Consider the following 72,089-nt stretch of genomic DNA (forward strand, 5'->3'; position numbering starts at 1 on the left):
ATAGTATGCATAAAAAAGTTCCCATATATTTAACAAATATAGGAAGATATTATTATTATTGTGCAATAATATATTACACCACCTTATCCTACTAAATTTTTTTTAAAAAAGGTAAGATCAGAGAACCTGAGAGTGCCATGCTTTTTGTTTGGCCACTTAAAAAGAAAGACATTATCTTCAAGGTAGTATTCTATCCTTCTTTATTTAATGGTTCCAAATTATTATGATTCTACTTGGAGAATTCCTTGACTGACATGATTTTGATAAATAAGTTGGATTTACTGATTCTAGTTTTCAATCTTGAAGTAATTAAACAGATTATTTTTCTACCTCTTGTCATTTATTTACTATGAATATGATTATTAAATGTTTCTAGCACCTACTCACCTTGAATTTAATATAATACATGTTTGAATGCCGCATCGGATCCTAATGTCAAGACAATGGTTCGAAGAATTGTCACAACTTCTCTAGCACTGCATGTGTGGAATGCACATCCAGTTTTTGTGGTAAGACACTCAATTTTGAATTCTATTTATTTTTAAGAGCATCCACCCTATATTACACTATTCAAAGATAATTTAAGAAGTATGGAACTCATAACAGACTACCATGATGTTAGGGGCATCTATCATTATAGGTTGGGAGATTAATACATTAATCTTGGCACTTATACATAAATCTTTTTCTTTAAAAAAAATTAAGAACTTGCTAACATTAAAAAATAAAAATAAAAGGTTCTAACCAACTTTGAGATAGAGAAAATTTGTAAAATATTTTAGTATTTTAGTAAATGCAATAGATATGACATCTGCATGTGATGGTCTAATTTTTAATTGAATAGTGAGTGGACACTTCAAATTGAAAATGTAGATGAAAAAGTTTCCTTGCCTACTAGGTAATTATCTCTCTATAAAATTGTTTTGATGAGTAACTCATAGTTTATGGTTGAAAACAATGGAAAGAGAAGTTCTTTGTCAATGTTGGTATAGATTGTGGCCTCACTATTGTAGGATTCTATTATGTATGTTTTTCTCATAGTGATGACTTGGTTAATGGTTTCTATTATAATCCTTACAATAGGTACAGAACAATTTCATGGTTTCATTTATGATTGAATCATTGCTTGGCTATCATTTAGGCACATTTAATAATATTTCTTTTGAGAAATACTAAGCTAGCATGTTGACTAGTAAAATTTCAATCCATTCCATAAGTTGGACCTAAAGGCAACAAATGAAGGTTAATCTGGTTATAGTTTTGCTTCATACAAGTTTCAATAAAAGATGTGTAACTTATTCGGTGTTTTTAATATATACAATAAAAACTGTGTTTTTAGTATTTTGGTGACATCTCGGTATCTTGGTAGTAGATGGTGATGCCATAGCCCATGAAGATGGTGGCCACTTCAATTTTTGGATCATTAAATAAAAACACCTAATATGTATATTTCTTATATTTAAAATAACATTTAATCACACCTTTCCTTCATTAACTATTATTTAATATTATCAATGTATTATAATCGGTTCATTATATGCAATGGTTTCTTTCTTTAAGCTAATCACATCTCTTCCTTGAATAAATTATCAATGGATTATCTAACCATAACTAGTCCTTGGGTGATAATTCTCCTTCAACGTAAAAGGTAATTGACATGTTTTACTGACTATTAGTTTCTTTTGATATATAAAGTAGACTCCCATCATAATATATGAAGAAAAGATTCATCCACCCCTTACACCCTCTTTGTTCACAAGATCTATTATTCTAATGATTAAATGTTGATTATAACAAGCTTGAATTAGATTAGTGAGAGCCTGATCAAAAATATGTGTCTATAGCTTATGGTTCATTTTTCGCTAATCACTCTTCTTGTCTTTGATGCCCTATGACAATTGATATTCTATCAATATAAATCCTCTAAGAGGGGAAAAGAGACATCCTTTTCTCTAACTGAGACTTTCCTAAAGAGAGGTATCTCTTCAGATATTTAAGTTTTCAAGTAATTTCCCACTGAGAACAAGTTTAATGGCAGTAATCTAAATGGCTAATTAAAATTCTTAGTAAACAACAGCTACCATCCAAAGTGCTCTATCTATAACAAATTTTCATAACCATTATATTTCATATCTTCTAGTTTAAATATGTAAGTGCTCTCATGCTCCATTATCATATACGATGTAACCTCCCCCACAACATATTCACAACATAGAAAACATGTGTCAAACTAACAATTGCAAATGTCTTAACTTTTATCATTAAATTTTTACCTAAGAATTAACAATGATAATGGAGATTCATTCCCATATGGAGATGGTTTAGTAATTGATTGGGCTTCATATGGTGATTCTTCCTTCTCGCTTTTCGCCATTTGCATCCCTATTTTGGTACATTCGACCATATTAATTAATATTTATATGTTCTAAATGTATTTTATTTGGGATATCATTTAGATAATATTTGACATATATTATCATTAATATTTACTGATTATTAATAATTATTGATATTCCTATTCAACATAGATGGATCACTAGTTTTGCAGTGTATCTTTCAACTTAAACATGAAACAGTTATGATGATATAGAAAGCTATCATAGAGTTGGTGGAATGAACAATGTTTAAATCATCAAGTTTCTGAACATGAACAGTTGCATTATGATAGGTGCTCTCCAAAAGCCAAAACTTCATTGACATTAGTGGAAGAAATGGCATGATGATAGAGATTCAAAACTAGCAAAATCTTGCTCAAGTGTGGCTCAACACTACCTTCATAAGTTAAAATATGCTCTATAGTTAATCTCATCAAGAGACAATGATGACTTTTGAAACTGCATAGGTTGGAAAAAATGAAGGGAAGAGAATGAAAAGACCAAAGCACGATTTGGATTACAAAAGGGTACAACTCCCTTATTACTTCTCTAGTCATGTTTTTGGCACAAAACTTCTTCAAGTCTAGCTCAATTCTCTTGGTGGATTTATGAGATTTCAACATTCTTGTGGGCTAATTTTTGGACTCTGCATGGCTTCTATGGTTTTCTTCTTACATGTCATTGCTTCTTTCTATTGGTTCATAAGATCAAGCTCCTTATTTCACTACGTAATTAACTCTTGGAAAACACCCTTAGTGCATATAATGTATATGGGTTTTTGGGCTTATAAGATTTGGCTTTTCTTATGTATGATATGCTCCTTTATGCATGAGCCCTTTATGTATTTGTGTTTGGGGATTTTTGTATATGACTCAATCGTGGGTTTTTAGATGCTTAGCACAAATATGTACCTATGCTTTTTTGTTGCTAGCATATAGGTTTTGATGTAGATAGTACTTTATTTTGCACTTTGTATTATGATGGGTATAAGGAATGAAGTTTTTCTTTATTGGTTCTTTTCTTTGGGAGCCCTTTTTGAACTAGTTATTTTTTGTTTTTAGTATGTTGGTGACATCTCAATATCTTGGATTGCCTGCAAAAACTTGTGGAAAACAAAGGATAGCTAAAAGTCACAAGGATAAGGAAAAGGGCTAGAGATTGTGTCTAATTATTGTGTGTTGGACAAATTAGAGTACAAATAGGTTGTGAAGTATTTTGAATCTCCCAGTTGGCCACCAATAGATGATGTTTTCACCTTGAGACTAAAAACTTCAATAACAATTGAAGTCATGTAAATTCTTCATTGTCTATAAAATATGTGTGGTTTTTTTATCTTGATATTTCTGATTTGTGAAGTTCTGCTCTTTAATAGGTTGATTATTCTATACAATATGCAAGAATGCACTTGTGATCGAACAAAACAAAGTTTCTAAAACACATTAGGTGGTTCAAAATTTTCCAAAGAAAGGTTTGTCTAAACCTTTAGCAATAATTATCAATTAATTTTGTAAATAATTTTAGATTATTTAATGTCCTCAATTATTCAATAAATATCCTTGATTCTTCTTACTTTTAATAGGAAAATTGGAAAATGGAAGGCCGCTACCAAAGAGGACATATCTAGTAAAAAGAAGGATAAGAAAAAAGACAACCAATGACCTGAATAAGCCAAAGAGCCCTGCTAGTGCTTTTTTTTGCTTTCACATATGTAAAATTATTACACCTTTGTCAACAAGGTGAGCTCTTATTGCAATCAAGTGAAAGCCTAAAACCTATGAGCACAATAGTCCCATAAAGACACATGATTTATAGATATGTCAGCCTAATGAAGACACCTGACCTATGGATGCAGTGATCCAATGAGAGTTGAATTTTGGTGATTGTCACAACAATGGTTCCATTTATGCTAAAACCTTGCTATCATGGAAGATGTTCATGTGCATCCTTATGGTGGTGAATTATTTGAAGGGCATCCTTGAGAATATCAACTTGATACCACTAATGGTTTTTGGATTCATACTCTACTCTTAATAATTCAACTATGGTTGGTGATGGTGCCAATAGGTTTACTCTGTCTGACTAGGCTTGCACAATAGAAGCTCCCCTACTTGCTTGCACAAACATCCCAAGTGCAAATGCAAGCTCCAACCTTAGATCATTGCTTTCTAGATCACCACAATGCCACACTAGAACAACTACCGTTGAACCACACTCCCAAATTTTTGCCAATGGAGTGAGAAAGAAAAGCATCTTTAGAGAGCCACATATAACAAATAGGCTTCTACTTCATTATGATCTTATAGATTTGATGTCATTGATTTCATTTGGAATCTAGTACTATATTCATTCTTTGTTCATTCTTGGAAATGACACCCTTGTCACACCTAATAAGCTACCCAATTACTAAGATGGCTCATGCTTTAGATCACTTTTTAGGAAACCACAATGACAACGGCTACCAAAAAATTCCATAAATTGTATCAAATAAGTTGAATAGAGATGACTTTGGGGATGCTTCAAAACCCTCCAATAGAAAGGATGCTAATGCTAATATTCAAAATCTAGAAAACATGTCTTTCTTGAACACTGACACTGATTCTATTGGAGGGTTACTAGGAGCTTTTTTTAATCAAATCTCCCATTAGCCGTGATACATTCATAACAAATTTCTAGAGCACTAAGAAGCCACCTAATGCTAAAAGAGGGCTCACTATTAGCTCAACTTCAAAATCACTGAACAAACGTGCTATATAATGACAAATGCTGCCAAGCCTCTTCTAAAATTGTGTTGGTCAAGTGATAAAATGAGATGATCTAAGAGAGAGTCCATAAGAAAGAATTCATTGGGGGATTTATCCACTCTATTTTTAAAAAACTACTTAGTGTGGTCAAAATTTTGACCATCTCTAGATGGTCTTCCACCAAAATTTTGACCAATTCTTGAAAGTTTTCCACCAAGAACTGGTCAAAATTTTGACTAACCCTTTGGTCATGACCATGGCATCTTGGTTGTGGGATGGGCCAGAATTGGTTGATATTTTGACCAATTATTGAAAATTTTCCACCGAGAATTAGTCAAAATTTTGATCAATTCTTGAAAGTTTTCCACCAAGAATAGGTGGAAATTTTGACCACCTGCACTATTGTGTAGATCATGAAATCCTACCCTAAAATAAAAAAATTACTAGCTAAAAGGAGTCCGTATGAAGGAGATATCGCTATTTGAAAATTGTTGCTGCTATTATTATTTTTGAATCATCGCTGCACCTCCAAAAATCAAATGGCTCTAGATTTTGCCTCAAAAGTTTGATTCGGATGAAACAAAATCTAATCATGGCATTTTTAGAACTTCTGAATGTGATGCAAATATCTAATTTGCAACAACAAGCTTCAATCTCCACTTACAAAAGTTCTCTCCTATGGCTTGATGACCAAAAAAATTTCAAAAAATAATGTCGATCCAAAAAAAATAGTAGAGATGCAAATGAAAAAAATGCAAATATGAAAATTAAATGTACAGATCTGAAATGATCATACCAATTCTAGAAATTGGTCCTTTTAGTGCTAGTTTGCAAAAAAAAAATTTCCTCACAATTGACTTTGGCCTAGGGTAGGCAACTTTATAGCTGATTTTACCGAATCAACATTTTAGATTCAATGGCAAGGTTAGATATGGTTTTAGACACTCCCAATTTCTGTGATACTTTAGATTTAGGTCAAGGTGCTGAAGCAAGAAGATGGTCTCAAATGGCTTTGTGAAGAGAAAATCTCCAAGAGCTCTGATACCATGTAAGAATTTGGTATAACTCTAATACCATGTAAGAATTTCCCTTAGAGAAATATTCACCTAGGAACTAAGAACTCAAACACAAGCACAATCGTAGACCAAAAATGGATATGATCAATTAATCAGAGTATGTCCTAATACATTGCTTTGTTTAGTATATGACGAATGTACACACTAGGAGTGTCTGTATATAAAGGCCTCTCAAGAAGCACCTTGAATGTCTCTAGAAAGAACTAGGAGATAAGATAGACATCATGACAACTAAGCACATGCCTTATTCATCATTCCCGATAAGTGGATAAGAATGACAAGGTTTTAGACACAATGTGCTTAATTAGTGTGCTAACTCTTGTGTTGTAGGGACCATGTACATAAAAGAGGTGCGGACTCTTGTGTTGTCAACATGATAACTCACAAGAGTACACATACTCCTAGGTGGCTAATAAATAAATAATAAAAAATATGCATTAACCTAAGTAAACTTAAGTAAGTGTAAATAGTAAATATTTAGTTACCCCAATAATTTATAAAATTCATCTTACTAATAATTTTATGGAGGCTCTTGCTATTTTATATGCTTCTTGTGATCTTGGACACACCAAGATCATTTGTGACTCAAATTTGCAAACAATGGTGCATTTGAGGCTGCGAAACACTAGAGAATATTTCTCATTTAAAATAAAGGGAGTGGAATCTTCTAAATCCTTTTATAGTTAGAATATCCCTAGTACAAAAAAAAATTAAACAAATAAACTTAGCTAAGTAGAAAAGCCCCTAAAGTCAATTCCATAAATTTTTTGAAAGGAACCCAAAATCTTGTGGAGTTTAAAGAAAGAACTCTCAACTTCAAGGATTTCCTATGGATCCTAAACCTTCAAAGCCTACAAAAATCACTTTGTCTTCTAATCAATCACAACTACGCTCTATAAGTATCCTTTACAATTGATAACAAATGCCTTAATAATACTAGGAAAAAAAAAACTCACCCGAAAACTAAAGACATGATGTCTTGCAAAGGGAGATACAAGCCCCTAAATAGAACAACCATAAGAGAACAAGAAATATTAAAAATATTTAATGATTCAATTCTAAGAGCCATTAAGCCTATCACCACAAGTTTTTCAAAAATAAAAGAAATTTGTAATCCCTCAAAATACAAACCCAAACTAGAGGCACTCATCCCAAATTTGGATGTGAAGAAACATATGCCTCTCACCGAGAAACACTAACTCCACAATTGTTCTCCACTTTAAATCTTCAAAAATAGTAACAAGACTCCTTAGTTTGAAACAAAGATAAAAAACATATTAGGGCTTTGTTTCTACAACTCTATCCCATCAGAGATCCTAAAGAGAAAATTCCCCTTATCAACCTCAATTCTTTGACTATAAAAAATTCTACATCATTTTCCAAAGGTGCATTTTGCAAAAGGGAATGGTCCCCATGCAAAAACTATGTCCAACCATAAATTGAAAAATGCGTCATAGATTTTTTATCAACACCAACTATAATGGGTGAAAACGAGAGGATTAGATAACTGTTAGAGTAACAAAGTATTTTCTTATTAATTAAACCATATTGATTTAATTATTAAGTCAATTATTATCTCTAGTTTAATTAAGCTAAACTTTGGGCATATAATAATAAATTATTTTATTAATTAGTATCATGGCACTAGTGAATTTTCACATATTTTTTGATGAGGGTTGGTCAATATTTCAATGGACAATGGTCCAAAAAAATTGTTGAAATTTTGACGAAATCCAGGGCTGTCTATATATCAACGGACAATCCCATAAAAAATGATCCCAATCTTTGTGATGTGGTGCCATTAGACCATTACTAGGAAACATCAAAACTTTGATGATTAGGAGATTGGTATTGATGAGATTTTAAAGCCATTGATGATAGGCCTCGTCAAAACATTGACAACATGTCATCATAATCTTATGAAATTTTGACAATATTTTTCATCTCATCAACAATAATGATCATTGATAGATTGACTAATGGTCATTGAAACTTTGAAGACAACCCTAGTTTAAAATAAATAAATTAGAAGAATCATATATTTTGGGTTTTAAGAAGTTGAGTTTTTAATAATGACATTATGGTGGGGAGGACTAGTTCTCAAGAACACTGTTTCTCTTCCTAAGACCTATTATTTAGTCTTATTGGGGTATTCTAGTCTCCCCTACTTAGATATCACTTACAGGATCCCCTTTCTCCTTATAGAACTCAACACAAACTTGAAACACTCAACTATGTTCCTTAATCCAACTATGCACTCATGGCCTCAACTTAACCACTATGCTCCCAAACGTGACGCCTCACCCAATCCACCATAGTATATATGACATAATTGCATCGTGGTACTTTTAATTTGATGTTTTGATATAGTTTTGAGACTATAGGGTTATGTCATTTTGATGATTCACACTTATTAGAACCTAATTGTTATATTTAATGATTTCATTTCATGTTCTAAGCTATTTCGATTGCTTTAATAGAAACTAAATTTCATAAATACTTGAATGTCAAATTGTAAGGTTCAAATGAAAATTGGTGCCAAAGGATAGATTTAGATATGCAAATAAACTCAACTCACATATGGATACAGTTTTATGACCTGATGCTATTAGATTTTGATGCGATGCAAAATGTTAATTTGGTTATGATGATTCATAGATAAACGTTAATTTGATTATGATGCTCTATAAGAAGAAGGATTATGATATGCAGATAAATGTAATTTGATCATGAGGACAACAAGGCATATGGTTACATTAAGAAATTGGTTTTATATTATGATGACATAATTATGGAAACATTCTAACAGTCTGAGGAATTAACCCTAGAAACTCACACACAAACCCCTCGTAATGTGGTGAAGGAATATTGCTAGGAATGTCATTATTTTTTTTAACCTGATTGAAATAATATTAGTTAACAAGTTGTCATATTAGTGATTTCCATCTAAATACATATACTAGGATCCATTTATTTGTTTAAATGATTTAATAGATATGACTTTAGTGTTCATGGTTATTATAGACAAGTATTGTGATAGTGTTTAGAATGGTAATTTCATTATGATAAGAAAGAAAAATGTTGATGCACATATTTCGATATTGAAATGGTTTGAATATTTTATGGAAATAATTAGAGGGAATTTAACTGAATATGTTAATGTGGATTAAGTGATATTGGATTATTCTGCACTTATCTACATGTATGCCTATATTATTTCATTAGACTACTAACGTTGAGCTAAGTGTGCAGGAAAGTGGAACCATGGAAATTCTTGGGGAAACAAGTTCCAAACCTTGTGAACATAGTTTAACCAAGGCGAATCTTTGGAAGATTCAAAAGCCTCGTTGTGAAAGTATTTTTCTTCATAGTTGTATGGTTTCTTGCTTGTGAATATGTTTAATCATAAATTTTAGATGCATTAAAGGCATGCCAAGGAAAATGTAATGTATTTTTATGTGTCACCTATAGTGTTGGTCTCAAGGTTATTCAATCTTGGTCCTCTTCCTTCTTTTAAAATTAATGCTTGAGTACACCCATTTGGGAGAGAGTGTTTGGATGGGTCACATCATGTTGCAATTCGAATTCAAACTTGACAAGGAGTTTAGGGGGTCTAAATGGAATCCTAAGGTGTTATTTTATTGTTAAAAAGCCACCCTAATGGTAGTATAGTAGGTTAGGGGCCTAAATTTAAGTATTTTAATGTTTTCCTAGCTTTGGGAACCCCTTAAAGAAAGCCAACTTGAACCAATTCGAAATTTTAGTTTTTCTATGATAGAACCCTCTCAACCCCACTTGGTCAACCTTCTAAATTTGGAGGAGCAAAAATGTAAGATAGGGAGGCTTGGTGTTTCTTACTAAAAAAGGGTTAGTGAAGAGTCTTTTAAGGGGGAAGTGACAAGTTAGTGGGTTGTTCACCCACTCTCTAATTTTAGAGACAACTAAGTTTTGGAGGGAGATTAAGGGGGGCTCTACTACAACTATCCTTACCCTAGCTTGGACCAAGGTTGGTGGCTCAAACATGTTCTTTTATTCTTTTCTTTAGTATGGATAAGAAAATCTGCAAGTGTGAAAAGTTATCAATGGAGTATGCATTGCATTGTCAATCTTGTGTTATGAGCTTGTCATTGTTTTGGGAAGAAGTGAATGTTTTTTGTGCTTTTGGAAATCCTTTCTTGGTTTTGTTTTGTTGTTAATCTTTTTTTTTTGTTGTTGTTTCTTGTTTGAATGTGAGTGTTGATTGTGATTATGGGTGTGAAGGCTTCACTCACCCTTGGGAGGGCAGAGAAGCCTTGGGTGAAGGGCACAAGTTGGGCTTGACATTGCAGGTGAGAAAAGAAATCTTTTTCTTTTACCTCATGATGAGGTTTGTTATTATGGAGCATGGGCTCCTTCATGGCCATGAATCTTGTTGTTTGGGAGGTACAAGGAGGTTTGGTGGATGAGGAGAAGATGGTTTTTTTGAAGGCTTTGAGAGGCAATGTAGTGGAAATATGTTGTTTATGTTGTGGTGGCCTTGAGAGGCAAAATGCATTGGCAATATGATATTTATGTTGTTAAAATTTCTCCTCCTTGAAGAGCCCACCTTCACCCAACGTTTTATGATTCCAACAGTGAATCATTGTGCACGCCATGGAAGGGTGTTGATTTGTGTTTGTGTTGTGCAAAATTTTGTAATGTATGTGTGTAACCTGTTTGGTTCTTGTTTCCCCTGCTTGGTGGGTGGCTTCAAAAAAGCCTAGGTTGGGAGGTGAGCCTCCATGGTTCCTATTTGTGTGTGTTATGTGCAGGTTTTATGAAGATGCATGCCATGAAGTATTAGGGTTCCACCCTTGTCAAAGTGGAGAAGATCCCAAGGTGTTAAAAAAAAAAAAGAAGCCCAATGATCAAGTTTCTCATTGTTTATGTTCTCAATGATCATGTTGATCAATGTTCATGCTACTCATTGTTCATGTCCTTCAATGTTCATGTTCCTCATGATTTTGGAAAGTCTCTTGTGTTGCCTCTATGTGAAGTAAAGGGATTGTGTTATTGTTATCATTTGAATATGAAGGGGGAAGGATTTGAAAAGTGTGTACATACTTTCTTGTAAAGTAATGATCATTTGAAGTTTTATGTGTTATGGAAGCATTAGTATGAGTTGTAGACTTACATTGACATCATTATTACCACTTGAAATGTGAAAGAAAAGTTTAGGGAAGGTATATACTTTACTAATAAGAAAGAATTCATTATGAAATTTTGATGAAAGTTTCATTAAGATCCATTCTCTTGTCTCTCTTGCATATTATTTAGGGGAATGCTAGGTTAAGGTTGATTGTTGTAAATATGAGATGCTCTATTCAAGACAAAAAGGTTTCATAAATGATTGTTACTTAAGGGAAATTTTCAACGTTCAATTTGATATGTTATGAAGGAAATTTGTATGAAATCTTTCTCCTTGTGGTATTTGTAGATGACTAATTGATAGTAAGATTTAATAGATGTTATGTGAAGAAATACCATTGATTTTAGTTGTGCAAATTATAACTTAGTTGATTTCTTACAATTCTTTTGTGCACCTAATACTTGGAAGGAATAGATTTGTTGATAGCTCATGTTACATGTAGGGACATCACTTCCTCTAGTTTTCAAGCTTAATACGATTCTAAATAAATGAATCATCAACTCAATTTCATGATAGGATGGAATGAAGTTTGTTTGAAAGAGAAAACACATAATACAAATCTATAAGACATGTTGCTGTAGGATTGTTTTTTCCTCTCTGGAAAATCTATGGAGAAGGGAAAATAAATCTCACCCTATAATACAGACAATAAAATAATCAAAGAATATTCTCTAGAATCAAGTACAACACTATTGATAAGAAACCTATACCTTAAATAACATATTATAACATAACAAACACTTATTTTATTAATAGCAATGGGAGCTCATGTAAGCCACGTGACATCAAGTCATTATCTCACCAAAATCCAGGGAATATTTTATATATAATATCTATGATGATCTATTAACAATTCTAAACTAGTACAATTAATAATAAAAGAATATTACTTGCATACCCACCTGCTATTTATCCTTACTGAAGTGACCAGCTTTCATGTTCAAAACAAATCAAATCTTCATGCAAGGAAAACGTGATTAAAGGGACTCACTAAGCAGCTATATGTTGGGAAAAGGGATAGTAGGCTTGTCTCTTGAAAACATTGCTTGCACTACCCTCTAGGCGCCAGCAAATGTCTTAATCATTGCATAGTTCATAGATTTGACCCTCCTTGACTCCATGCCTAGGAAGGAGAGAGAGATAGGCGTTAGAGAAAAGGGTTGGGGGTGGGGGGGGGGGCGAAGAATTGAGAGCAAGGATGTAATTAGGTCATGTCCGAATCAGCTTAGGCATAGTTTAAGATATTTTCCTATAAGTATTTGGTGGGGAGGGTAGCATAATCCATTGCTTGGTAGAAGAGTTAAGGGCACGTGGGACTAGGGTATAGTATTTTTAGAAATTTTATAGAAAATGCAGATTTGGATGTTTTAGTGGGATAAGTATTAATGTTCTTTTTGGATTAACAAATGCATAAGTTAGTTAACTGTGTTTAGAGGGATAGGAGGTTAGAAGTTACTATGTGAGAATAATGCAATAACAACATTTAAAGGATAATGTTAGGATAAAGAGGGGCAGCTTAGACTAGAAAACATCATGAGTATAGGAAAAGTTGATGGTGATTTATTCCAAGTAATGGAGTTAAATTTGCAATTCGGTTAAGCATTTAGATGTTAAGGAAAAGGTGACGATTTTAAAGTATCACCTAGATTTAATGATTTTATTATGTGAGTGTTATTTTGGGAATAGGATAAATAGGATATTGGATATATTAAAAATATAGATTTGGTGTTGTTAGGATGTCAAAAGGAAAGTTAAATTTATAAGTAATTAATATTGTAGTTAGATATTAAGACTTGAGATAAATTTGGTAATAATGTAGTTTTTAGCATTTATAATTTAACAATTAATATTTACTAATTAAAGTGTAAATCATTTCTAGGTAAATAATCTCTTGCAATTATGACCAATATGCATAGCATATTATAAGAAATGAGTAATAGGATTCAAAAATATACAAAAATAAAATAAATAAATAAATCATGACTTTTGAAGTAATACACTAAATACGACATGGGAAGTAAAACATAATAATAATAATTTTTAAAAAAAAATGGGACGTGTTTTGTTCTATGAAATTTGGGGCATGACACCAAAATGATCTTGGGACTAGAAATAGGTGTCCTAGCTATCCCATGTTTAGTTTAAAACCATTTTTATCCACTTTTATAGATTCTTCTTTTAATTTTCCATCAAGTTCTTACTTTTCAAGTTTTAGGATTTGTATCCCATTTAGCCCAATCATGCTGCCTAAAATCAATGTTCTAGGAATAATTCCTAACTTCTCCAAAAAAAACCTCAACCCATTTAGGGAATATTTTGAAGGACTTCATAGGCTTCAAAATGTCCTAGGTTTTAGATCTCCAAGGTGTTTGTACATAGGTTTGTCACCAAATTTGTATCTTCTTGGGTTTTTTTAGGGCATGTGAACTAGTGTAGGTTATTGTCTTCCATTAGGTGTTTTATTCAACTTAACCACTCCTCTCCTTTTAGTAACTTATCAAGGACACATGCCCTTACTTAATCCAACTATTTTCTTGCACAAACCAATCAATCTTGTAAGATTTCTTGTTATTGTTCTATGCAAACTCCTAGCAGACATGCATCATCACTCACCTAGGGCTTGATGGAAGAAATATATCCCGTACAAACAAGAACCTCAAAACACATATTTTCACTCTTTACAATGTCCCTTACTTGATTCCAAGTGTCCATTGAATTTCAACCATGGGAATTATAGTAAGGATTATATTTAGATAACTAGCACTATTCAAGACAATGAAAAGGAGGAAATTAAATATTTGGTAAAATGACAAAGACCAATTAAAAATCTTCAAATTAACTCCATAAAACTTAACTACATAACAAGAATCAACACCTCAATGCTTCACATTAATCCATTAAATCAATTTAGAGTGCGGATGAAATTAAAAGTCTCTCTATCATACAAAATTCAATGTCTATTCCAATGCAAAGTGTAGAAATCCAAAAAATAACTCCTAGATTAGTGTTTATCTAACCTTCAATATGTCAACCCCTCATATTCAGACCCTAGGGCTAGGGTTAAAACTCCTTTAGAGATATTTTCTAGATTTTAGGAAATGTTGTCATGAGCAACTTTACATCTTTTTGTAATTTTACATTTCTAATATCCTCCCATGAAAAATTCAACCAAAATCACATCATATGGTCATAAAAAACTAAAAAACATCAAATGTATAATTTCCACTCCATTTTGGATACTTGGTCAACCTTTGACCCATATTGACTTTTCTAGGACTTACCATTAGACTTGTTGTAAATAGACCACAAGGATGACTCTAAGAACACCTATCTACAAATACACATCACACCTCACTTAGGACCTTATCAATAGTCCTTATTACCTTGGTGGTTGGCTAGAACCACCTACAAGTCAAACTAAACTAGAATCTAAATAAGACCCTAGGGTGCTCCTGCACCTCATTGGTAAGGGTAGATGATGTGAGAAGTTGTATCTTACAAATAGTTGAGAACTTATCCTTATTTAAACATTGTGTGTTGCACCCACTTATAACCAACCAATCTATTCTTGGAGGGGTATGTCTCTTCATATCCTTGCAAGATATAAGATGGGATTAAAACTCTTTTCAAGGAGGGATCAACAAGATATTTTTATATCAAAATATTATCCTTTATAGATTACTACAATTAGAGAAGCCTTAATAACATTCTATCCAATTGGAATAAGAAGAAGAAGACCATCAATTGACATCCCTCATTTAGCACCAAACATGTAACAAAATAACATCATGAAGGAATCTTTAAAAAACATTGTCATTTATACTTTCCTTCTAGATTCAAACCATAAATAGATTCAGTCCTTACTTGGAATTACCCTCAATTTGGAGAGATTCTTTCTTTACCCTCCAACCTCAATTTCTCATTTAGTTTTGTTGCTCGGTACACTTCAACAAAATAAAATGAAATCATGATCAATTATCATTACAAAAGATGTTAAAAGTTTTGAAAATATGTTTCATTTTTGTTGCATTGGTGACTGTGTTATATTCATATTAGGATCTATAGTGTTATAAGAACAACTTTAAGAAGACTAAGATCAACATTGTTGGAATTCTTTAGATTAACTAAGAGGGTGGGGGTGGGGGTGAATCTGTTATCCAAGGTCCAGATATATAAATAAAAGTTTTCACAACTTAGTGAACCCATAAAAATTTTATCATAATGCATGCATCCATAAGATTATGCAATCACATAAAACTTGGAGGTTAGTGTTAAATCAATTTGTAGAAATGTAAACATGAAACATAATATATTTATTAGCACACTTGTCACAATGATTTACGTGAAAACCCAATTTGGAAAAAAACTCCAGTAACATGCTACTCTTTTTGAGTTTTCTAAAGTGATTCCCTATGAAAGGCCAACCTTATTAAAGGTTACAATACACATAGTTAACTGTGACCTTGTCAAAGGATTTCAATCACCCTAATAGGAGTGAGCCATGTTAGAGGACTTTAGGCCATTTACTTGGAATTTCACTTGGTTAAAGGATTTACAAATGACTATTAGGTCAACCTTAATCCAAAGGATTTAACCTAGACTGAAACAATTATTAGAGGGTTATAGTAAGGCTTGATTTGATAACAATTTACAACTCCATTTGTAGATTATAGATCTCTATTCTAGTCCTCCATTTTGCTTGGCTTTCACACATTTCAGCTCTAATAGCTTGTTTAGCCCTCAAACATCCACACCCTTAAGCCTTCTTTATTAACATGCCAAGGAAGGCTATTAATTAGGTCATTGAATGAAGTAATACCCTTGACTCCTTGTCTTCCTTAGGTTCTTGCACATGAAAAACCTTTCCTTTTACCAAATATCCCTATAAATAGAGAATTAAGATCTTTTGCCATTCATTCTCCATCATCCAACTTAGGGTTAGAAGATTAGGTAGGATTCAATGAATATACCTTTCCTTTCATATTATTTCTAGAAACTTTTCCTTCAATTCTCTTTGAATTCATCTCAAAATAGTTTATCATGAATTTTGTGCCACTAGCTCATCAACTTTATCTTCCATCTAGTTCACACAATCTAAGAAACCAAACTTGTTGGCTCAAATCCATCAAATTCACAATCTTTCTAATAATGTTGGCACTTGATATTAACTTTCTTCTAATGGTCAACACATACTGCATTTGTCGACATCCTCTGTAAAAGAACTCAATATGAACTAAAGTTTACTAGTGCTTGACATCAACTAAACTTTACGTAGAATTCACTATTTTGTTTGGCATACACTAAAATAGAATTTTACTTGGCTCCAACTGATTGTCTTCTTGGCTTGCACTAACTTTTCTCAGCACCTACTATCCAGTCGGTCAAGCTTGGTAGACAAACTTTTTTTAACCTGTTCTCCTAAACATGCTTACTATAACTGCCCTTTTTAACCTTAAGTAGATTATCAATGCATTATGTTACCATTGTCTTAGCTAATTTTTGTGCTCCTTTTTATATCATAACTCAACCTTTCCTCTAGATTCTATTGTTACATATTTTGATCAAATCCTCTTCATTAATCAAATATTTGATAGTACTTAAATCATATAAGAAATTATCTTAACAACAAAAAAGTAGGTTTGACATCAGTGACAAAACAATGATTGAAACACATTGATCATACTTGTATCAATCTAATTTTAAAAATATCCTTCTTAACAAGCATGTTCCATATTTGTTTACAATTAGCGAACATCAATTTTAGTGAATGAAGGCATGACACATTTCAACAAAGGAAAAACAATTACTTTTAATAACATTAAAATGTAGAATGTAGCAATAGGAAAAATAAGGAACTCAACGATATAACTACAATGTAAATAGTGAAGAATCATTGTTTGTGGCCACTTAAGCATCCATATGTCTCACTACTACTAGACTAGATATTATGTATGGAGTGAGTTTAACCTCTAGATTCATCAAATCACCTAAGAAGTCATATTCGGAGGTAAGAAAAAAGATTTTGAGATATATTGCAAAAACTATGAATGATGAAATTTTGTGGTCTACTTTAGCTGATTTTCAATTAGTTGGATATATAGATAGTAATTTTGTAGAGAATACTGTCGATAGAAGGAGAACATTTAGATATGCATTTCATCTTGAGATAGGCGTTGTAGCTTGGGCATCAAAGAAGAACCCTATAGTAACTTTGTCACCAGCTGAACCAGAGTACGTAGCAAGAACACCAATAGCATATCAAGTAGTATGGATGTGAAGGATTTCAAAAGACTTAATGGAAGCTCAAGATAGACCTACTAAAATATATTGTGATAACAAGTCTTCTATTGCATTTTCAAAGAACCATGTGTTTCACAAGAGGACAAAGCACATTGACACAAGGTATCACTTCATTAGAGAGCTGGTTAGTAACTAAGAAATTAATCTACAGAAGGAACTTGCACATATCTTCCCCAAGGCTTTAAAACAAGAACAATTTGAGATTTTGAGATTTGCATTGGGAATTTTAAATATTCATGATGTAGATAGTATAAATTGAGGGGAGTGTTATAAATCTTAATTTTTACTAAGAATTAAATGTTTCTAGATTATTAGATTTAGGTTTAGTTTGTGTTCACTAAAGTATTTTCAAGAAGTTTGAGTTGGCTATAGTATTTTCTAAGAATAGTTAGATATTTTTTCTTGTTGACTAATGCTAGATTTCTCTAGAATATTGTACACTTCCCTATAAGAAGAAACTATGTATTCATTTGAAATCACCATGAATGAAGTATAATATATTCTTATTGTGTCGCAACACATTGTGTTTAGTGCTTTGCATTTTCCTATGTCTCTACCCATCCATCAATCTTTATCTCCAAAGAGTTGAAACCAAAACTTTAAGTCCATTTATTAATTACCAAAGAACAAGATTCAATTGGTGATTGGAGGCCCATTACCTTGCTTAATACCTCTTAAAAAATTATAGTCAAAGCCTTGGGTAGAAGAATTAAACCCATTACTTAAATGATAGTTCCACTAGAGAAAACATGATTTTTACTTGGAAAGTTTGGCTATGACAATTTTGTGCCAACCTAGGAAACTATAGAGTCATCCCGACAAATTACTAAAGATGCACCTATTGTTCAATTGAACTTTGACAAAGTATATGATTATATTCATTTTCCTTTCATCCTCAACATGATGTAATCGATAGGATTTGGTCCTAAAATCCTCCACTCATATCAAAATACTTTTCTTTGATGCTAATGCTAGATTAACTATCAATGGTTCTCTTTCTCCTCAAATCCCTCTTGAAAGATGTATCTACCAAATCTTTCCTCTTGCTACATTTCTATATGTCATGGAGGCATATTATCTTGGTTATTTTCTCCACCATACTAAGGCTAATGAACTTTATTGGAATTAAAGATAGAGTAACTGAGAGGGGAGTGAATCAGTTGCTCACAAAAATTAATTTGCAATTCCCTTAGATGTCTTAAAGATCTAGTTTCTCATTTTACTCGACAAACAAATGTTGTAACTCGATAAGATTAAACTATTACTTATTCAAGAATTCATGCATGTAACTGAAAACAAAGTGAACACAAGAGACACCATATTTAATGTGGGAACCCAATATGGGAAAAACCACCAAGTAACTAGTCACTAATTTTTCACTCTTCTGAAGTGAGCCCTGTTAGGAGCCAACCTTGTTAAATGTTACAATACACACTATTAGGTGTGACCCTGTTAGAGGATTTAATCGCCCTATTAGGAGTTGCCTTGCTAGAAGTCTTTAGAACAATTCAACTGAACTTTCACATTGTTAGAGGATTTACAAAATGGCTGTTAAACCAACTCTATTAGGAGATTTGAAATTACTGCTACAATGGTTAGAAAGCAACAATGAATTGACCTGAACAAGATACAACTGATTTTTTTGGTTACAGGTCTCTGTTTAGCATCATTACATCCTCCTTGATCAAATATGGCTCTGCTGCTCCTCAATGATCTCTGATCATCCTTTAAATCTTATTTCACAACAATCGGTCTTCATATCACATTAATTCCACATTCTTCCACTTCACACAATTTAAAATTTGCAACTTGACTTCTTACTTATACCATTCAGATTGTCAAGTAGGCCTATTTACATGTTGCATTTACCAATAAATCATACATTAGTCAGCTACAATGATTACTCTGAACAAATAAACATTATTTCATGAGACAATGAAATCCTTTACTAGCCAACCCTACTCAGTAAATACTACTTCTAGAAATTTCCTTTGATGACCGAGTGAGCTCAGTAAGAACTGTTTCTATCACATTTCCTTTGATGACCGAGTGAGCTTGGTAACAATTGTTCCTGTCATATTTTCTTTGATGACCAAGTGAGCTCGGTGAGAATTTTTTCTATCATATTTTCTTTGATTACTGAGTGTGTTTCATAAGAACTAAATTTCTTTTGATTACCTTGAAAGCTCGATAACAACTATTTACTCAATAGATGCTGGACTTTTACCTCGCTGACCATCTGAGCTCGATAGACTCTATCCTCTACCTTGTTGACCTTCTGAGCTCAATAGACTCTATCCTTTGCCTTGATGACCTTTTGAGCTTGGTAGAATATATCATTTTCCTTGCCGACCTTCTGAGCTCAGTAGACTCTATCCTTTGCCTCGCTGACCTTCTAAGCTTGGTAGACTCTTTCTGATGATTGATATGACATTTGTGTGACATCAAAGACAACATATAATTGAACAATTATATCCAACATAAATTATCCATGCCATATCTTTACCTAATAATGCCATTCCATCAACTCCCACTTAACTAATGATAGTATATTTTTTAATTAAAAATATAGCTGAAAAGGTGGCTAATACTTTAGATACCTTAGATGTTTTTTACACCAATTATGGATCTAAATTAGCTTTGCATAAAAAAGAATATTTTATGTCTCATCTAAATTGGATTCTTAGAGTGTGGAAATTAAGTAAACATGGCATGACTACTAGATATCCCTCAAAGATATGTGGAATTGGTTTTTTAATAAAATCAAGGGTAAACTTCTGAATTAGACAAATAGATTCTTATCTATGGATGATCGAATAGAAGTGGCTAACAAAATCTTGCTAGCTAGTCATGCATATATATCCTCATGTTGGCTACCTTCTAAAAGTTTTTTCAGCCATCTTACCCAACCCATCAACAATTTCCTATGGGCTAAATAGGGAAATAAAAAAGGAATTCCTACTACTTCATGGGAGTATTGCATTCAACCTAAGCACAAAAGAGAATTATAAATCAATGATCCATACACACAAGGTGCTTTCCTATTACCTAAATGGATAATTAGAGGCTTGTAGGGTGATGCCCCTTGGAAAGAATTAATTATATTTCACATTCAAATAACTTGTGTTGGTAGTTCTTGGGGGACCCTTAGTTGGAAAGATAAGATCTTCTTAGATCCTTTTTTAAAACTCAAAGATCTGCACCCTTACTCCATCTGGCTCTAATAAATTAATTTAGTTTGATCAATCTCTTAGCCATATGATAAGTTTCCTATATTCTTCTATATGGTGGAACAAGTTAGTTCAAGAAGAAGATCATAAATTGTTAGGGAATATCAGGAGGTTTAGAGGAAAATGAATTCATAAAAAAAAGAATTAAAACCTTCTACAATTTATGGGACCATTCCACCTTTAACTAGAAATGGTGGCTTCTCTTGAAATCACACTTCCAACTCATAACATTTGATAAGGAACTAATTCTTGATATTTAAGAGCTCATGACATTTGAAATTTATAACTTGCTATTTTTTAATTGTGATACTAAATTTTTGAATGTATGGGGATGGCCTAATGCACATGGCATCCACTAATTCCCCTTTGAACCATTTACAAACAACTCCTTCCTCCTATTTTCATATCATCTCATCTTACTTCCAAGTGGAGGCGCACCTTCTTGCAATCCAAATGGAATAAACTTATCCTCCAAATTTGGAACTCTAAAGTTGATGCATAGTATCAACTTCTAACATGGAAATTGCTTTATGTTAAAATGCCTAGCGGTAACTGCCTTAAGTTTTTTTAAGCTCTTTCCACCTGTATCTTTTTTGCTAAAACAAAAACCAAAAAAATATGCTTTTTGGTTTTGCATTCATGCTTGCAATTCATGACACTCTTTTTTAGCTGCCCCATCTATTGGAGTTAATGTTCCAATAGTAGTCAATAATAATTGTTGCACATGTGGAAAGCCTTGTTGAGTTGCTAACAACATGAATCTAGTTTAGGATTGAGTCAAAGAATTTTAGTATGAATAAAGTTCTTATTGCAGATGTGTCAAGTTAGGTTGCCATAAGTTTCAGTTAGTGTTAAGTTTATGTGTCTGTTGTCAATCATGAAGTAGTTTGTTGTCAATCTAATTCACATTCATTTAGGAATTTTGTTGAGTCAAGCTATTGTATAAATTAGCATCTATTATTCAATAAAAACAAGCTAGAAGTTCCTTCTCTCTATTTAAAATCTATTTTTGTATTTTTCCAATACCATCTATACCATTCCCTCAACCTTGGTCTTAGAAATCATATCTCCTGGGCTCTTCTTTATCCTATGGCTATGTATCCCACACTTACATGTAGGTTATTATCAAATGAGTTTGAAAATGTTTTTGCAATGATGTATTTGCTAACACCATTCTTTCACTACAAATAGAAGCTCAAATGATATGTGAAATTTTATCTGTTAAAAAATTGGTCTCATATTTCAAAAGATGTTTCAGTTCATATTCTCCTCAACACTTGTGCACAATCATTCAAAGTAGTCAAGATACAGGAAAATAATTTTCATCCTTTCAGATATTGGAAAACATGGAACCCATGACCTAATGCTTTTCAATTATTGTATTATATGTTGCAACTACCAACACTAACTACTTGATGCTTGTATATAATTGTGTTGTATCAACTACAAGAAGTTTCTCAGTTCTTTATTCGAACTTGTGACCTAATGGTTTTTAGTTATTTTAGTATATATTGCAAGTACTAACACTAACTCATTGATGCTTGTATATAATTGTACTATATACTGAAACTATAGGAACCAATTATAATTTAAGATGTTAAATTTTATTAATAATTACATAATTAAATTTTAATAGAAATTGATTATGCACATGTATCATTATGATGCACATCAAGGCCTTCCTCATGTGTAGGATATGTGCCTAGAGTAGAAGTCTCCAACAAAATGTCATGCACATTGTTATCATTATTCAAAATTAACATAAGATAGATTATTTCTCATGAAGTTCTCAATTTTTATTATTATTAATTAGGCCTATTTACCTATGTGTGAACCAGTGCACAAGAATTTCTAAATCTCTTTTGGCCACTGGAATCTATGTAGTGGTAGGAAACAACTACTTTATAACCTTGCTTGAAGCCAAATTTTTTGTCCTATTCTAAGGCTACTAGATTAAATTAAACACCTTGCATTTTTTGCATAATATCATCAATATTGAATGTATTTCTTATTTGTAATTTTAAATAAAATATTTGATATGAAATTTTTTTTACTACTACTTACAAGTCATGAGTAAATTTTAATATATCTACCAGAGCCAAGATGGTGTTGACCAACCTTGTCTTTCCTAGCTTGTGTGGCCTTTGATGTGTCCTAGAACCTATATATGCAATTTTTGAAATATGTTAGAAATATTTTAGTGTTAGAGTGAGGTTTTGATTGTACCAAAAGACAAATCTATCAATTCTTGATACTATAGATGCTAAAAAATGGTTCGCATCTACAGTTTCATCACTTCTTCATGCTAATTTCTCCAATTTTCTCATGCTATTAGCTTCAATTTTTTGGTCAAATTGATTATACTTTATCATTTTTATCCTCTTTCACATCAATTTCATGTCATTTCAAAATTATTTCATATCAACTCAAAACCATTTCATATCAACTCAAAATCACCCCAAATCAACTCAAAATCACTCAAAATTAGTCCTAATGAACCTAGAGCATATCAAAAATTGCAAATCAATAATCATTTATCCAATCCTAGGTATTGTTGTGGCTATCAATTTCTTGGAAACCTACCAACCTATCAATCTTATCAATCTGACCTTAGTACTACCATGGCTCAAAGTGCTAGGTCAAACTATCATTCATGTTATCCAATCTTTGACTTTGTTGAGTCTTTCAATTTTAGATCATGGCATTATCAACCATTTTAATAATATTGACAATGTCCCTTGATGTTATTATGATCAACCTTATCAACCAACCTTGATCTTGTAGCATTTTCAATGTTAGTTAAATGTTATGTATCAATCAATTTATGTCATGTGTCCTTGGCATGTTATCAATTTCAATTAATCAATCAATCTGACCGTGGCTTTGGTCTACCTATCACTATCCTAGTCAATTTCCACTATCAACATCATATTTTCATCAAAGGATATAGTCACATTTATTTAATCATTTTGGCCAATCATCTACTAATTTTCTCTATAGGATTAAATAACCAATAATTTAATAATATTATTCTTTCTAATTATTCTTCCTAATTATTGTCCTAAATTAATTAATTTTATTAGTTAATTGATTCATCATTTACAAACCATGGAAATTTACAATTTCCTAAGTTCTATTTTCCATCATTAATTCCATTTTCTACTAATTTTTATTTTGTGGAATAAAAGGATTTTTAATTCAAATATTCCATAAAATATTGCATCATAGTGACACTTCGATATGACACCTCATTGATTCTCCTTTGACACTTGGGTGAGATTTGTCATAATCAAATATTCTTATTGTCTTACACAGGTCCTTATTTGGCTTATTTGTCATAGATTCTTGGCTTTAAGAGAGCTTGAGGTGTCTTATGACGTGCCATAGATTCTCTTCCACATTTATCCAAGTTTGACTTCCATGTATCATAGAATCTTACAATTGGATATTTTTTCATATGCATCATGGATTTTAAAAGGAATCTCTTGCCACATCGCATATCTAAGGGCAACAAATCCAATGCTCTCATCCTCCTTGCCCATTATAAAATGAGCACTCTTTCTCTCATTTCTGGTCTTGAAAGTCCTTTGGTCCTAATTCTTGAGTCTTTTGAGTCCCTAGCTTCTTTACATTTTGCATTCTTTCTCTCACACTAAAATCACACTTCTAGTATTCTCATGGCATTATCCATATCATAGACTTTTTCTTCAATTTTGTGTGCACTATAGGCAAGTTGGAGCTACAATAATTTGGAGAAGAAAGAAGGACATAGGAGCTACAAATGAAAGAGGGGGTTTCTAACCTTGTGTTTTCTTCTTTTGATTAGTTTGGCTTTCATGGTAGACTAGTGGGTGCTAATGTATGTTGATTGAGTTTTTGATTTTCTCATACTATGTTATGCATTTAACCCATTTTCTAGGCACTACATTTTTGTGAACCTGACATGAACATGCATATCTAACTTGGGTTTTCTTATTTTGTGCTTGTATTTGCAAGGAAGGAGCTCACCTGGAAGTGTATAATGACTATATACTCTTCCTTTTCAGACCTATATTAATTAGGGGGTCCATTAACATGCTTGTATGCTCTTGTTTCATGCATTATGTTAGCTTGTTGACCTGGGGTGCACTCTGCTCTGTCAGGGCACACTTGGGACCCCTAAGAGCAATTTTAAGAGTTTGGAAATCACCAAAACCCCTTTTTGTTGTTTCTAACTTCCTAGCTACATCCAAAACTTACCAGCTATGTCATTGACATAGTCTACACTATTTGGGCACACTTGGTACTATAGGTGTCAAAAAAATTTAGTTTCTGGGTCTTGATGAGGCACCATTTCTCCACAGTTTGCACTTGACCTCCCAACTATGCCCTAAAAATACCAATTGCACCCAACTGGGCCCCACATATTTCATTGTTGTAGTCTACGCTATCTAGGCACACTTGGGGGTGTTCCAAGCCATTTGGGCCTTTTGGGCTGCAATTTATTCTATCTGAGCACACCGGGTTCACAAAAACACGCACATCAATCAAAATCTACTTGTAAGGTTTTCATTTGCTTCTAGAACATAGATTAGATGATTTTTTGTTACTAATGGTCTAATTGCAACATGTGTCAATCATGGGATGAAGACATGATCATAACAGACTATTTATGCTTTGTTTGTAGGACATTGTTGAAGACCATTGTGTGCTTGTCAAAACCATGTGTGTGGATTTCCTAGATTAGACAACACTTTTTTTGGTGCTTAAAATGAATTTTTTCTTTTCTGCCTAGCATGTCTACAATTTTTAAATCCCTAGGAGTTACATTGGACATATCCTCTCCCATCGACATTCATGGATCTTAGGTGTAAGAGAAATCTATGTAACTTCTATAGGAGGCCTGCCTTAGACCAAGATACTTGATATTGGGTATGCTAGGGGATGACCTCAGAGCAGTAATGGGACAAAAGCTAGGTCAATATTCCAGCTACTATATAAAACTTGATTATGGTTAAAGTTGTGTTGGTGGTATTTCTGTGTGATAGCTCTCCTCCAGTACACTTGTGGTGCGTCAAACCCTATTCTTGGGGCTAGGAGACCTTCTGTGAAAGTTTATCATTTACTTGCAAAACAAAATGCCCTTACTAAAAACCATGTTTTAGTGGCAAAATTCCTTTCTATACACTAGCTTAAGGGGTCACCCATGCCCTTGAATACATCCTACATTCTCACAGTCCTTAGTAGAGGCAAAAATCCCTTGGGAAGTCATGCCTTTTGGGAAGCGAATCTTGGTAGCCTTGAGAAGTGAGTGCACTCTAAGGGGGAGCTTGTAGTGACAAGATCCTAGGTTGTCCACTCTAGATAAGCATAACTAAACTTTGGTTCAAGTAGGAATTCAATGGATACAATCCTAAAAGCCTAGGTTGTGGTGTGCTTATTGTCTTAATGTGTCTTGTGTATGTAAAACATAATCAAGATAATAGCCAACATTCAAATTTACACCTTGGAAACTTGAAAACACTTTTTAAAACATTACACATTACTAAAAAAATTAAACCTTTGTCCAAACTTTGCAAACTTTGGTTCAACACATTCAGACCTTGGAAAACATGGCAACTTGTGCTCCTAAATGTGCTTGGCAAAACATAGATTTCATTCTTGCATAAAGTCCACTTACATTTACCCTAGGCTAGGCCTCATTTGTGCATCATATAGACTTCATATTTTACCTTTTAGTTCTCATTTGGTATCCATTACCTTATATATTTCATCCATTTGGGTTTAGTTTACCTCCCTTAGTTTTTTGCATTTCCATCTCAAAATCTACACTTTGCATCCACCACCTTGCATCTTTGCATACCCAATCATCACCTTGACCAATTTAACCATCATTTTGGGTGTCCTAAGAATAATTTTGAGCATTCATACTGATCTTAACACTATTCCCTACTATTTACCTCTCTGTGACATCAATCCTGAAACCACAGCTACCAAAATTACCTTAGTTTTAGCCCAGTTTACCAACTACATCTTGAAATTACCAACTTCGTCCAAAAAATACCAACTACATAATTGATGTAATCTACACTATCTAGGAAAAATTTTTCATCCTTAGACTTGGTTTTGGATTCAGATAACATTTTGGGGCTTCAACTATCTCTTTAAGTACCTGGTTAGCTCCCCCTTGAATTAACTTGCCCAGATCTGCATTCTGCATCACCTAGTCTTCATTGCCTTCACTTAGGACATCATTCCTTATGTCATAACCTGTATTCTAAATCTTCTATCCCATCTTAACATCAACCCCAACATCTTGGGTTCCTAACATATCACTTTGGTAACCATACCCTTCAGAATCAGCAAACATTCTTCCTAGCTTACCAATTGTGCCTAGAAACTAGCAACTGTGCCCAGAACTTACCAACTACATCATTGAAATAGTAGGTATAATTGGAGTACACTTGTAATTATCAAGGTGCATTTGGGCATGTAAAAGATCATTTTGGGCCCCCTAACTGCACTTTAGGACCCTAAAATTGTATCTAGAAGCCTTCGACCTCCGCATTCTGCACTTGACCCAAAACCACATCTTTCACCCAGAATCCCATTTTTTATCATAGAAATTGTCCATATTACATATTCACATAGTATCACCACCATTTTGAGTCCCTAAAACATCATTTTGAACCCCAAAACCTTTGAATTTAGTCATAAATCTAGACGAAGTATGAGTCTTAGAGTATCTCCTAGTGTTGACAGATAATGGATCTTGACTAGTCTTTTTATCTTTTCTTATCAATTTCTTGGGTCATAATCTATCTATGTCTTGATAGATTTGATCTTTTCTTCTTTTATCAAACTGATATTTTTCATCTTTTATCACTTTTTGGTCAAGATTCAAAGTCCTTTATCACAAGGTTAAACTCCTAGAAAAAATACTTTCTAAAGGTTTTACCTAAGTTCAAAACCTTACATATACCTCTATAATTAGCATAATCATATTCCTAAATGTCATTTTTGCTTACCCTAGTGTTATATCCCCTTCATCTTGCATTGATCAAAATCCTAGCATCATTTTCATTACTAAACTCTATCAAAGTGTCCATTAACCAAATTGCCTTCTTAAGCATTTACCCTCATTTTTCATATCCCAAACGTCATTGTGAACCCTAGAAAACCATCCTTTTCATAATACACCTTGCATAAACCTACATTTAGTGTCATTTTGTAGTCCAAAACATAACCCTAACCTCCATTTTTCATACCATAATCTTCAGTTTTCATACCTTCAAAATGATAGCTTGCATTTGCATTTGCATAATATCCCTAGTACATTTGCACTTTGAGTTACAAAACCATAATTAATTTAGCATTTCCTCACATTTCATAACATCCATAAACACATTAAAATCCCTAAAACACTCATATCTTGCATACCCACATCTTAATTATCAAGTTTTGACCTCTTTTACCAACTGCAACCCTGTTTTACCAACTGCAACCCTATTTTACCAATTGCACACTTCAAGTGTGTAGCTGGTGTTTTTAGGATGAACTTGGTAGTTTTAGAATGCATTTGGTAATTAGGTGTTTCTTTCTAGGTTCTAGAACCCTAATTTTCACTTCCACACCTTGTATTACATCCCAAGACCTTGGGAAACACTCTAAATCACTCAAAACACTCAAAATTTGCATTTTAGGCACCCTAGCACCTTTTCTTACCTATTGCATGCCTCTTACTTACCAACTTCATAATTTTAGGCCCCCAACTACATCATCGGTGTACTTGGTACTATCTGGGCATAGTTGGTAGTTTAGGTGCGCACTTGGGAGGTAGAAAAGTCTATTTAAGTTTCCCTCCATTGCATCTGCATTCTTAGTTAACATGCCAACACTTACTAGAACAAAATCAGCCTAGAGACCCGAATAACTTTATCAACCATTATTTTATGAGATATCAATGTAACCAAAACCTCATCCAAGATAGAAGAAGGGCAAGAAAATCCAAACCGACATTTGACGAAGACCAAATTGAGGCATCACAACCATTGTTAGCGTAGACCCCTTGAACATGTATCTGCAAGAGCACCGTAATCGAGCTATGAAACAAGAAACCTTGAATAATGCACCTACCATGAGATTTCCTCCAAACACTTCCCCTACACATGGAATGGTTCAATTGAGTCCTAACTTTGAACCTATATTCATACCGATACCACTCAAAGGAGGAAGTGTGCCAACCACACCCGAAGATGAACCATCACATTCCTTTGAATTCAACCAACCTAATACAAGTACCTTCCACCCTAACACATCAAACATACAATAAGGTACTATACACCTTAGTGATGACTCTGACACTGATTAAGGCATCACTGATGAAGAAATGGCTAGGGCATGTCAAGACAAAAATTTTCCCAAAAACTTCAAACTTTTGGCAGCCCAAGAAATTATCAAATTCAACCCAAACATGGAAGGACCTAAGTCAAAACACCAAACCAACACAACCATTGAAAACATACAACCCATGATCAATTTGGACCTAGATAAGGGAAAATAACCTTTAGAGTTTTCAAACATGATAATGGCACCTATAAGGTCCCATCAAGAATCAACCATCGAAATCATCCAAAGAACATTTGAACACATCAATGTTAACCTGTTGTTTGACGAAATACCACCAATCCCTAAATGCCCCAAAAGGACATTAAGACTTGATTTTAGTCAAATGATGCAACAAAAAGACTCATTTAAAGTGACTTGTTCTCTAGGGATGCTAGACATACCTTCTTTGGAGGCAAATCAACAAAGTGCACCTTTGCTCCTAACCCTACCAAGTGGTATGACATCAAATGTTATGGAGCAAACCACAAGTACACTATGTGCAATATTAACTACAACAATCCCTATTAAGGTACAAAGAAAAATCCTTATTGACATTACACCCATTCCAAATAGGAACACATCTCATAGTCAAGTCAATATGATGTCACAAGGAGGAACCTCTAACACAAAAAGGAGCCAAAGCAACAATACCAACATAATGATCACTTCTCAAGGACATAACCAACTACCCCAAAAACATCAATTTGCGATAGTCTAAGGACCTAATGTTTCCAACACACATCCAACATATCAACAACATCATCAACCGCAATAAAAACAACCTCAATTGGTGTGAACATCCAACATCCCTAATACGCGGTCCAACATAAACCCACTTGATTTCCATGCAATGTATAAACAACAACAAGTGATGTTTGCTAAACAATAAGAGCAACTCAAGAAACAGTTGGAATACAAAAGATGCCTTGAGAAACAAATTGTATTTCAACAAAATTTGTTACAACAAAAACATGGGCCACAAATACCTCAACAAATACTTCTACAACAACAAGCACGTACATGGTCTCACATACAACCAATAGAGGTATCCCAACTGCAACTACCACACATGGCACAACAACAACACATGTTATAACAATTGTAGTCAATCCTGCAACAAGTGCCACATCAAATACCACAACAAGTTCTCCAACAATAGGGACCTTTTTTTCTTTGAGGTACCAACATACCTCCACCACCAAGAGACACATCACCAGACTCATTAGACATAGAATTTTTAGAATGGAATAGACATAGCTCCCACCATAGCAAATGGTCTGCTCATAGGCACAAAAGAGTTGAAGGAAAGATTATCATAAAAAATATCAATGAAGAGCTATTACAACAATTCAAAAAACTTTCCAAACAAGTCAAGGCATTGGCAATCCAAAAGAAATAGGCTCTATATATAGAAAGGGACCTATGTCTTAACCCATTGAATAAAAGTTTGTATATGCCTCCATTCCCAAATGATTTTGAGGCTCCGAGGTTCGAAAAATACCGAGGAAAAGGAAACCCTATTGATCACATTAGAGAATTTTGTGCCTCATGTATCTAACTTAGTGATGAGCCCACTTACCTCATGAGATTGTTCTCTCATTCTCTAGGTGGGCCTGCACTTGAATGGTACTCCAAACTTCCTAGTAATATCAAATCCTGGTTGGAACTTGCAGACAAGTTCATTTCCCACTTTTCCTTAAACATTAAAAATGAAGTGATACTTTCTGATTTGTGCTCAACTAAACAGAATACAGGAGAACCATTCATCACATTTTTACTACGTTGGAGAAGCTTAGTTAGTTAATGTTCACTAGACATTCCTAAAGAACAACAAGTAAACTTGTGCATTGAAAACTTAGTACTAGACTTAATGTATGAACTCGAAATCAAGAGCCCAAGCACTATTTCTAAACTAATGAAAAAGGTTGGCTAGTATTGGAGATGCTCTTATCCATAAGGGAATCCTCAAGATAAATAAGGACAACACAAACACTAGTTCCTCTAATGACAAGCCAATTTTTTTCTCCAAAAACAAGAATGTGACTAATGATGGTATTGTGGATGCACAAACAATTAGCACAACACAACCTCAACTAACTTTGAAAGGTGCAAATCCTACAAATTCACAAACTCCTAATCAAACATCAACCCCACAACAAAAGACTGAGACTTCTATGCAGGACAAACATCGAAGACATTCTAGAACCAATGAAAGAAAATTCACACCATTGGAGATACCCCTTGAGATTGCACTACAATAGTTATTGAGTAACAACTTCCTAGAGTTACCACTGATCAAAGATGAACCATTGACTAAAGCCAATTGGTGGGATGACAAAAAATTATGTGATTAACATCGCACCAAAGGACATAAAACCTCATCATGCGTCCAATTGAAACATGCCATACAAGACCTTACTGATGATAGTGTAATCACAGTTGATCCATCACTGTTAGCATCCAACTCTGACCACACTATCTTCAAAAATCCTTTGAGTAATCATGACAAAGAGAAGCCCTCCAGTTCAAACTCAAACTCACAACCTAATGCTAATTACACACACATGGGATATGACTACACTGTCAACTATTTTAATGAATTAGATTCCTACATATCCACATTCACTTTACCTGGATCCCCATCTAGACCTATTGCTTCTACTAGACCTGCACCCACTAGTAGACCTGCTACCCCTACTTCATCTGATTATAGCCTTGTTGAACAACTTGGCAAGATCCCTTTGCAAATATCCATCTTGGACCTACTATGTGCATCTCCCCAACACTAGAAGATCTTGGAGCAAGCCCTTAAAGAGTCAATAATCCTAGATAACATGGATGTTTCCCAGTTCCAAGCCATGGTTGGGAACCTATCCACCTCACAACATATCACCTTTTCCCCTTAGGATATTCCTAAGGAAAAACCTAACCACAATGACCCCCTTCATCTTGAAATCATCATCCATAATGCCAAAGTCAGGCGTGTCTTAATAGATGGACGAGTAGGACTAAAAATTTGTATGGACTTGGGTTTACTATCATGCAAAAACAAGGCTATGATGGATGTAGTGGTCTTGGATCTCCCAAACAAGACATAATTGAACCTATCATTATAGATGGATGACCTCCTAGTTTGGGGCTTGGATTTAAACCATTATGAATAGGTCCTCCTTGTATCACAGTACCCATGTGTAAGACTATGGATGTTTTGAATGATGAAAAGGCATTTGAGGATATCCCACCTGAAACCAAAAATCCTCTCACTTCTGAGCATAACCCCAATGATACCATGGAATCTAATGCCCATATCCATAGCTTTAACCAAAGCCCATTTAGCACTGATGATGACACCCCCTCAAGTTATCTTGAACTATTGGATTGGGACCAATGTGGACCACCAATTTTTGATTGATTTGACAATGATGACACTCTTATAAAAAACTTTGAAATCTATGAAGGCATTATGATTGACAATCATAAAGAAACAATTTCTTCTAAAGAGAACACATTGGCATATTTTGGGGAGCCAACTCCACTTTCTAGTTAAAAATCAAAAAGAGAAAAAGATAGCAAGCATAGGTCTCTTGGTGAAAACTAAAAGGTGCCATTAGACTATGAAAAATCAAAAGTTAAACAAATTCCAAAGATACAAAATGAAAAAGTTGATGCCATGAATATTAGTGTTCCAGTGTTCAACATGCCACAATGTCTTTCAAAGCTCTCTAGATCAAAATTCATGTGGAAGGTCATTGGTCTCAACCCTCCCTTATATCTAGTTGTTTATCCCCAAATCCAGCTACCTAATTTTCCCAACACCCAAGCTCAAATCTTTATCCACCAAGATTTTGCATATGTCATCATCAGAGACATTCCACAGGATATATCTATTGACCCATTTATCCTCAGATTCCTTGATTCACAAGAGGCAGACACTATCTTACATACGGTAGACAATACTATATCTTGAGGCCTTTCCAGTGGTTTGATCTTAGCTACAAACACAGAACGCATCCTATGTAGTTATGGTCAATCATGGATCTAGCGATTATCAGCTAGCAATAGCAACAAAATATTTCTTATTAGTAGTTGTTAGGAAATTTCTTGATTCCATCTAAAAGTCTTGAAAAAATATCAAATAAAGAAAGCAAAAAGTCATGAAAAAGCCAAGAAAAAAGTGAAAAAAGTCATGAAAAATGGATGCCTTGATGAAAACCTGGCAAACAAGCATCTTGGCATGAAAATTTGAGTCAAGAGAAAAATTTTATCTGAAAGTGAAAACCTAGCAAACAGGTGCTTTGGGAAAATAGCATGGTGAAAACCTAGGAAACAGGTGCCATGTGTAATCAATTGTTGCTCCTCTGTCTATCGAGATACCATCTGGTTTTTCCCCCTCTATCATTCCTTGGTCATATCCTTCATATTGCAAGATATCCCTGGTCCCTTATCATGGCTCACGATCTAGTTAATGTCCTTTGTTATCTTACCAAGAATTTCTAGTCTATACACACTCTATCATTGGATTTTGTACATAGTTTGCATCTTGTCTGGGGGGATATTACCTACATGGTGCACGAGTTTGACTTTGAAATGGGGGCATATGCCTAAGAATTTTTTTATCCATTAGAATTATCACATAATGGATTGGAGCTAACACATGTACATGGTTTTACGTTCCTAAAATAACCTAAAAATCATAAAATATCCTTAAAAAAAACTATAAAAATTATATAATGTCCCAAAAAAACCACTAAAGGGATAGAAATACCAAACATTAACCAAACCTCTTTGGCAAAAGTGCACTCAAAGAAAATATACTTTCCCATTTCTGGGGTTCTGCAAATGCTGCAATAGTTAATATCAGAGAAAGAGTTCCTAATAGGTAGCTTATTGAGAATAAGTAACCACTTAAAACATTTAATTTTATGATGAATAGAACTTTGCCAAAGATAATCAAAAAAATTCATCCAAGAAGAAATATCCAAATCAGTATTCCAAATATTGAAAATATGATTGATGATGCCAACATTATAATTTAAAATAGAATAAATATTCTTCGCTTTAAGTTTGGAGATAAATATTAGAGTCCACAAAAAAGGGTGGGGATATCTTTACTAGCTTTAACAATCACACTATAAGTCTTTTTATGAGAGTCAAGAATTTTAAATTTATTCTTTAAAACATCCCAAGGGATAAGTCTGTCCATTTCAAAGATATCAATGAAAATATTAATATATGAAAATAATAATATATAATAGTATTTTTCTATGTTTAATTGAATGACAATTATCATATTAATAAATTCAACCAATCAAATCTTAGAAAAATATTTTTTTAAAAATTGTAATGCTAACAATGCATCTATGTAGTTAAAACATAAAATCTAAAAGTATCACAATAGACAAGTACTAATAACAAAATTCTATAAATGCGGCATGTTGACATTAGAATTTCGTTAGAAAAATTTAGATAATAGAATTATTGAATTGTAATTGGTGGATATAATATTTTTTAATTAAAGAAAATTGATTACATTAATCCAAAGGAAAATACTAAAATTTATTATAATGAAGTCATAATTCATTATTATTATCATAATTGTAATTAATAAATGATAAATATATTTTAAATTTGTACATTTAAACTTATCCATAGTCATCATTAATTAATTATTACATATTTTTTTGATGATAAGTGTACTGAAATAAGTTCTATATTTATTATTTGTGAGGGGAAGATTACATTTATATCAACAAAATAACCTTTAATTCCAAGGTGAATTAAAAAGAGTCTTTGATGATGCATTTTTTCCCTCCTTCATTCGCCAAAATTCCAACCGTTCAGTAAACTGCAAAATGTATAAAATTAAAGAGTTAATATAGTGTTAAAATATACAGAGGAAGATGGCTCTTGTGACAGTAGAAAATTCAAATTATTCTTAAAAAAATCCCATATATTACCTCTCTAGGATTCCAGTTATCCGTTTCACCCGTATCTCTTTGGCATTCTAAATGAGGGAAAGAGTTGGAGTAATGAAATCGCTGTGTCATATCATGAAGACACTCCAATTCAACTTCGTCTTTTACTTCATGAGAAACTCTTTGATTTTCGGTTTTATCCCAACCTTCAACTTCTCCTTCATTTTCAGAGTAATTTCCATTTTGAATGTATGAGATTATATGAGCCCTCCCATTGCAATTCCTCTTTTGAATCTCTGATACATAATAAAGATAGGCGGAGGAAGCAAGAAAAGCTCTCCCACTATGCACACAAACAACAACAGATCACTAAAAAATGGTAAGCATAAAGTTAAGTTCTCCTGCAACAAACTTGTCCTCACAAATTTGTCCAGCCAAACTCTCACATACACGTTCAAACATGATCTCCTGCAACCCATTTTGCTATGAAACCACAGCTTTTGTATTCCTTATATGATTTTCTTTTGGTATTCTGGTGAATTAAAAAGGAGAGCTGCTGTCTCTTATAAATTTTGAAATTGGCAAAATCAGGGCCACTGATTTGGAGGTGCAACAGCTAAATTAAACATCATTTTCTCTGACCGTTTTTGCCATATTTGGATTATGGCGTTCTAAGTTTTGTTCAGACATAATTTTAGTTCTCACCTTGAAAGCTGGAAAATGAGGAGTTTGCTGCAATGTTTCTAAATTAGATTTAATTTTGGAGCGTAATGTAGGGCACAACGTTAGCTTCTATTGACCTACCTATTAATACTGCCAAAATTTCCCCCCACTTAGCTACCAGCAATCATAACTCTAGCCGCTTTAATTAATTAATTTGACTAACATTAGTTTTTTTTATTATAATTTATATCATGATTAGAGTTAGTATTAAGATTAGATTTTGTTTCCATTTATTCTTATAATTGAAGTTAGTTTCAGTGTTAAGGTTGAATTTAAGTCATTGTTACGAAGATAAATATAGAGAAAGAAGGTTAGGGTTGCTGTTAAAGGTTTCAAATATAATTACAATAAGTTTTAGGTTAGGAATATTAGGATATTGGTTTGGTTTAAGGGAAGTTATTGAATTGCTATTCGAGGTTCAAGTGATTAGAATTATAGATTTTAAGTGTACATGGCTAAGGCTATGGTTTGGGTTAGGATAAGGTTAATATATTCAGTACAATTAGGATATGGTTTAGGTTTGTGATTATTGTTAGGGTTCATATTATAAATATGATTAAGTTTTAAGGTGTAGTATTATAAGTTGAATAAATTAATATAATTACAGTTAGACTTAGTATTTATATCACAAATAGTTATTACACTTATGGCTTACAATTTACAATTAGGTTTCATTCATGATTCAGGTCTTCCTATAATGAGTATGATTATGGTTAGGGTGAGGAATAATGACTTATGGCTATGGTAATAGTTACAATTTGGATTCTCTAAGTTCAATATAGGATAAGGATTAAGATTTAAAATTATGAAGAAAAATATGATTACATTTTTTATTATTAAGGTTGGAATTAGGATTAAAAATATTATGTCCACTATTATGGATTAGGTTTAGGGTTCTTGTTTGGATCGGGGTTTAGTATTTGGATTTGAGTTTAAGCTCAAAAATATTGTCATGGGTAAGATTAGGGTTTACAGTTTAAAGTTAGGATCATGGTTATGGTAAGGGTTTACATTATGGTTAGTTTATAGTTTTTCTTTTGGTCAAGGTTAGAGTTAGGGATAAGCATAAGGGTTAGGTTTAAGATTATAGTTAGGGTAAGGGTTGATATCATATTTATCATTATGGTGAGTGCTTGGGATTTGATTAATGGTTGGATTAGTTCTTTGGGTTTAAGATTAGGATTCTCATTAGTCTCAAAATTCACATCAAGGAGTACCATAGCTTGAGGTTGTATTTTGATTTTTACAAGAGTGAGAAAAATAATTGAAGTTCATATCAATGTCATGGCATGGATTAACACTATGATTAGGATTAGGATTTTTTTAGGGCTGGGACTATGGTTAGCCTTAAGGGTTACATCATGGTTGGTATTATGGCTATGGCTAAGGTTTAGGTTAGGGATATGATATATGGTTAGGTTTAACATTGGTATTTGAATTAGATTTTTGTCATTAGCATTATAGTTAGGGAAATAGTTTACATTGTGATTAGTTTTATGGTTAGGTTTCAAATTTTGATTTAGGTTGGGATTGGGGTCTACGGAATATTAGAATGATAATTGTTTAGCTAGAGGCTTAATATTTTGTTTATGGTATTATTTTAGAGTATTAAGCATAGCTAGGATAATGTTTAAGCATTTATATTAGGGTTTTTTATTTAGCACTATGCTTTTGGTGAGGATGATGACTAGAATTTGGTTTTTGGATAGAGGTAAAGTTATGATTATGGTTTAGGGTAATGATTGTAATTTGGGTTAGTGTTAAGAAAATTATGAAAAAATGAGTTAGACTTTGGATTAAAGTTATGGTTAGGATTATTGCTACAATTAATGTTTAAATAGATTTAGGATTATGGGTAGGGACATGGTTGATAATTATGGCTCAAATTTTGGTCTTGGATTAATATCATGGTTAGTATAGATAGTAGAGTAATAGTAAAGGTTAGGATTACAATTAGACTTTTTGAATATGGTTATAGTTACATTTGCAACATGAGTAGGATTATGATTTTTCTAAAATGATCATTAGGTTTAGGGATTTGAAATAGGTTTATTTTTTAAATTAGGGTTGATAAAATAATTAGGACTAAATTGAGTGTTTAGATTAAGATTAGGATTAAGGTTCACATTAGGATTAAAATATAGATTCTAGGGAACACATAATGTTGAAGGTTAGGGGTTCGGGTATGGCTTCTTCAATAATTCAATTTATTAATAGATATATTAGGTAAAAATTAGAAATAGAAGTAGAATTATAATTATGATATAGTTAGGGTTTAGGGCTATTATTTTTTTATAAAAAAAACATAGGTTTTGTTTGTTTTGAGGACCTCAAGGTTCCAAAAATCACTTGATTACAAACACCTATCATAGAAATATATAAGAAAATCTATGGGAACTTGAATTCAAATATCTATAAAAGATGACAGACACATTCTTGATGTATAAGAGATAAATTTCAGTTGTATTGAATGAATGCTTCACAAATAGAGATAAATCCTTATAAAATAGATAAAAATGCTAAAGGTATCTAACCTAGATTATATTTGTAATAATTAAAAAAAGAATTGATTATTATATGTGTAAAGTTTAGCTTAAGTAAAATAGAATTAATAGGTGACTTAATAATTAAATCAAAATGATTTAATTAATAATTAAATACCTTATTAATCTAACCACCCCCTTAAGATAAACTTAAGCAATAGGTAAAATCCTAAAAGACTACTATTCAAAGTAAATTTGGGTCCTATCAACAAGGCTTGATAAGGTACCCAATCACAAAAAAATCTTTGTAAAGAGGAGAAATAGAGAAAATCATGTGTAAAAAACACTTCTCCAAGAAGAGATAAAAAAACATGATGAAAAAATAATGAAGGAATATAGAATCTTCAAAACTAAAGAATGTCCTAGAAAATAGGAACAAAATGATGACTAAGAAGCACACCACTAAAGAATAAGTTAGAAACACTATCGAACTACTAATCTAAATAACCTCCATAGAATAGAATATGAATACGTAGAGAATACTAAGTCTAAAGAGTTTATAGATTAAATATGGGAGATATATTAATGTCCTGCATAAATAGGGATAAAATAATGTTGATATGGTAAATTATCCATCTCACCAAAATACATAGGTATCCAATCACTATAATCGCCCAATACAAATGAATAAGTTTTAAATACATAGCTCACTCTATCAAACTAATAAAGAATTAAAACTATCATAACCGATCTATAATGTTAAGACGTAAGACGTGTTGGCTAAATTTGAAGGGATAAACTCCTATAGAATAAAGAACTAGGAACATCAAGAGTGGGAAAGAAGCACAAATACCTATAAAGGCACATGTCTTTGATAAATCAGGAGTATAATGCCATAGAAGGAGAATTCACTTGATAAAGGAAGATGAAAAGAATGGTAGATATGAAACCCTACATGGAACTTTATATGTACAAGTACAAGAAGACACAAAGATGTTAAAAATTTGAAATGCAATAGAGTGGCACTTTTTCTTAGTAAATTTGCAAAAAATTGCTACAACAACTATTGAAAAGTACTAGACAACACATATGGTTGGTAAAAAATACTTCAACCCAAGACAAGTCATCCCATGTAACAATAATGATCCCCACACCTAAAAAAACAAAGATATCCAGTAGAGTACAAAAAGGAAAAAGAAAAAGAAAAAGAAAATATATAATGAAGAATGTAGAATAAAAATTAGAATCACTAGAAAGAGCACATAATAATATTTCTAATAATAATTTACTAGATAAACTAGAAACAAAAATATACCAAAGTGGAAAATAACTGTTCCAACATAATGTGTTCAAAAATAACTTTCAAATAATATAATATTTATCAAAAAATACCTTGGCATGCCCAAGATATGGTCAAAAAGCCATGAACTATTTCTTTGGATAGAACAAATCAAATACATGGTAGTTTAGCAACCATTATTGGTCTGTTCAAATATGATGATGCCATGACCTACATAGCTTTACCTTCCTATGTACCACTGATGTCAAAAATTGTACTACTAATCAAAAATCTTTAAAGCACTTTTTGACTTTACTTGCATCCCTCTTTTAATAAAAAATTATAGAAAGAAAATATGCATGCTTCTTTATACAAAAAAAATTCAACTTATAGGCAAGAGGCTATAACACAATAGTAACTTGTGCCTCTCATATGGGAGGTCTTGGATTCGAATCTACTCAAGACTAACACATTCTAATAATTAATTTAAATAAATAATAATAAGTCTTGTATTTTCAACTCATTATCAATAAAAAAAGCATACATTTTAAATATTAAAAAATTGTAACTAAAGGTAACTAACCTAAGTTGCATTACCTATTTATCTTATCAGAAAACTGCATTATAGTAATAAATAAAAGAATTAATTATTATATTTCTAATGTTTATCTTAAGTAAAAAAGAGCTAGAAAGTAACTTAATAATTTTTAAATAATTGTGGCAACACGGGGTGAATCAATTATCTACTAGCCTCTTAAAACAATTCATTAGACTTATTTCAACTTTAACATATTAATCAATGAAATTCTCATGCATAAAAAAAAATTGTCTCCATTATTGAATATTAGCTTTATCAACCAACTAACATAAATGGTAAAAATTTGAACATGCAAAAGAAAATAGCATACAAATATACCATACACATATATGAGCACCATCATTTTTAACATAGAAACATGATTAGGTTAAAAATTATCTAGGACTATTCAACCAAAATAATTTTAGTTTTCTCAAGGTATCTTAGTTAAGAGCCAACCCTTTTAAAGGTTACAAACACACTTGGTAGGAGTGACCTTGTTGGGGATTTTTACCAAAGATCATCTAGACATTTTCACCCTTTAATGGGTGGCCTCTCTATAGGAATTACAAATATTCAATGGAATGTTACCTTACAATAAAGATTTAAAAACAAAAAGATAGTTAAGTCCACTTGGTTAAGATATTTTTAGCTACAATAGTTAGAGAGTAACAATTAAATGATTAGATAATATAGAGCTTACTTTAGTTATTTATATTTGTGTTCTACTCAATACATTTTATAGAGGAGGAAAGCATTGAGCCCTCACAAAATGTCAACAGGCTAGGAAAAGAGATCATCACCAAGGTTAATTTCCAAAGAAGTAGGGATTTCCTGTAGGAGTTGATGAAATCCAACTCCACAGCTTGCCAAGATCACCTACATTCAAATAGCTTGCTGAAGAGAAACCGAAGGAGAAAAAGCTTGAAGCAAACAATGCAAGAGAAAATATTTCACAATAGGAAAATGAAATTACTATGTGAATGAATGAATTTATAATGGGAGAGAGATCAAATATAAAGGCCTCATAGAAACTTGTAGAACAAGTTGCAAAGTGGTAGAGGATAAGGTTGACAACTAAGCACAATTCTACAAAAAGGTGCAACATGCTAGAAGGGAACAAGCTCCCATGTTGTGAACAACTCATCACTACAACTATTAACTACATGAATTTAACCTAAGTAAGCTTAAGTAAATAGAATAAATAAATAATTATTAATTATTTACTCTAGCATTTCTAATCCCAATTAGAGTGCAATCAGGGCTCTACCATTCATGTGGGGAGCCAACCTAGTCATGTCATCATGAATATCTTTTGGGGTCCAAGCTAGGGCACCAAAGGAAGAAGAACCAACCCTCCAAAATTGTTTCTTAAGAACAACTTTCTGAGCCTCAAAACTATTAAAAAATATGACAAATAAACTAAATTGAATTTGCCTACAAAAAGAAATGTGATAGCCAAGTTCCAAGTCCCAATAGTTTTGAAACTAGTCATCCATAAATTTGCAAGGAGGGAATTTCTCAATGTCAGCCACTGCAAAGAAAATGGTAAAACCTTTTAGCCTATTCTTTGCCCTAACTTTTTCATTAACCATATCCGAATTAGGAGAGATGGAAAGGGGCATCAAAGCTTCCCTAGAACCCTTACTTGGTTTTTGCACTCCATATTTGATGTGGAATTTAGCACCAACACCTCTGGAAAAAGTAGAGATGGCATCTAAAAATGTCTTTGGTTTGAAGATCGAAGCCAAAGAGCTCGGGTTATGAGGAATGTTGGGATCTCGCTCCGAATGAGTCCTAGTGCCTTGGGAGGCCATGAGAATGGCCTCTATTAAGAGGTATGGATTAGGCATGAACATCAAAAGAAAGAAAAAGGAGAGATTGCACCTAGCATGAAAATCGCAAGTGGAAATCAAGAGAGGGAAAAGCCATGCGAATGCTGAAAAAAAAGACTATCAAAAAAATGCAGAACAGGCAAACTACTGAAAACACCAATCTAATATTTTTCGGACATTTATTTTTTTGGAAAGCGAAAATGAAATATTAATTTTTAAAATAAAAATATTGATATCTAATTGGTTGAAATATGGAAGTTTATAATTAGTTAAGTTGAAGTGATTGAGAATATTGCCTAGGACAAATATAATAAGTGCCACATAGCAACATGTACTTGTCATTATAGTAAATTGTAATAAAAATAGAGATGTAAGATTAGTAATAGAAATAAATTAACTATCATACCTAATTATTTCAAGAAATAGTAATAAGAAATGAAAATAAACTTTGTATTAGAAGAGACACAACTAAGTTTATATGTACATAAATAAAAGTATATAGTAATAAAATTTATTTTAGCTAAATAATTAATAAAAGAAATAAATTTACGCTCCACATTTACTTATAATAATTTTGATATACTTTCAGTTTTAATAACTTCAACATAAACAAGATTAAAATAAATATATTAATTAAAAAATTATAAATGTTCAAATAAAGTCTAGATGTTAAAATTTGTATTTAATTTTGTATATTTATATTTATGTTATAAGAATTAAAATTTTACATAACAAAACTTTGGTAATATTTTTTAGATCATGTTAGTAATCATGTTAAATTAATAAAAAATAGAGGAAATTTTGGAAGTATACAATTTATGTGAGTTATTACAACTAAAGTTCATAGAACTAAATGCAATAGTATGTGCCTATGAAAAGTACAATAAAGTTATAAAATCCAAGACAAGATTCTAATCGTAGATACTTTAATATTTCACAATTATAGAATATTTTATTGAACCTAGTTTTCATTAGGGAGAAGAAATAGTAATAAAACTTGTTATTCTCTTTCCTTGTAATTTTCTCTTAGATAGTTATAATTAAAATATAAAATATTTAACAAAGAGCTTAAATATTATGTAAAGACTTAAGATGTTTTTTTTTAATGAAGAGTCCTTTTCTATTAATAATTAATATAGTAAGATTACAATTCATAAAAAGGGGCCAAAGGATACAAGATCACCTCACAAAAGTTCACAAGGCCGAAGCTAGAATCAAACACTATTCATCAATAAAAACATAAATAGCAACCTCACGTAGCCCAACGAGTGTCAGCAAAGGTAGGTGGCTTGTCACAATCATCTTATGGATTGGGGGAAGGCTAGGGACAATCCAACCATCATCAACAATAGCAGTAGTAGGTTCAGTGGCAGCATCTACATCTTTTATCTTTATCCATAGAGGAGAAATTACCAGATCTAGGTGAGGCTATTTTCCATAAAGTTCCTACCGAGCCCTAGGAGGAGGAGCCAAGGACCAACCAGTACCACCATGGGGTAGGGAAGTTGATCGGTGCCTTCATTCTCCATCGCCACCATTGGGAGAGTGGTGGTGGGAAGCCTATGAGCATGGGGTGTGCGAGTGGTGGCCTAAGGAGTAGCATCATGGATAGCGGCCTTGAGGCATCAAGGTATCATTCGAGGCATTTGGAAGAAGTTTGGAAATAGTCCAAGGGGCATTTCCCTAGTGGTTCAGTAGCTCTTGCAGGTGATCCACCTCCAAGGCCACTTTGTTAGCTTGAACTTGAATATGCATAGTTACATTATTACAAATGCATGCCTTGGTGTACATAGCAATATTAATATCAGGAAAACTATGAGTGAAAAGAGAAAAAATTCTATCTTTCAAAAAATTAAACAAAATCTCCATCCTAATGATATGCAAAATCTAGGTAAATTTTTGAGAAATTCTGGGGGAATCACCCAAGATAACCATGTGCCAAGAACAAAGTTTAGGCTTGAATGACTTAGAGAAGTCATAAATCTAGTACCAATAATTTTGAGCATGTCTACAAAAATAAAAAATATGCAAGAAAGACTTTGGTTGTCCATAAAAAGAGCATCTAGGATCTGGAACCCTAATATGCTTGAGTTGAGGCCCAAGGGGAAAACCTTGAAAAGCTAGACACCAAGGTAAATGGGAAATCTTGGGTTCTATAATAGCACTCCAAATAGTTTCAAAGCACTTTCTCCATTGAGAAAGAGAAGATTACAAATTTCATCTTTGATTGAGCATATTAGAGAATAGACTGAATACCCACTTTATGACTTAAGTGTATTGGAATTGAAGAGAGCAATAAGTCAAAAGTCTATCGATCTGAATGGACAAGATGTACTAGACCTTCATATCTTCCTAGGATCTAAAAATCATGAAAATCATAGAGAAAAATATCTTTATGAATTTTGATGCCTCATTTGAAAAAATGTAGAGCACTACCACCTTGAGTCTTGGCCAACGGAGAGCTCCAAATATTCTGTTGATTTGAAGAGAGACCATTGCAGAACTCATCACCAAACTAGCAATGCAAGGGCTTAATAGCTTCCCAAGCATTCAATATACTCTTGATAATAAAAGACCCTTGTATGATCATTGGCTCCCACATGATTAGAAGGGTGTTGAAACTATTCCCTTTCCAAGTTGGTATGTTGATGGAGAATTTGAAAGAGATGCAATGAAAAATTGAAATTTCCTAGGATTCATCTCCAGTGATGGCACAAATAATCCATTTAGCACATAGAGCAAGGCCTTGCTTCTATTTGGAAATTAGGATAAGCCCACTAGGTTCTTTTGGGATACAACAAAAATCCCAAGCAACTCTTTAAAAGCCATGATGATCAGTACCAGAAGCCCAGAGAAATCCTTGAGTAGTTTTTGCATTTTTTGATAGGAGGCTTTAGAGGGAGCCCAAAAGGAAGAATAATGGCCACAAGAACTTTCAAATAAATCTAGAATTTTTGTACAAGGGAGAGTGGTTTTGTAATCTAATAATCTAGTTTCTTGGTGATCTTGGCAAGCACAAAACTCCATAGTTCAACAGGTGAAGTGTGAAAAGAATATGGAATGCCAAGAAATATGAATATCTCCTCGTGAGTGACCCATTTCCATTCAAATTGGCTAAGCCAAGGTAGTGTTGGCAATAATGACTATTGATAGTAGAGAATTTTATGCCATTAAATAGTAGATCCAAAGGCTTGATAAAAAAGTGTTCGGGAAATTTAATGCATTTTTTATGTTTTCTTCATCCTCCAAAAGAGTGAGGAAGGAATCATCTGCAAAATGACCATTAACCAACTGGGAAGATGATTCAAGCAAGGATTTGCCACAAAATAGTCCTAAGGATACACAGTGACCTAGCAAATAGCTAAACCCTTCAGCAGCAAGGACATAAAGTTTGAGTGCCAGAGGGAAACCTTCCCTAATGGAACAAAAAAGAGTAAAGGCATCAGATTGAGAATTTTTGATGGTAATGCAAGCATTAGCATTGCCAAAGAGCATTTCCACAGATTGTAAGAAATTGGGACCAAAACCAAGAGCCTGGAGGATAGCCAAGATAAAAGGCCATTCAATGCAATCATAGACTTTAGCAAAATCAATCTTCAAAAAAATAGCTGTCTATTTGGATTTGTGAGCCCACTCCATTCCTTCCTAGATAGCAATAATGTTGTCAAAAATATATCTAGACTTAACAAAGCTGGTTTTGTCAGGTCACACAATTGAAGCTAGGTGACCATTTTTGAAAAATGAGTAAGGAAAAATGCATAGACTAGGGACCATTGTTAAAAACTGCATCTACTTGTAATGGGCTAGTGAAACAAAATAAAAAATCCTTCGGTAAGGTTTTTCATAGTGTCAATGTGGACTCTGTGAAGAGTCCAACTTTTGTTAACCCATTCTTAGAGCATAGCTTCAAGAGAAGTCCTACCCACAAAATACCCTATTAAGGTATACTACTCTAACCAATCATATGCAACATCATATTCTTGTAAAGGAAGTATAATATTAGGATTAGGTTGTGAAAAACCTTTGGGACACATTTGTGAGGGTGTTTTTTCTAAGGAGGTGCTATAGTAATCTAAAGTAGTAGTGTGAACACAAGTAAACACTAGGTCACCACTGGCCAGGGCCATTATAACCTTTCCTAAAAGGTCACATAGTAAATGTAGTGTCACAAGTGGAAACAATAGAAGGAAGGCTTAGACAAAAAGCCATACACAAGAAAATTGAAAATTCGAATGAAACCCTAGTAGAGCCAAACATTCAATAATAATCACCTTCCAAAATTTCTCAATCTAATCTCTCTTTATAATCTTTCTAAAACCTAAAACCACACAAAAAAAATTTCCACCAAGACAAAAAATTAAAATCGCAAAACTAGGGCAGAGCATTCAGAACTTGCAAAATTATTTTTGCAATCAATGATGATAAATGCCAACAATATATCACAAAATTGTAGATATGAAAGTTTGATTTGTTATAGTTTAGAAATTATTTACATTATTATTTTTATTTTGGTAGACATAAGAAATTATTAAATTATTGTCAAGTGAAAATTAAGAACACCAGATTAATTAAAAATAATAATTTTTTTCATATAGTTGATATTAATAGATTGATAATTTGAATTTTATTAAGTGAGAAATATAGTATTCATTTAAATTGATTTAAAAATTGATATATTATAATAGTTAAAATCACAAAAAAAATCGTATATGCTATGCAAACCAAATTTAATTAATTCTACTATTGAATATCATTAGAATTGTTGAGATTGCTCATAAATACTCATTCATCACTTTAGTAGTATTATTAAATTCAATAATACTAAAACATACACTAATCTAAGAAAATTCACATTGGATCTTTGCCCTTAAACACAACAACTAGATTTCTGAGCCACCTCACAATAGAAGAGAATCCTCAAAGTAGTACTATATCACATCATGTCTAGTACATGTAAGTGAAAGTGCACAAAGTCTAGTCTTTTACTCAGTCCTCACTAGGTATATATTTTAAATTTTACATTATAAAGATCTATCAGCCGCCATGACAAATTGGCAATTGTAGAATTGGACTAAATCTTGAGCACAACTTTTAATTATGGTTTTCCTATCTATGTCAAAAAAAAGAAGAAGCATTACTCTTGTTTTCTAAATGTATAACTAATTGATCTTTAAAGTATACCAAGAACCACAACATTTATTAAGGACTATTTACATTACTAATGAGCTATTTGCAGTACTTATAGAGGTGGTTGTGAAAAGTAACACTATTGCAATCACTGATTCTTAATCTCCTATCATAAATGATTATTAAACTACTGAAAACAAATTTACAAGTAATATTGAAAAATAACACAAGTGCAACTTCATCAATAAAATACGTAAAGAAATTCACAACACAAAGAACACAATATTTTTGGATAAATCATCCCTGGAAAAACCCAAAAGGGAAAACCAATTTTACAGATGGAAAATATATTAACATCAACAAATCAAGAGGTACAAAATTCCTTGCCTCTCACTAGCAGAATTCAGACAACCTCCTAATTTCTCTTGCTGATATTCCCCACTACTTTCCTAGTGCTATCATTACGCCCTTGTTAATACTACAAGACTATTTGCTATCACTACAAACTCACTTCTTAACATTGCAAATGCTTCTAAAACTTCTTGTTGTTATCTATTCTACTATGTTCTCCAAATGCCTCCCTTAACCCCCTTTTATACTGCTTAACCAAGAGATTTCTAGTTGCTTCTTGATCAAGACAACTACACTAAGAAGTTTCTAGTTGCTTTTTGATTAAAAAAACCCAACCAATAGGTTACTAGTGGCTTCTAAAAGGAGTCAATTAATTAAAAAATAATTTTTTTTTGTAACTCTAACAATTATTTTCCAATTAATCACATGAGGACGAACAAATTTCCAACCTACCTAAAAGTAATAGTGGTTTGGTGTAGAAGAAGAAAAGAAAAATTGAATGCATTTCTACGCATTCTAGGTTTGATTTCTAAGGGGATAATAGTCTTATATTTACTTTCATTATTATTATTGAATAAAAAATAAAATTGAGATTATTGTAAATATTTTTGAAAACATGAAATAATATTTAATATTTGTAAAAATATACATTTAAAGATATTTTTAGGAGATTGTAACATTAATATAATATTTTTTGTAAATGTTTAACAATTATATTGTAGAATTCTTGTATTAAAGTGTTTTATTTTAGAACAAGTTTGATAATTTTATGTTGAATGATACATTGTCTTATTTTTTATGTTTAGTGATTTTTTCATGTGTTTTTTGATTAAGAATATTAGTAGAATCTTGGTAGACTAGAAGCAATATCATTCATCTATTGAGTTATTGATAAAGTATTTTAATAGAAAAATAAAATAAAATATGGTTTTTATTTATACACAAACTAGCTAGATTATAAAAGTCAAAAAATTAATAATACAAATGCTCACCTTATCACATGAAATAACATAATTATTTTTATAACAAAATGTTTTTCTTTTTCCTTATTTTTTTTTCCTAATATAATACTCTCCTAAGTTTGAATGAAATTTATTAAAATGAAAATAAAGGAGTACAAAGGAATTCAGAAAGTTACATAGTTGAAACATGAGCAAGATCAAAAAGGACTAGAACAAACATCTGTAAGCTATAGATATAGATATATCTTAAACAAAACTAATTTTAGAAAGAAATGACACACTTACTATCATGTACAAATTTAATGAAGAGACGTAAAACCAACCTCTAGTGTTTGGTGGTGTATGTAGTCCTGAAAAAGGGATAAAATTTAGAGATATCTTTAAGCTATAGATAGAGATATATATTAAACAAAACTAACTTTAGAAATAAATGAGGCACTGAGTATCCTCTTGAAATTTAATGAAGAGACCCAAAATCAACTTCATAGACTTTAATGGTTTATATCTAGTATCTAGTGGTGTATTTAGTCCTAAAAGACATAAAATTTAGAGATATTCTATGGGCTATTTAATTTATCCTTTTTGTTTATAAGGGTCATCTTACTAATAATTTGATGGAGGCTATTGTTATTTTATAAGCTGGTTGTAATCCCATTTGTGAATCAATTTTGTAAGAAGCGGTGCATCTTTCGATTGGGAAACATTTGAGAATTTTTTTATTAAAAAGGAAGGGATTGGAAGCCTCTCATACCTTTTATAGTGATAAGATCCCAAGTACAAAAATAAAATGAACAATAAACTTGGCTAAGGAGACACACCTTCAAGTCAAAGTCCATAGAATTTTTGAAAGAAACCCAAAAACTTTTAGGGTTTTCAGAAAGATTGCAAACATTTAAGTATTCCATAGCTTATGTGTGAAATGCAAAAATGTCTCCCTTCAAACTTTTTCAATGCTCAAGAACACTACCTCATACATCAAGTTGAGGAGATTAAATTGTGTGGACCTGTACAAACTAGGTCAATTTGGATGGTTCAGAGGCACTTGAAATTTATGAAGGGCTTGGTTTGACAAAGAGCACATTCTGAGGGTTCTATGGTAGAAGAATATATGATATAATAGACCATGTTGTAAATTAGTGAATATCTTCCAAAGTTTGTAGCAAATATCTATGTAGATTACAGTTGGGAACCCAACTCTATTAACAAATTTGAAGAGGAGTACTTGACGGGAAAAGGTAGATTTAGGAGAGTGAGAGGTAATTATAAGTTGTTATTTTTTAGTTATTTAATTCTTATCCATCATCAAATAGGTTGTTTCTAACTGGTCTAATTGAATTTTTTATAATTGGTATATTGCAAACAATCTTGATTGGATGATGGTATGGATTGAACAATCTCAAGAAAATGGTTACTCATTACCATGGGAAGGTGTTGCATTGTTGGTTAAGGAAACTCATTGTAATAGATATCCCAATATTACACCAATGGTACTTGATCTAGTATATGGCTTAAGAGATATAAAAATACACAAAAGATTACTAATCATGAGCCATAAGTTTAATATCAATTTCACAGATCGATGCAAATAAACTTGGCATGTTTGAATAATTGCAAGTCAAACACCACAAAGCTATGTACTACCATGGTCATAAATTTTGCAGTCACCAATATTTCATCTAGAACTAACATACATCCTCAGAAATCTAAAAATTGAGACTATGGCATTTTGGATTATATACTTGAGTGCAACTTTAATTCATTCAAAATAGTTCTATTTGTCATCAAATGGTACAGGCTATGACTTAATTGAAATGATCTTGATAGATCTGTTATTGAACATGATAGTGGATTTACAATGATTAATACAAGGTCATTTGAGCCAATTGGAGATGAGCCCTATGTTCTTCCAAGAAAATGTGAGCAAGTGTTTTACTTTGGCATTCCACACAAACCAGGTTGGTCATTTTTTGTTCAATGTAATCTAAGAGGAAAGTCAATAAAGTACATTATGATGGAAGAACAAGATATTGAAGAATCACAAGATGAAGTAAATGATGATCATGAATGACTGTTACCCAATGATGAAGAAGAAGATGATGATGATGATGATTTTGGTCATGTTGACAATAATGATGATGATGATAATGATGATGATGATGAAAATAATCATGATCATGCTGATGAAGATAATGATTATCATGGTGATGATGGTAATGATGATGTGGTCATGCTAATGGTGATGAAGATGATGATGATGACAATGAAGATGGTGGTGGTGATGATGATGATCAAACTAACAAGTGTGATGATGATGATAATGAAGACATGGATGAAGATGATGATGAATGAAATGTTTTTCGAGGTATGATCAATGTCAAGTATGACGGGGTCATGATTTTTATTTATAGAAATTTGTTTGATTTTGATGAATGCGTCATGTACAATTTTTGTGTTCTACATAATTTATAGTCTATAGAGAATTGTAAATTGACAAATTTTCATTCATTATAATATGAGTGAATTTGATAAGCAAGGTGACCAACTTTTTCTTTCAAAACCATATGTGCAGATATAAACATTAAGTAGAACATGTCAAATATTTTTTTAGATATACACATTAGTTATACCAAAATTTTTGATAACTTAAGATTAATGATTTACATATGCAAGCTATTCAATACCTTTGACTAGGGTCTTGCACAGTCACATGGATTGATAGGTATATGCCAATAGACCTTATAGATACAGTTTTTTTATTTGGATATCTTCTCTTTACCATCAACATTAAATTTTTTCCTCATGTCTCTCTCATTTTGTGGATTGAAGGTATTACCAAATAGTTATTTGTCTAATTTTTCTTCCTCGAGTGAGGAAAATGTGATAATAGAAGACAAAAGTGAGACATCTAGTAGGTTTAAAATAGGGAGATCAACTAGAGGTCAAAAGATTAGAAGAAAATTCAGAAAACGAATGCAATTTTTTCTTGCTAAGGCGGGGGGGGTGGGGTGGGGTGGGTTATGTCTTTATGATAATGAGAGTTAAGGTGATAGGGAGGTTCCCTTAAGGTACACACATCTTCATAAATAATGGGTACCCAAGGAACTACCTCCAGTTAACACTAATTTTTATGTTAATGAAAGGATACATTGCATAGATCCGTCTTCATTACATGCTTTGGGCCTATTTTCTATGGATTGCATAAAGGTCTTTTACAATAAAGTTGTTGAATTGATGAAGTATGTAGGAGCTTATTACAATTATAAAAATTGGATGTAGATTGTGCAATATAAAAAAAGTATGTGTAGCATTGTCACCAAATTATATACAATGCAAATAAAATGATCACAGTAAAATATTCACTATGTATATTGATGGAAGGCTAAAAGTAACAAGGAATATTGTAGGATTTATAAATAATTCTCAACTTGTGTCAACTAATAAGTTGGAAAATTGTATATTTGACTCACGTGAGGGACATCAAGTTTTTGTATGTGAAATTGCCTCCAATTAATATTGACTCCAATATACAATCTACTTTATTATTAATTTATTTTTTGGTAAATGTATTACTTTCATATTTTTGCTGATTGCTAAGAATTACTAATCTTTTTCACAGGGCAACATGGATAGACCACCTTGCACAGGTAGGGATGCAACATCTCACACACCTTCTTTAGTGGAGGTAAACCTTGATTATTGTAATTGTTCAAATTATATAGAAAAAAATTTCATATTATTATGTTCTTTTTAAATAGCTTTGGAGTTATTTTAATGAAATTTTACTGATATTGAATTTTGTAGATATATACAGTAGTTACACCAAATTTTTCTTTGAAAATCACATGTGAAAATATAAATATTAAGTACAACATGTCAAATACTTTCATTTTGATGCTGATTTATAAGAATTACTAATCTTTTTCATAGGGTGACATGGATAGACCACCATGCATAGGAAGGGTCTCACACACCTTTAGCAAAGGTAGACCTTAATTATTGTAATTGTTCAAATTATATAGAAACAAATGTCATATTATTATGTTCTTTTCTTTATAGCTTTAGAGTTATTTTGATGAAATTTTACTGATATTGATGTCACAAACGATAGTCCAAAAATCTAAAATGATAGTAGATCATATGCAATCTAAAATATAAGTTTCATTTCTACATGATATCACCCTTAGTGTTGACTCTAAGTTCATGGCCGAACAACTTAAACAAAGATTCAATGATGAAATTGTTAACATTATCATCAAGTGTGGCACAAGTAAGGAGAAAAAGGCACTGAAAAAAAATTGGGTTGTAGGGTTGAATCTTTGAAGGAAAGCAATAATTAATCTAAAGCAATAGTAGAAGTTCAATATATAGATATTTATATTTTATAGTATCTTATAGATCGTGGTCTAAAATATTGTGTGTTCTTCTACAAAATAATGTGATAGCTATGACACTATGTGGTGAACATGGTGAGGGTTATAGTGCACAACCTTCATGTAAGTAACACATTCTTTGTTTGTTTTCATCAACATTATAATACTTAACTTTTATTTTTGGATGCTTCTAGCTAGTATCCCACTTGATCCTTTTTCATTGCAAATGTCTTTGCTAAAAATATTGTATTCTTCAGCTCATGATAAGGTGTGGATGCTTCCTTCAGTTGACAGTCTGATATTGCCTTTTGCGTTGTTGGAAACAAGGTTCATGCAACCATCCTCTTCTATGCCCACTACAACTAGTAAAATCTTGCTTTGCTATATTTTGTAATGTGCCAATCAAGCATTATTCTTTTTTTGTTCATTGGATTTTGTACTCATGTACCTATTTTGTGCACAAATCGATATACCTTCAGTTGATAGACCAACAAAGACTAGTACTACTGAAGCCGATCCATTTCTTATAGTAGTCTATGTGACTAGTACTATTTCATTTGCTAGGACATTGTTGCTAAACAAGAAAACTATGTTTCCATTAAAATTATGATAGCTTCTAGGTGATTTAAAATTGTTATTATTTAAAGTGTAATTTTCATTTACTTATACATAACTCATTTTGGATTGATAATCCCTTTATATTTTTTTAGGTAATATTGTTTTATTTGATCATCTTTTTGCTATGACATTGAGGATATTTGGACCCACAATACATAAAAGGTATATAGTTTCATATCATTGCTATAAAAAAATTCTTTTCTTCCATTTATTGTACTATATTAAAGTTATTGATCTAACAATTTAAATTTTTTTTAAAAGGTGGAATGAATGGGTTTCTAAATAAAAAAATTAGTTGATTACATCTTTTGAGGACCCTTTTGGAAAAAACATTTTTGACACCACCCTACTTTTGAAAAGAGCATCAAGGCACATAAATACTATCAGGGATCAATATAGAAGTGGTCTAAAGGAGAACCCAAAGTATGATCATCCTCCTATGATTCCACTAATGGAGTGGAATGAAATAATAGAAGATGCAAAGGAGAAAAGGCTACATGAAAATAAACAAAATGAACCAGCACAGGACAAAAGAAGGTATATCTTGGTAGCATTAAGTACAATGTAATCATGCACTAATTAGTGATCTTTGTAAATATATAATCTAACATGTTTGAAACTATTCATAGAGTATAGGACACATTCGTGGCTACAAAAGTGGACTAGAAAAGCTTGGCCAACACAAACTTGGCTCTGATGGCTATATGAATCTTCAATCTTGACTTGTAAGCAGCAGAAATGAAATTTCATATAATTTTTTAATATAATGTTGCAAAATTTTATTTTTAATGAAACCATACATGAAAAACTAATGATATTAAGCGAAAAATATAGGGCACAAAATTCAATGTGGAGCTCATGGATGAAGATAGGAAAATTGCCTTGAAGGAAGGCTATAAAGTCATGGTTGCGCACTTATGCCTAGAATCTCAAAGCCTTGCCCAAGAATCTGGTGCACCAAATGAGACATACGTAAATTGGTCAGATGTTCAAAGTAAATCAAATTGAATATTTGAAAATTTTCTTTTTTGGTGTTAGTTTTGAACATAAATTGACTGCATAAAATGCATATAACATTTCACTGTAGCCTTCATATCCTATCATAGAACCTTCTTGTGATGAAGGCCATGATGTACATTATAGTGGTGGAGGTATTAATTTTCTATTTGAAATTAATTATGCAATTATGAATACAATTTAACATCTTCAATTGCAATTTGATGTGTATCTTTTTTTGAATATTTTAGAGCATGTTAAACATCATTGTGAAGGAGTGGAGCGTGTTCCAAGCTGATTAGCATGTTGACGTGGTGGCAGATCAAAATGTTAATGTACATGATGTGGCATTGTCAAGTAATAAAAATGCATGTTATGTTGTCCTACTTAATTAAATACTTGTAATAGTTCAAAAAAAAAAAAAGAGTATGTCAATTTAAACCATTTACTTTTTCTTGCAACAGAGCCCCCTTTAGTGCAATAGCCTCCTGCTCCTCCAAATAGGAGGAGGCATCATAATTTGACATTACATGTGCCACAAGAAGAGGATAATGAGGAAGATATTGATGCTCCTATCAATCTTTTTCTAAATAGAGCTAATTAAAAATAAATAAAAAATGATGTTTTAAAAATGCTCTTTGATCAACCTTGTTTGATAAACTTTGTTGGATAATCAAAGAACTTTGTTTTAAGTAATTATCTATGAATGTTGCATATTAATATTTTTTTTTATTTCATTTCAATGAATATTGTTATGTGTTAATGAAGTCTTGATTAGTATTGTGTATTAATGAATTTTATATCATATTAATGAATGTTATATGATTGTATTGATTGAATGTTATAGTTCATGAGCGGATGAATGAATGAATGAATTATTTGATTAAATAATAATAGGTAATTTAGATTGATTTTAGGGGGAGGGGGTGAGGCCAAATGAGCTTTCACCTTCATGTAATTGGCCTTGTTAAGGAGAGAATATTAAAGTATTCTCAAAACCAAGTGAAGATCAAACTACCATACTGAAAAATCTTAAACCCAATCCATCTGCCTCTCATCTTCTCATTCTAGTAAGTCATCTTTTCTGCCACCTTTTGCATATTCAATATTCTATTATTCACAATCTTGATAATGACAACCTCCATCATGTCAGTAAGTTGTTCCTATCCTATCATTTTAATTTTTTAAATCTGTCTATTTCTCTCCTACCATAACTCCCATATCACAATAGATGGTGTTGTAGTCCAAAAGCTACTATAAAAATAGTCCTTATTTTGAATAGATGTTTTTCTTTGGTCTTGGATATATTCTAATTGGGTAATTATAGCCCTTCTTAGAGTTCTAGTTTCTAGTAATCATTTGATAGTTTCTCTGAAAAATCTCAACCCCATTAGAAATCCACAAACCATAATTGATGAGGACTACTAGGGAAATCTTCATTACTAAATCCAAACCAAGGTAACCCATTTAGTTTTTATTTGTATATCATGGAAATACTTGTAAACATATATCCATATTCCAACTTTATTAAACTAATTTCTTCTCTTTCTCTTTATGTGCTCAGAATTGGTATTGCTATTCAAAGATGGTAGCAGAGAATGCAGCATGTGAATCTATGATGTTTAAAGGCAGCCCTCATTTGATAACATCTTAAGTTGCTTTTAATTTTAAAAATGAACATATTAACCCATAATTGGGTGACAAAATGTTTACTAATGTTGTTCTTAAAACTAGATTTACAACGAGTAGAAGATTGCATGAAATATGAATTAGGCCACTCAAACTACTCATAAGTTTAAGTTGAGGTTCTGAATTTGAGATCATTTGGATGCCTCCCCATAAATGATTGAGATAAATCTAAAGTAACATAGAAGTGTTTTGGAGAAGTAAACAACATAACATGAAGTAGGAACCATACCATATAATACAAATGAATTGAAGAAAAATAAATGACCATTTAAATATGGAATCAAAAAAATTCTAGAACCATGTGTCATAGGAAAATGCATTGAATGAATCTGACATGTCAACCATATGAGTATGACTAATGTTATATAATTCCCTCTTCAAATTTCAAAACATCCAAAATTCAGGATTTTAGAGTCAATCATTCCTTGAATTGTATAGTTATCCAAAATTGAAATATGCTAGAGGATTTTGGAGTTAAACTCAAACTCTGAATAATTGCTTGCAAATGGGATATGAAGAGAATTTTAATAGCAGTTAACTATAACAACAATGATTGTAGCATACGACTTGCCCAATCTATCCAAATCAGATTTTCTATATGGGTATGTGCAGGATCATGGTGTGTCAAAAAGTGGCGATCTGAAAAATATGTAGTTCTGAAATGCCTCAAAGAATTTCAAAATCCATTCCAACATTTTTCCCACCCATCCTGATATTAAATGAAAAAAATTAATACCTTTATAATTCCTACTATATCTTTCAATACCAACCTTATAGGGTCATGTTTAAAACATCCCAAAAATATGTTTTTGGCATGTTCTTATGTATTTTTTACTTCAAGCATGTAGCTGATGACTTTTTTTTAACCAAAATTTGATGTAATGAAAAGGGTTTCTTAAGAATGTTCTTAGCTTTTTATAAATGTAAGGTTTTTCAAATTATGAGTTTAGTAAGTATTTATTACTTATTTTCTAATGGAGTTAGCTACAAAGTATTGATTGACATACTGGCTGAAAAATAGCTATAACTTTCAAACCATATAAGATTTGTGAAATCCAAAAGATGCATCACATTCTATGCTTTGACTAGTATAAGAAAAAAAATAGAAAAACTTAATTTTGATTTTTTTTGAACTAGTTAAAGTGGTCAGACACGTGAGTTTTTTAAGTCTAAAAATAGTATAGTAGAAAATTCATAATTAATTATTTGTTTGGAATTAAAATTCCCAAAAATATGCGTCACATCCAGGCATGAGTCTACTTTTTATATCTAAAATTATATTTCAAAATATTATCATTTGATTATGATTAAGGTGGTCATACATACACCTACTTTTTATTTTTGCCCTAAAATTTTTGTAGTACTGCATTAAAATCCAAACTTTTGACCAATCAAATAATTTTTTCTCCAAATAAGGCCTTGAATTTTAGAAACTAGATTTAATTTTCTACAGATTATTTTCTTACAACTTTTTGATATAAAGTCCAGAACCACTTTAAAATTATGTGTCAAGTTGACATAACCCTGATTTGTTGGTTTTTCACTGCCACTTAAGGCCATAGTTTGGTACACCATGATCCTGCACATACCCATATTACTATTGCCCAATTTGTCAAGATGACTTGATTTTCTATCTTTGAGAAATATTTGTTTTGTTCTTCTCTTATCTCTTAGCTTTAGACTTGGTACCAAGTATTACAAGTACAAGCTTGCTTGGGAAAATGCCCCACAATAATCTTCTCATTTTCCCCTATAGTGATAGAAGAACCCTCCACCTCCCCTGGGCATTACTCTATGTGGTTCAACATATTAATTGGATTCATATGTCATGTATACTTTTAATTTGGACCAAAACTTACATCTTTTTGCTTTCTTTTTTTGGTCTGTACATTACCAATAAAAAGGAAAATGAAAAACTTCCAATTGACAGACTCAACTAGAGATCACTTCTTCAAACCTTTCCTATCTTTCTCAGGTAGACCATAAAAATTTAGTGAAGATAATTTGGATGACCTCTTAATAGCCTTACAAGGCTTGAAGTATACACATTCTAGCTTATAGCTAAAAACCAAACAATAGCAAAAAACATTTAGTTTATAAGAACTTATTTCTTTTCTTGAATTGGAGATCTCTCAATGCATAGAAGTGTGTCATTTTAATTTGTTTTTTCACTCATTTATATGAAGAAAAATTGGTTTTTAAAGGAATAGTAAACTATCCAATTCATCCCATTGCCACAACACATGAAACACACACGTGTAAAATTATAAATTCATAATAGCTCATAAATGTACAGAGCTTCAAATCATATTCATGTAGACTACTGTCAAAAAGTACACAATTTGTTAGATGCCAAACAAAAACTACTTAAGCAATCAGCTACTAAAATTCAACTCCATAGAATCCTCTTTCAGGAGCCTTACTATAGAAGAACTCCATTGTTCCTATCAAAACAAAAAGATCATAAATTCAATTTTTTTTTACTAAAATCCCAACTAGAATACACTCATTGGAATAGGCATCATAACTATTGGTATTGTATCTATCATTCCATTCTATTTTGCTACATGTTTTCTCTTCACTTCCACAACAAAAAAAATACTCATTGATATCAAAACCAATACAAGTCCAACTCCTATTCTCTACAAGTGTGTTATCCCTGCTTCGTGCCTAGTGAATCTTCTAATAATTGGAACAATTATTCTATCATAGATTGTAGTAAGAATGATGAGAAATAGGAAAGGAGTTACGGATAAAGAAGTTATTGGGATTTTGAAATGTTTTCCCATGCTTCAATCCATTTTCAAACCATGAGACATAGAAAATGTTTGGCATTGTGCTAGACCTATACTCAAGAGTATTGTGCTTGTAAAAACGGGTGCTATTTGAATAAATTTTTTGGCTTCTTCTACTTTGGTTAGGATGCATATTCTCCACCCAATAGGCTCCACCCCATTTTCAAATTGAGAAGAATCCTCCCTAAATATTGCTGCTTTGTCAAGTAATCTATTAAAAAAATTCAAACAAATAAACATAATTAGCATTTTTATTCTTTGTTCAAAATTTATGTAAGATGTTTAATGTTATCATTTGTTCACCCGCCAAGGATTTGAATTTTAAATGTCCTACCTGTCCAATGGCTAGTCCCAGAAGTAATATTATTTTAATGCCTAAGAGACATAAAAAATTCTAAACAATCAAACTTTATGAAAGTTTCCACGGCCCGCAAGTTTTCTGGTCATCAGATCTAAGGAAGATCTGTGGAGGGCGCCATCTCGCTATGGCAGAGTTATGCGAGAGTTACATTAGCGACATCATGCCAAGTTGACGCGTGTCCAGTGGGTCCAGCGATAGGCAATTAGTTCACGGGTCAGGCAACAAGTTTCGCGACATGCTGAAAAAAGGTTCATGATGGGCGGTCAATTTTGTTGGATAGAAAATCCAAAAGCCAGCAAGGTGCCATGTTGCCATCAGAAAACTCACAAGTTTTTCCAACAGCGACATAGTGCTCGGCCAGCCGAAAGATGTTTTATGGTGAGTCTCTGTATCGGCAGCAAGGTTCGCGGCAATCAAAAAAATTAGTGGCACGAACTTCAGACAAGAAGTTGGGTCCCATTTGTACTTCACCTACATAGTCAGAAAGCTCGGGGCTATGGGAATTTGACCTCGATTTTCTCATAGCGACATGGCACCTACTCGACACGTGGCCACTCCGTGGGGTCAGGTCTTATAATCTGCCAAGTCGGCGCTTCAAATGGCCAATAAGAAACTGCCATATGTACCAATTCAGAACATAGTTAGTGCATGGGACTAGATCTTCAGCATTGTCAGTGCCATCAAAGGTTAGGATCTCCATCATCGGATTAAGTTAGATCGACGGCGGGCGCCATTGCACTATGGAAGAGCTACACGAGAATTATGATGCCGACAAAGCACCCGAAGGACACGTGTTGGTGAGGTCCATTAATGTTAGCAAGGATCCATCAGACAGTTTACATGGCGAGTTCCTATTCATTGATGCACTGAGGGGCGGTATCGATCTTGCTTGCTATCAGATGTAAGGCAGATCAACGAATGGCGCCATGTCACCATGGTGAAGTTGCTTGATCTTTACTATAGTGACATGGGACCCTTTCGCCATGTGTCAATGAGGCCCAGTTGCAATAGGGTACATCAGACAGATGTTGACAGGTGTCATTTAAAGTTTAGTGCATTCTGCAAAGGTGGCGCTAGATATGATGGCCACAGGGTGAAGCAAGTACGACACATGATGAGTCTTCGTGATCGTCAGATCTGCAGAGATCAACGGATGGTGCCATCTCTCTATGATGAAATTGTGTGGTCTTTATGTTGGTGACATAGTGCCCTGATGATGCGTGCCTCACTGGCAGATCAAGGTTTGGCTATTGACGATTGACGGTTAGTGGCTGGACGTTACGATCAATAATAATAGTCTAAGAGGTAGTGTGGTTAGTCCGATAAAGATGGTCAACTGTGGAAGGACTCCCTAGGTGGTAGAATAAATAGAGATGATTGACCCAACTAGTTTATGTAGCCTGGTTGACTTTTTGACTTCGACAGATTCATGAACCAGGAAGCAAAGGTGATCGATGTTATCTTGCGATCTGATCTTCGCGATCAATTCTGACCTACCATAAATGAATGCAATACATAGGGAAACACTCCACCATCTCAGTCGATCCATCTACTATGTCAGGATCATTCATTAGCATCGCTTCTATCTACTCGAGGCATTTCTCAGAGGAATATCAAATTTTTACTCAAAACCACCAGATCTTTGATTGGATTTTTAGGGCGAGAAGTTATTACCAGTAGTTGAATAGTTAATGCAGAGCCAATGTCCTCAGTTATGCCTAAACTATAAAGGCAATTTTGTAATCTTTTCCAAGGGTCGACCCTTCTCTGTTATTCTCTGCTACTGCTCGCAGATTTGTACTATAAAATTCCCTCTGCCTCTGAGCTGCATGATTTCTTGTTTTATCCCCTTCAGCCATTAATGTGCATGTGCATCCTTCTTGCCTCTCATTGGTGTATTGTTGAGATCTGTAGTCTGCATACTGTATCGATTTGTGCCTATTGGATAATATATAAGTGAGATTCCTCCTTCCTTATGTTATTCAATTTTGTTTCCTGATTTGGATGTGGTTATTAGATCAAAACAAGTCTGTATGCGTATATCCTTAGTTTCATTCTGGTTCAGTAGTGCATATATGGGCAGAAATGGGTCTAAACACTCTATTTTGGTGCATCACCTCCTTAGAATAGAATAGGAAGAGTTTTTTTCTACATCTCCTTCTTCCCTTTTTCCTTTCGAGAGTAGCTAGGTGCACCCTGATAGTAAGAGGAAGCTGGCCTTCTCTGTAGACTCAACCTCGTAGTTCAAGTCCCACAGCTTGGAGGTTGTTTCCATGTTTCACTAGGTTGTCCTCATGCATAGGCTTTGGACAAGGGTGCAAACCTAAGTGACAACGGTTTTAGGTATGCCTAGTGGGACTACAAAAAAAAGATCAAAAAAAGATTTAAGTCCACTAGTGTCAAAGAAGGAAGAGTTTCAGAGATTAATGTTGAAGAGGTAGTGCTAGCTTCAGTATTCAAGCCTTCAAGAGGCTAATTCTTCAAGTACTTGGTGACTCTGAATATCAACAAATCTGGTTCCAGGCCAAAGTTGCAGTGATTTATGCCTAGAGCTGAAACAAGGGCATCTTCTAGAGGTAAATTTCAATATCCAGAGCTTTCCCCTTCAAATCCTAGAAGACGGAGGACTAGAATTTCACTATCACTAGTTAGGGGTGGAATAATAGTTAATATACCTGTAAGATCTATCTCTACTCCTCCTACTGTTCGAACTCAGCCTAGACTTCCATCAACACTCATCAATAGAACACTTGTTTACATGGCACAACCAAGAGTTCATGCTTTTGCCACCTTTAATGGTGGAAGTCCTCTATTGTTAGCCCAAAGACATGATATACCAGTATTTGCACTAAAAAGTATACCTGATTTTACTGGTGAAACTTCCATCTCCCCTTTAGAGCATATCTAAGAGGTAGCAAATGTCTATAATATTCATGGTATTATAGAGGATGATGTTGCTATCAGCCTTCTAGCCTCATCTTTAAAAGGAAAAGCATTACAATGGTATAGAGGCTTAGCTCATGGTTCCATAACTAATTGGGATGGAATAGGAGCAGGATTATGCAAACATTTTGAGGATAAAAGTGACTATCTGTCACTTTTAGAGTAGCTGACTACTATAAAAAGAGCCCCCCATGAATGTATGACTGATTTTAATTATAGATTTCAAAAGACATGGGATAGAATACCTACTTCGATGAAACCTACCCCTGGTAATGCCTTCTTGCACTACCTTAGAGCTTTTAACAGTGATATTGCCACTGCAATCCAAACTATGGGAGGAGATACCTTGCCTAATGCTTATGAGATAGCCATAAAAGCTGAGAACATCTTGATACAAGGAGGAAAATTGGCTCCAAGGCCCCCTATGCCTTTCTTTCCTAATGTTCCCAACCACCAACCAGCAATGGCCCCTCTTCCTACAACTTCTACATCACAAGCCCTTACTCCAGTTCCCCAAGTTTCCACATCCTCAAATGGGATAGATGAACTCAAAGAGATGCTCCAAGGTCTAGTGTTGAATATAGATGAAAGAGAGAAGACCTTGGATAAAAAATTGCAAGAGCAGGGGAAGGAGTTGAAAGACCAAGGAAAGAGATTAGAGGATAGTTTCTCCATGATATAAAAAATGAGAAACAAGGTGGTGGCCTTAGAAAGGAAACAAGCTCCAAATGGTGGTAGGCCTCTTAATCAGTGGAATAGTTCTTTTGATCAAGGTAGGAAAAATAGTCATGCTTCTGCTTCAAACTCAAATCAGAATAGAGCTATAGTCCCTCAAAATAACTTGGCCCAAGATCAAGATTTCTTTCCTTCTTGCAACTATTCTTATACCTATTACATGTGCTAGAAAGAAGAATCTTATATGGCCCTAACTATCTGAGAACCTGTAGCAAAGCAATGATACAAGGAGGATCATCCCAAGGAAGCCTCACATATTCAAGGACAAGATAATTGCTCTTTCATGAACCATCAGGTCGGGGAGCATTGTAATGTAAACTAGGATTCCGTTGCTCATAACACAAGAAGCAAGAAGAGAGCTATGGAACATGCTGCCCCTCTTTCTCCTAAGCAGGCCTCAACTTCAAGTGCTACACCTCATATACAAGCAGAAAATGAGCAGACAAGTACTTCACAGCAGCAAAAGCAAGATCCAAGAAAGAAGGATGCAAGTGATCCTTATGTTGCTCCACCTCAACCTCTTATAAGTGCAGCTCCCAAAGTTTCTACCAAAGTTCCTAATACACTTTTCAGTGTGGTAGAGAAAATGAAGAAGACCAATGTGAATATTTCTATGTGGGATGTTGTTGCTACCATATCAATGCAGAAGAGGATGCTGCAACAAGAATTAGAGAAGATTGAACCCAAGGATCAGCCATCTACCATAGAGAGTGCCACAAGTCTAGTACAACCAGTAGGAGATGTGGAGACAAATAAAAAGGTTAGACCTCCTCCATTCTATGTTTCTCTGATTATAGGAGATAAATTAGTCCACAATTGCATGATAGATTCAAGGGCTAGTAGCTCAGTAATGCCTAGGTGTGTTGCTGATGCTCTAGGAATAAAATATGAGCCCATTGTTAGGGATGTGTTACAATTAGATGGTAGTACTGTCAAAACTATAGGTATCCTTAGGAATGTGGAGATGGCCCTACATGCATGCCCTGGTTACATTGTGATTCAAGACATATCTGTTGCTGAAGTCAAGCCCTATTTTGCTATCTATCTTTCAAGAGACTTCACTTCTCAGATTGGTGGATTCAGATCTGCTGATTGGTCATATATGTCATTTAAGACCAGATATGGAACCAATGCCTCAATTAGAGTAGAACCTCAAGCCCTTCATCACACTAAATCTTACACCCCCAATCCCATCAACATGAATTGTCCTATTCAAGAGATGGATGAAAATGACATAGTAAATGATCCTACCACTTCCATAGCAGAAATTCCTAATTTCTTCTTGGACGAATGGGCCAGTACATATTAGTTTGAGCCTATGTCAAAAACTCTTGAGATAGGCCTTAGTACATATTGCATAATAGAGAAAGATGTTCAAGTCCCTGATCTAATTGGGACTAATGATGATATAAGTGGAATATGGATTATGTACTTTGATGGCTCAAGAAATAGAAATGGGTCAGGGGCTAGCATTATGTTGATCTGTCCTACACAAATAAGATACTACTTCTCCTTTAGGCTCCAATTCAATTGCACCAATAATGTGGCCGAGTATGAATCTTTGATTCAAGGTCTCCTACTTGCCCAAAAGAGAGGAATTCAAGCCTTGAAAGTATATGGAGATAGTGATTTGGTAGTCAATCAGGTGAGAGGCCAGAATATCACCAAAAATGGCCTGCTCAAGTCTTACAAACATAGAGTCTAGAATTTTCTTGAGGGCTTCAATGCATTTAATATTCAGAGCATTCCCAGGAAAGAAAATAAACATGCTGATAGACTTACAGCAGTGGGTGCATCTTATGATGTACTAGGGAATCTTGAGGAGGAGAAGAAGCAACAAATAAGGGTGGTAGTGAGGCCTGCCATCCCTAACAACAACACTCATTAGCAAGTGTTTGACTCTGATGAACAAATTGTAAGTTTCTTGCAGAATGAGGCAGAATTGTCAGATAGAAATTAGTTAAGACTATAAGATTAGTATGGTGATTAGATCATTCATCTCAATTCTAACAAGTTTCCCAAGGGTCTCATTACCTTGGAGAGTGTTTTTAATCATGATGATCAAACAATAGGCAAAGGAATGAATCTAGCTGTAGAAAAGGATGATTATGCCCCAGTTACAATTGCTGATGGAAAATCTCTGAATATGGGGAAGGTATGTTCTAAAACTGAGCAAGAAAACTTCATTCCTTTATGTCAAGAATTTAATGATGTATTTGCTTGGACATATGATGATTTAAAAGGGTTTGACCCTAGTTTGTTTCAGAATACCATAGATTTAATTGATAAGGCCAAACCATTAAGGCAAAAACAGAGACCAGTGAATCCTAAGATTGAGCCCCTAATGAGAAAAGAACTATCCAAGTTGATTGAGGCTAACATAATTTTTCCTATCAAGCACTCATCATGGGTAGCTAACCTTGTCCTTGTAAGGAAGAAGAATGGATAAATTAGATTGTGTCTGGACTTTAAGGATCTTAATCAAGCTTCCCTTAAAGATCACCATCCTCTCCCTTCCATGGAGCAAATTCTGTCCAAGCTCAGTGGGTCAAGGAGATTCTCTTTTCTTGACGGGTTTTCTGGTTATAACCAAGTTTTGGTTAAAGAATCTGACAAATATAAGACAACATTCACTACTAAATGGGGCACCTATGCTTATTGCAAGATGCCATTTGGGCTAACAAATGCGGGTGCCACATTCTAGAAGGAAATGGAGATGGCCTTTAAAAAATTAATTGACAAGTTTGTCTTATTATATCTTGATGATATAACTGTATATTCAAAGAATGTAGAAGATCATCTCGATCATTTGAAACAAGTATTTCTAAGATGTAGAGAGTTTGGGGTTTCCCTCAACCCAGCCAAGTGTGTCTTTGCTACAAGCCAAGGAAAATTACTGGGACACATTGTATCTAAGGATGGGCTAACCATTGATCCAGAAAGAACAAAGGCAATACTTGCCCTCCCTCTCCCTAAACACAAAAAGGTGCTGCAAAGTTTCCTTGGTAGAATAAATTTTGTAAGAAGGTTTATTCCTAATCTTGCTACCCTGGTGAAACCCCTTACAGCTATGCTTAAGAAAGGTATGGTCTTCTCATGGACCAAGGAAGGGAAGGAGAGTTTTGAGGAGATCAAGGCAGCCATAGCCTCAGCCCCTACTCTCATGAATCCAAATTTTGAGAAAGATTTCATCCTCTACACTCTAGGTGGTGAGTCAAGTATCTCTACTGTCTTGACTCAAACAAATGACAAGGATGAGGAGCAGCCCATAGCCTTCTTTAGTGAAGGGCTTAAGGAATATGAAGATAAGTATAGCTTTGTTGAGAAGAAAACCCTTGTAGTCATCACAGCCTTGAAGAAATTTAGGCACCTCTTATCCCACAATAGGATCCATTTGTTGGTGCCCCATGCCAGTGTAAAAGACTTCCTGTTAAATAAGGATATCAGTGAAAAGAGAGTTGGATGGATCACTAGGGTAATGGAGTATGATGTTGATATCTAGATTACCAAGCTAGTAAGAGGGAGAGGATTATGCAAAGAAATGTTATTAGGTCAGGATTCTGATGAAGAGGCTGCTATGGTAGTAACACAGTAGCAGGAGGAAGGAAATGTTAATGGCCCATGGAGCTGGATAGATGATATGAAGAGCTTTTTATCAAGGAACGGATACCCTCAGGGATTGGACAGAACCAAGAGAAGACAATATAGACTGCAGTCCATTCCCTATGTTGTAATTGATGGTATCCTATTTAGGAGGGATTTTAATGGGACCCTGTTGAGATGCATTAAAGAGGATCTGACTGAGAGGATGATTACAGAACTTCATGATGGTCATGATGGTGGCCATTTCTCTGCAAGAACAACTGCCATGAAGATCATGAGGGCTGGTTATTATTGGCCATCTCTATTTCATGATTGTTATGGATATGTGAGGAAATGTTAGAAGTGTGCTTTCTTTTCTGGCAAATAGAGGCTTGCAGCTCTCCCCCTTCATCCTATTCAGGTGGATCAGCCCTTTACCCAGTGGGGGTTGGATTTTATAGGCCCCATTAATCCTCCATCTAGTGCAGGTCATAAATGGATTTTGGCTGCTATTGATTATTTCACTAGATTGACAGAGGCAGTTGCCTTGAAGGATGCCACAGAACCATCAGTGGTTGAGTTCCTTGATGGGATTGTGTCTCGGTTTGGTGCTCCTTTTACCATCATCTCAGACAATGCTAAGTCTTTTGTTGGGACCCAGATTTGTGCATGGGCAATGGATCACAACATCTACCTAAGCACATCATCAAATTACTATTCTCTGGGTAATGGTTTGGCTGAGTCTTCCAACAAGAATCTGATCAAAATCATGAAGAGGACAATAGAAGACAATTAGAGGGTTTGGCATAAGAAATTAAGGACTACTCTGTGGGCTGATAGGATAACACCCAAGAGATCCATTGGGAATTCACCTTTTGTGCTGGTATATGGTAGGGAGTCCAACCTTCTAATTTCATTGGAATTCCTATCCTTGGAGTTGGCTCATCAGTTGGAATTGATCGAAGATAATGCCTTGTCAGTAAGGATGGCAGAGCTAATTGAGTTGGAAGAGAAAAGAAATAAAGCCATGCAAACCCTAGAGACACATTAGCAACAGATGAAGAGGAGCTTTGATAAGAAAACTAGGGCTAGAACCTTCAAAGAGGGAGATTTGGTTCTAAAGTGGTATTTAGACAAAGCAAAACCAAGAAGACATTCTAAGTTTGACCCACTATGGAGTGGTCCCTATTTAATTGCCAGTTGCAAAAAGGCTAATGCATTCCAACTGAGCAAACCCAATGTTGAAGTTCTGTCCATCCCAGTCAATGGGATTTATCTTAAAGCTTTCTTCTGATGAAGATTGTGAATCCATGTACATATTTAGTCTAGTTTCTTTTCTATTTTTTCTTGCTTCTCAAGAAGTGCATGTGCACAGGGTTTCTCTCTTTGAGTTGCCAGTTTCCAAGTTTTGACAGTCTCAGGTTGCAAAGGAAGTTTTGTCTTGGTTCTAGTTGCAGTTGCAGAGCTAAGGTTTCCATGTTTTAATCTCTCACAGGAAGGGTTAGGGTTTTGCCAGTTCTCAAGTTCATATTTTTTCCACTCCATAGCCCAATGGATTGTTTCTAGGCATTGGTCTTATGCATCGAGTAGGATCATGCCTCCTGTGAGTCGCCATAAATGTTATCATTTTTTCACCCGCCAAGGATTCAAATTTTAAATGTCTTGACATCCAACGGCTAGTCCTAGAAGTAATATTATTTTAATGCCTAAGAGACATAAAAAATTCTAAATGATCAAACTTTATAAAAGTTTCCACGACCCGCAAGTTTTCTGGTCATCAGATCTAAGGAAGATCTGCGGAGGGCACCATCTCGCTATGGCAGAGTTATGCGAGAGTTACATTAGCGACATCGTGCCCAGTTGACGTGTGTCCAGTGGGTCCAGCGGTAGGAAATCAGTTCATGGGTTGGGCACTAGGTTTTGCGACGTGCCGAAAAAAGGTTCACGATGGGCAGTCAGTTTTTTTGGCCAAAAAATCCAAAAGCGACAAGGCGCCATGTCGCCATCTGAAAACTCACGAGTTTTTTTTATAGTGACATAGCGCCCGATCGGCCGAAAGATGTTTTACGGTGAGTCTCTGTATCGGCGGCAAGGTTCGCGGCGATGAAAAAAATTAGCGGTAGGAACTTCAAACAAGCAGTTGGGTCCCATTTGTACTTCACCTGCATAGTCAGAAAGCCGGACACCATGGTGGCAAATAAGAGGGAGCCATGTGCAAATGAAAGACATGTCATCAGGTTGGGAGCTATGGTACTATGGGAATTTGACATCAATTTTCTCATAGCGACATGGCACCTAGTCGACATGTGGCCACTCCGTGGGGTCAGGTCTTGTAATCTGCCAGGTCAGCACTTCAAATGGCCAATAAGAAACTGTCACATGTACCAAGTCAGAACACAGTTAGTGCATGGGACCAGATCATTAGCGTTGTCAGTGTCGTCAGAGGTTAGGATCTCCATCATTAGATTAAGTTAGATCGACGGTGGGCGCCATTGCGCTATGGAAGAGTTGCACGAGAATTATGATGCTGACACAACGCCTGGAGGACATGTGTCAGTGGGGTCCAGAGATGTCAGCAAGGATTTGTTAGATTGTTTATGTGGCCAATTCATATTCATCGATGCACTGAGGGGCGGTATCCATCTTGCTTGCCGTCAGATGTAAGGCAAATCAATGGATGGCGCCATGTCACCATGGCGAAGTTGCCCGATCTTTACTATAGTGACATGGTGACCTTTCACCATGTGTTGACGAGGCTCAGTTGCAACAAGGTACATCAAACAGATGTCGACAAGTGTCATTCAAAGTGTAGTGCATTCTACAAAGATGGCACCAGATATGATGGGCCTGGGGTGAAGCAAGTATGACATATGATGAGTCTTCGTGATCGTTGGATCTGCAGAGATCAACAGATGGTGCCATCTCGCTATGATGAAACTGGGTGGTCTTAAAGTTGGTGACATAGTGCCCTGATGATGCGTGTCTCACTGGGTCAATGTTTGGCTATTGACGGTTAGCGACTGACGGTTATGATGAATAATAACAATCTAAGAGGTGGCGTAGTTAGTCCGATAAAGGTGGTCAACCGCGAAAGGACTCCCCAGGTGGCAGAATAAATAGAGATGATTGGCCTAGCTATTTTATATAGCCTGGTTGACTTTTTGACTTCGATGGATTCATGAACTAGGAAGCAAAGGTGATTGATGTTATCTTGCGATCTGATCTTCACAATCATTTCTAACCTACCAGAAATGAATGCAATGCATAGGGAAACACTCCACTATCTTAGTCGATCCATCTACTATGTCAAGATCATTCATTAGCGCCGCTTCTGTCTACACGAGGCATTTCTCAGAGGAATATTAGATTTTTACTCAAAACCACCAGATCTTTGATCATATTTTCAGGGCGAGAAGTTATTACCAGTAGTTGAGTAGTTAATACAAAGCCAATGTCCTCAATTATGCCTGAACTATAAAGGCAATTTTGTAATCTTTTCCAAGGGTCGACCCTTCTCTGTTATTCTCTGCTACTGCTCACAGATTTGCAGTGTAAAATTCCTTGTGCCTCTGAACTGCATGATTTCCTATTTTATCCCCTTCAACCATTAATGTGCATGTGCATCTGTCTTGCCTCTCATTGATGTATTGTTGAGATCTGTAGTCTGCATACTGTATCGATTTGTGCCTATTGGATAATATATAAGTGAGACTCTTCCTTGTGTTATTCAATTTGGTTTCCTAATTTGCATGTGGTTATTAGATCAAAACAAGTCTGTATGCGTATATCCTTAGTTTCATTCTGGTTCAGTAGTGCATATATGGGCAGAAATGGTTTGAACACTCTATTTTGGTGCATCACCTCCTTAGAATAGAATAGGAAGAGTTGTTTTCTGCATCTCCTTCTTCCCCTTTTCCTTCTGAGAGTAGCTAGGTGCGCCCTGATAATAAGAGGAAGCCGGCCTTCTCCGGAGACTCAACCTCGTAGTTCAAGTCCCATAGCTTGGAGGTTGTTTCCATGTTTCACTAGGTTGTCCTTGCACATAGGCCTTGGACAAGGGTGCAAACCTAAGTGACAACATTTAATAATAGTCTTAAAAAGTGTTGAAAATTATGTATACAAACTAGTTTGTATTTACAAGTCTTATCATATACTTCATATAAATCATTCAAATTCCGTGGATTTCTTAGCTTATTGCTTAAGTCGTATTATGAAATATCTAAACTATCATCTCAATTTATCTAAATGTACAAGACAACACAAGTAATGTATGCATATGTTTCTTGGACCATATTTTATTTATATTTTTTTCTTTTTAAATTAATCATGATTTTGTTTTTTTTCCCTGCAAAAAGAGCTATGATATTGCTACTGGCAGTCTAAGCAAAGTCTAAGGTTGTTAAAGGAAGTGTACAAGATGGATCCAATATCATGATCATCGAGGGACCTGAAGAGAAAATGAACATAATTATGTGGTTGTGGGAGAGCATATGCTTAACTATTAGTATCCATGTTTTTTTTTTTTTTTTTTTTTATTATGTCTATGTGTTTCTCTGTGTCTATATGTATACAAAACACTAGCTACAAAAGTTTATGTATAGGCTTCAATGTCCTTTGTAGCGAATACTTATTTAATCATTTGGTTTTATAGGCCATGGTGGTAATGATGGGTTGCATGGATATGTACCATCGCTAGATCAAGTGGTTGAAGGTATAGTATGCATAAACAAGTTCCCATATATTTAACAAATATAGGAAGATATTATTATTATCGTGCAATAATATATTACACCACCTTATCCTACTAAAAATGTTTTTAAAAAGGTAAGATCAAAGAACCCAAGAGTGCCATGCTTTTTGTTTGGCCACTTAAAAAGAAAGGCAATTATCTTCAAGGTAGTATTCTTTCATTCTTGATTTAATGGTTCCAAATTATTATGATCCTACTTGGAGAATTCCTTGACTGACATGATTTTGATAAATAAGATGGATATACTAATTCTATTTTTCAATCTTGAAGTAATTAAACACATTACTTTTCTAACTCTTGTCATTTATTTACCATGAATATGATTATTAAATGCTTCTAGCACTTTCTCACCTTGCATTTCATATAATACATGTTTGAACGCAGCATCCAATCCTAATGTCAAGAAAATGGTTTGAAGAATTGTCACAACTTCTCTAGCATTGCTTGTGTGGACTGCACATCCAGTTTTTGTGGTAAGACAATAAATTTTGAATTGGATTTATTTTTAAGAGCATCCACCCTACATTACACTATTCAAAGATTATTTAAAAAGTATGGAACTCATAACTACGTACCATGATGTTAGGGGCATCTATCAATATAGGTTGGGGGATTAATACATTAATCTTGGCACTTATACATAAATATATATATATTTTTAAAATAACCAAGAACTTGATAACATTAAAAAATAAAAATAAAAGGTTCTAACCAACTTTAAGATAGAGAAAATTTGAAAAAT

Source organism: Cupressus sempervirens, chromosome 3 (genome assembly GCF_028749045.1).
Source record: "Cupressus sempervirens isolate cs-2001-9-10 chromosome 3, ASM2874904v1, whole genome shotgun sequence".
NCBI classification, from domain to species: domain Eukaryota; kingdom Viridiplantae; phylum Streptophyta; class Pinopsida; order Cupressales; family Cupressaceae; genus Cupressus; species Cupressus sempervirens.